This window comes from Taurulus bubalis (genome assembly GCF_910589615.1).
Source record: "Taurulus bubalis genome assembly, chromosome: 17".
Lineage (NCBI taxonomy): Eukaryota > Metazoa > Chordata > Actinopteri > Perciformes > Cottidae > Taurulus > Taurulus bubalis.
The window spans coordinates 36,892-108,225 of record NC_136605.1 but is presented as its reverse complement, the minus strand read 5'-3'; the positions used below and the strand labels follow the sequence as shown (position 1 = coordinate 108,225).

Below are 71,334 nucleotides of genomic sequence, written 5' to 3'. Positions count from 1 at the left end.
ATTCAATCTGAATGAACAATCTCTGCAGTGTTTAGACTGGATAACTGTTAAAAAGAAGAGCTATGTCAAAGTTGTAATACCTAATAACAATTAAACAAATCTGGATTGTCTCAAATGAATTCATACCTAAATAAATAGTCTATATAATCTGATAAATCTGGAACAAACTAACAATAATGGCTCGGTATTCAGTAATCATTGGGGGTGAGCTAAACTATTCTAGACAAATAATATAATTAAATATATATATATATATATATATATATATATATATATATATATATATATACACACACATATACACATACACATATACACAAACTATGCCTCCAACTAATTACTAACTAACTAACTAACGGAACATGTGATGGAGTGAAGAGCTGTGATGATGGAGCATCAATATGTCTCTGAACATCACAACTTGAAGATAAAAGGTGAGTTATTGGTGGTTGATTCTATTTTTGCTAAAAGAAGAACACAGTCCAGTTCGTTCAATACTGCTGAGGCGATGAGCGGCCATGTTGTTTTCAAAGGTACCATGAGGTCAAATCTCAAGTTGCTGGAAACATGTCCAACAAAGAGAGACCAGACTGTGGCTGGTAATAACTCAATATTCTTCAGTTTGTGTGAGATACCTTTTATATAGCATTTCATGTTTTATTTGAAATGCTACTTTGTCACATTTTACAATTAGATTCAACGGGTTATGATGTAATATCTGTGCTCTGTGTTCGCTCTCTCAGTATTATTTCCAGGACCAGTTGTTGAGTCATTGTTTACAGGTATCACTGTTGCTGAGCAACAGCTGACCAGACAGTCAACTCAGTAAACTGAGTTAGTGATGTAACTGGCTGACAGTTTAATTATTAATGAATTCATATAATAGTAAGTATAGGGTAAGGAGCTCGGACATCAGGAGGAGCTTGGAGTCGAGTCGCTGCTCCTTCGTGTTAAAGGAGTCAGCTGAGGTGGTTCAGCATCTAGTCAGGATGCCTCCTGGACGCCTCCCATTAGAGGTTTTCCAGGCACGTCCAACTGGTAGGAGACCCCGGGGAAGACCGAGGACACGCTGGAGGGATTATATCTCCCGGCTGGCCTTGGAACGCCTCGGGATCCCCCAGAATGAGCTGGAAAGTGTTGCGGGTGAGAGGGAAGCCTGGGTCGGCCTGCTGAACCTGCTGCCACCGCGACCCGACCCCGGATAAGCGGTTGATAATGGATGGATGGATGGATAATAGTAAGTGGCTTGGAGACGGCCTCTCATTCCTTGCTTCTGAGATAAACACTTTGTCAAACAACACTTCTTCTTTTCTTTAACGCTAAGGCTGCGAATGACGGCAAGCGTTTTGTGGTGAGGAAATATAACCATAAATGCTTTCAATATGGAAATAATTGATAACAAATCCTATTTGGGAAGCTTGTCCTCTGAATGTATTTAACGATCAGAAATGGACCTGAAGCTACAAAAGGTGGAGAACCCCAGATGTAGACGCCATTCCTTCTCACCTTTTCTCTAAGGAGATGAAGACGGTGCAGGTATGACGGAAGTTACTGCAGAGGCGGTACAGCGTTCGGAAAAGCCCGTCGGTCAGATCATCATCATAGCAAACTGTTGACACAAAAACCAACCTTAATAAAGACGAGCCCTTCAGCCACGCTCAACGTCTGTCACACGAGGCTGACTTCCTGTTGCCAGGAGGTGGCGCTATGACTACGAGTCCTTATTGAGATGTAGATATCTCTTCTGAAGCATGAGTTGTTTGGGGAACATTAGATAATGTACTGTAGATTAGAGTTAAAACTATTTCCTGTTTCAAGTCAAATCGTGACCCAGTCTAAACAGCCATCCGTGTGGAGCAATAACCGGTGCATCTCTGCATTGTTTCTTCCTCCGTGCCTTCACTCTCAGGGCTGCAGCCAAACAACAGGTGCTAGACCGGCTCCACCCGGAGGAGCAGGTGGGAGGGGCAAACGTTTCAATAATAATTGTTGATGTGTAAAACTCGTGTTGAACTATTTTTCTGGGTCCGAACCATCTGTGGTGACGAGCTCTGTCCATGCAATTGAATTATTCCAAGTTCCTTTCATACTTAAATGTCTGTTTTCTCTAAAGGAGATTGATAAGGTTAATTCATTTCCATACTCCGGTAAGCAATAAATGATCCCTTCTGATGCGTGTGCAAAGTTTCACACCTTTTTGAACACATTGTGATTCATTCAAATAGATAATCTATTGCATCGAATTACATTTCTTGGCCGCTGTGAATTTCCTGTTTTTATTGAAGTCTTAAAGAGCACTATGATTGACAGCAAGACATAACATGTGTCCCCACTGTCCTGGAACCGTGTGACGTTAACGTCTGCGCCGCTGTGTGCTGAAGATTACAGGCCACTGCTGAAATTGCTAAAAAGAGGTAGGACTGGTCCTCCTCCAATTAAGATCCTCGGTTCGATCCCCGGCTCCTCCTGGCTACATGTGGAAGGGTCCTTTTGGAAATGACTGAACACCAAATTGCTTTCAAAGGCGGTGCCATTGGTGTGTGAGCGAATGGCTTGAAGTGGCGTTGACATGCAGCTTGAAGTGGCCGGAGACTAAAAAGGAGCTTATATAAATGCACATCCGTTTATTGAATTTCCCGATGCCTGTCACAACTGAACGACCACTTCACACTCAATACATCAAAGAGTTCTTCTTAACATTGCCATGGTTCTTCAGAATGAAGCATGGCACACTGGAAAGGACTTGTGCTGCATATCTTTACTGTGATGTTCTCAATAACCTACCATCTGCAGCGATGATGATCTTGGTGTTGTCGTACAGATCTGCAACTTCTTCCTCTGTCCAGTTAAATTCCATGTCAGCATCTACAAAGATTAGACAAATCAAAAGAGACATTTTCGGTGGTCAGGTTTTTGTTTTTGTAAAAAGTCAGTAAGCTATACTTGTGTCATTGTTCCAGATATATATTTACTCAACGTTGCATATCTTCTGCTGCTATGTACATACACAGCAAGGATCAGGCAAGAATCAGCATTAAATGACTGATCAGGACTGAGATATTATGGATTACAACTTTAAAAAAAAGAAGAAAAGTATTAGCACACAAAAGTGGTCTTACTCCATTTGTTTAAGGCTCTTAAAGATGGGGTTGCTGTTATTCCACGTTATTCTTGTTGCAGTAAATATTATTGCCATGGTCATTTGGAGCAAAGTTGGCGTAATTGTGTCAACATCAGAAAAACTTGAGTGATGGATTCAAAACAATCAATGTAATTGTGATTGGAATCAATAACACATGATGGTATGGGGCCATAAAGAGCATGAATTCATATATTTAATAACTCCTGAACTATGAATGAATGTACAAGAATGAACAGGGTCGCATGCATTAATGCAAGAACAATAAGTTAATGCAATGTTATGATTGATAATAATACATTTTTATATATATATATATATATATATATATATATATATATATATATATATATATATATATATATATATATATATATATATATATATATATATATATATGCCAGCAGAGAAGGCTTAGCAGGCCCTGACGGCCCACCACTGGGATGTGTGTGTGTGTGTGTGTATATAGAATATGGGGAACTGAACCGACAGTGAAACATGTCTATATTTTTGTTTTGTTTTACTTTTAGTTCCCTGTGAAGGGCTGTGTGATGGCAACATTAATAGATGAAAATATTCTAAATAGGGCTTTCACTCCTGTCAGTTTCTCTAAACTCCATTTACAACAACAATCCATTAGACATGAAAAAGTAATGCTTAGTTTATCATGACTAAAACACTTTTCACAATTTCTAATGTGGCTGGTCAGTTTTTTTTTTTTATTCTGTTCGTTTAACTGCATGACCATCAATAATAACTCGTATCAATAAAACAGTGTTTTTCAGCATGAAGGCATGCATTAATCTGTTTATTCTTCCTCATACCCGATAGGCTAACACTTAGCTAAAGTTAGCTCGCTACATTATATTCCAACCTGAGACGAAATGTGCTGCACAGACGAGCGCTTTCAGTCTGTGGAGTAAAGTACGTAGGTCTCCTTTTTTGTTGTTACAGCCCACTGCACAGTATATAGAGGGCCTGTTGTTAATAGATTCAACAAACTGTCATAACTATTCATGGACTTCTATAATATAAATTATCTTGTAATTTATGGCATAGTATTTATTAATTTTGTTTGTGTTTTTCTGTGGCCAAATCCAGATTGTGGCTGCAAATTCACAAAACATCTGCAGCATACATTTGCCTTGAGTCATCTTTTTGGTTAATGCTGTGACTATGTGAGAAGATTGATTTGAAAAAGAAAAAGAAGAGAGTGTGTTACCTGTACAGAGGTCATACTGGAGCCAATCCAGCTGTCTCACTATCACTTCACCACCTGATGAACAATACAGAAATATGTAAACACATAAACAATCACTCAATTCCTTATTTTTTGTATACATTATATTGTGGCTAAATGCATTTAATTATGATACATTATAATGCATAATATTATCAAAGTGATTATATTGTGAAGTGCTTAGAACTATCAAAAAGGGCTATAAACAGATTCAAATCCATAAGTATACTTATAATGCATTATGGAGATGGGCGTCATAGAAGGTGGTAGCAGAACGGTTCCTCTAGATCAGTGGTTCTTAACCTGGGTTCGATCGAACCCCAGGGGATCGGCGAGTCACCCTCAGGGGATCGGCGAGTCACCCTCAGGGGATCGGCGAGTCACTCTCAGGGGATCGGCGAGTCACTCTCAGGGGATCGGCGAGTCATTCTCAGGGGATCGGCGAGTCACCCTCAGGGGATCGGCGAGTCATTCTCAGGGGATCGGCGAGTCACTCTCAGGGGATCGGCGAGTCACCCTCAGGGGATCGGCGAGTCACTCTCAGGGGATCGGCGAGTCACCCTCAGGGGATCGGCGAGTCATTCTCAGGGGATCGGCGAGTCACTCTCAGGGGATCGGCGAGTCACCCTCAGGGGATCGGCGAGTCACTCTCAGGGGATCGGCGAGTCACCCTCAGGGGATCGGCGAGTCACTCTCAGGGGATCGGCGAGTCACCCTCAGGGGATCGGCGAGTCACCCTCAGGGGATCGGCGAGTCACCCTCAGGGGATCGGCGAGTCACTCTCAGGGGTTCGGCAGGGGTCAAGACACACAGTACAGCCCGGTTCACACTAGCAATGTCGGGCCGCAACACACCATTTTTCTTCTTTTCGTCACATTGATTTGCAGTAAATATTCATGTTTTGTTGATTTTGTTCTTTGAACACGGTGATTTTGTGTGCAACTGATGCATGGTTAATTTTGTGCACTAACAAAATATATACCTATGTTTTGAAGAAATCATATTTTATTTTTCCAATTACGAAGGGTTCGGTGAATGCACTGATGAAGCTTGCAGGGTTCAGTACCTCCAATAAGGTTAAGAACCCCTGCTCTAAATAATTAGTATTTAATAAGTAATTCCCTGCTTTTAATTACTCTGTTTAGTTTTATAACATATCTAAACTATAAATGCATACAACTTGTTAGTTTGGGGAAACTCTTTACTGCTGGATGAAAAGAACAGGATGTAGTTTCATATGTGATAGATGTACAGCATGGTATTAGCAGGAATTGGAAATAATGAAAAGGGAAATGATGTTATCTCACCTGCAGACTCGATCATGTGTTGATTTAATGTCATATTTCTCTTGCACATGCTTAGAAGGTCTTCTCCCACATCTGTGAAACACATTTCAGCAATGAGACAAACAACTGAGCTGATGTTGTTTTCTCAACAAGGGCTGCTATCCAGCTCCTCATGTCTCCACTAGGCAAAGATGTTTTGTTTTTGACTTATCTCTTCCTTATTATTCCGTATAATGAGTAGCATCAAGTATTAAACATGCTCCGAAATAATATATGCTATAGATTTTTGGACAAAAGAAAAGCTGATTGGCATACGATACAGAGCACCTCGTTCTCAGTCCCAACTCGTCTAATGTCACTGCTGGGAACCGGAGAGCAACACACTAGCTCTACTCTACTTTTCATCTCATTGGGACGCAGCATCAATATACGCCCGTCTCCTTACAAGCATCGTGCCCATTGGAGTTAGTTGAAAGCCAGGCGCAGTCGCTAAAGGTTGCGTCCATCTCTGATGCTGACCAAGTGGCGGTATTTGATAAGTTTGCGGCTGTAGCTCATGGGGAGAGTGGTAGTTCTGAAACCACAAGGTCGCCGGGTCGATCCCCGGTCTCCACATAGTATCATGTTGAAGTGTCCTTGAGCAAGACTCAGTTGCTCCCTGGGCGCTTCACAGCAGCACACTGCTCCTTCATTACTAAGGATGGGCTAAATGCAGATACCAATTTGCTCACTGTGGGAGTAATACATTATTTATTATTAAGTTGGGAGCAGACTCATAGGGGAAACCTGACTTGATTTTAAATAGGAAAAACAAATTAGTAAATGTGGAATGTATTCTTTTAATACCCCACATATGATCAGGCTACAGCGTTGTATTCATTCAAGACAAGAACATAGTAGTCATTGGCTTCAAGTCAATATCTGAACTGAGGGTTCGGTGAATGAACTGAACAAAGGAAGGTCATTCTGGATTTTGGGATCAGTATGTTAACAAATAATCTTTGACTAAGACGGTCCATGTCCAAGTTGATTCAATGGTATCCACAGAATTAGACTTATAGTAGCAGTTACAGTGTAGTGTTAGCAGTAGTAGTAGGATAAGGACTTAATGGCATCATACCTGTGCAGTACAGTGTTTTGGCTACGGATGCCATCACGATGCCGGTTAAGCCTGTCCCTGCTCCCAGCTCTAGGACTGTAGCTCCTCTGAACATGTGCGGTTTAGAGAGGATGAAGTCAGCCAAGAGGAAGGCTCCGAGCCAGACCTGATGTGAGCAAAAAGACACCGCGCTTTAATGCCTTCATAAGAGCAGCCACCACTTACACAGTCACCCTTTGGTTTAAAGCACATGCTAGAACAGAGCATGGCACAAAGACCAAAAAAGCAAATGTCCCCGTTAGGTTTGTCCATTCTGGGCTACTGTAGAAACATGGTGGCCTGTTCCATGAAGAGGATGTAGATATAAACAACTCATTTAAAAAGGCAATACAAACACAATGATTCTTATTTTTAAGTAATGATACACTACAGAAAATCTACTTATTAATAATATATTCCATTTCTGTTGACAGATACCTCTGAATGCTGCACAGTGTTCCTTTAAACCTCAGTAAATAAACCTAGATGGATTGCATTGAGGACATACCATTAGCATCCAAATGTAACCGATGCTTTGAAAATGTTCCAGTAACATATGATGGCATTTTTCTAGACTATGCATCATAGCTTTATATTTGACATTAAACAGTCGCCTCCCAAAGTCCCTTTTTGTTTGGGGAAACGACCGCATCACTCAGTGAGGGGAGGAGCCACAGACAACGGAGTCGACTCAGGTACTGACCTGTTTGCCAACGTCCTCCAGGGTCGTGGCCATAGTGTGCTCTGTAAACAGATTGGATTCATACATGAAACATTCCTTAGTCATTATAACGTGCACTACATTTACCCTTCCTTTAATATGAGTGTGAGCATTCCCAGAGTTTAAAATGAAAAGAGTGAATCACAAGCAGCTCCAGTCACTCAGAACTGTGAACCCGACCCCCCCCTTCTGAGTGAAGTGGGGTTCAACCAACCTAGTTCAGCGAAGACGTGTATTATTCATTCATTAATGAATGTAACGGTCGGCCTACACCTAGATGGTTCGGGTAGGCTATTGTATGTCCTGTTATTATTTGATTGGCTAATAAACTTGTGTGTAATGTGGCAAAAGATGAGGGACATCATTAATTTCAGTCATATGATGTATGACGTCATTACTGGTGATGTTTGGAGAAGGCTCAAAGCAGTCAGTAACCCTGAAACTGACAGTCTGTGGGACGAACTGGGGATGTACATACGGAGCAGGATTCTGTTGGCCCTAATCTGATTGGTTATCAGCTCGTGAGCTTCACGTTCATTCAAAGAATGTTAAACTCTCCCTAACTTCTCTCAGTCACACAAAGGCAACGATTTGCTTCTCATTGAAGTATTGGAGCCTCGTGACTCGCTTTTGTTGTGTGCGCTGTAACATGGGTATGACTTCAACTAGGGCTGTCATCCAATATTCAAATATGAAAATGTATATTTAATTGTGGGAAAAAAAAGCATCACTACCGTGGAGTCTGCCTCACGCCTACTGAATGCACCGCATGACGGGAGTCATCGCTCCAATAACCTGACCCTAATGGGATAAGGGCCACGGCTGAATAGTCTTGTTTGCTTGGAAAAGTTCCTAACTCCCCGAAATCACCCAGAAGTATCCAAGTGGTCGTCGTGAGAAGAGGTGGTCCAATTCTCAAAATTCCAATTCTCACAGAAATACTAAAGTCAAAATTCACGAATGAGTACATATTTATTGTTATTTTGAAAAATATTCAAAAACATTTACTTGTGCGTGACATGTATTGTAACCATCATGGTAAACATCATAATAGCCATGATGATGATCATCTGAAATGCTAAAAACAACATGATAAGATGAAGGTTCTTCTTACCAATCTTTATAATGTCTTTGAAGGTCTTGTCTTCATCATCTTTATCATCCGTATCCTCGTCGTCTTCTTCTTCCAGTGCAGAGTTGGACTGTTTGAGAATGACGGGACAGACCAGATCTCGGCCACTCTCCTCGTTGGGGTTCTTCCTCGGTCTAGGGAGTCATAAGAATAGCATGAAATGCATCTATGGAAGACGGCAATATATTTAGCAAAGCTTTCATTCATATTTTTTACGTATACCACCATATGTACCACTCAGAGAGCCCTCCACAAAAAATACCAATGTGTCTGGACTGTTGGTCTAGGCACAAATGGCAAAATAAAAAACCATGAACCTATTTGTACTGGCAGTGGCTGAATTACAAAAAAAAAAAAAAGTGTAATACTTTATATATTTACAGCTAGCTAGGGCCAGAGACTAGGTTCGGAGAAGCAGTTTAGAACTAGAAATCAGAAGTAACAGACCACAGACTAAAGAGTATGTTTGAATTGCCGGCTTATTTATGTAGACAAATAGTAGTAGACATACAGACACAGTGCCACCAAATCACATACACACAGAGGAATTTTGCAGTTAAATTCCTTGAAACCATACAAAAGACCAAATGATCTAAAATAAATAGTTCTCCCTATTTGTATCTCCCTTTGGTTTGATTTAAACCTATTTGAGTTTGAGAAAAATAAAAAAATGCTTAGGTTCCTTTGAGTTGTTATCTAGTTTCTCATTTCTCTTTTAGTTGACTCAGTTCTAAGTTCTCCTTTTATCATAGTTAGGGCTATTTAACAGTTTAGTTCTATCTTCTCATTAGTTTACCTAACCAGTAAATTAAGTTTAGTAATAAAAATATTTGCATTACAGATTTGGCACAAAATAAAATACAACTTAATATAGAATCAAGATACAAAACTAGGCTACACCCTTAACCCTTTGCATAGTAATAATTAATGAATTAATTAATTAATTAATTAGTGAATCAGTGATAGCTGTGCTCATGCATTGAAATAGGGATTGGACATATCAATCTTTTTTACTTTTCTCTTTGTCTGGAAGATTTTCTCACAGTAGGTTGCGTTTCATTTTCGTCATCTCCTGACGTCCCCATCGTTTTAGTCAGAGACTCAGGTACATTTTTAGTAGTCAGTTGGTAACTCTCCTGGTTTCAGCGCTTAGACATACTGGGAGTGAGATTTCTGATGGGTTCGGTTCAATCTTACATTGAAGGCCAGATCAATAGGCCGCTCAAACATACACGCAAATGTACATTTCACCCAGGACAGGTTTAATCTGTACTCCTTGAGTCAGTAGAGTACATGAATAAGTTGTTTTTCGTGCACTTCCAGAGTTTCTGAAAAACACAATCAGATCGTCCAAAAACACCAAGACTTCCTTTAGGTTGATATCACCCATACACTTCTCCATCAACCTTTGGAATGGGCTGGGAGCAAGAGTTAGGCCCTGGGGCATCCTATTGAGCTCCAGAACCCCAATGGACACACAAAGGCTGTTTTGTGTTTGGTAGCCTCATCTACCTTGATCTGGTAGTAGCCTGACTTGAGGTCCAAGACAGAAGACAACTTTGAACTTGTGAGTGCAGAGACAGACTCCTCCATATTAGGTAGCGCGTAGATGTCCTTGATGGTTCGTAGGTTACATTTTTAGTAATTGAGTAATCTCCATTTTTCTTCCTAGCCACCACTATGGGTGAAGAGAAAGACGACTCAGACTCCCGGATTACTCCTCAGCTCTGGACGGTTTCTCCACACAGCGTCAGGATCTTGTGGACGTAGTGGTCGAGGGCTGTGCTTAAAAAGGTGTTTCGGCACTGAACTTGATTTGGTGCTTCGCTAGCAGATACACCGCCTCTTCTCAGTGCTTTGGCAAGAGCAGTCTGTGTAGGTAATGGGATGCTTATCCCCACATCTTGACGTGTGTTAAGGTCAATGGCGAAAAGCTCGTCACCATCCTCTACAGTTACAAAAGCGGAGTCTAGTAGTTCAAGGTACGCAGTAGGTAAGGCTTGTGGGCCGAAAGGTTTTACACCATCAGCTGCTGGTATGCTAGCCTTTCTAGAATGTTCCTTGATCGATGAAAGTCTGATAGAGCCGTGTCCTGCAGAATGAGCTCAACGCTGTTTCACCATGTATCGAAGTCTACCTCGTGACTGGGACAAGAAGTTTTGCCAGAGAACCCTCCGAGTCTGAAGGACACGTTCATCTGTGAAACGGGTGCTTCACCTCTCACTATGTGTTGTACCACCATTCGTTGCACCTCTGGAGGATTAACATAACTCATGGTAGCCCTAGGGGTTTCATCCCCTTTAGTCTAGCTCAGCGGTTCCCAAACTTTTTAGGCCACGCACCCCCTTCTACATCCCGACCGGGTTCACGCACCCCCAATCCCCCACACCTTAAAAAAAAAAAACACAACAGAGCCTATTTATAGCCCCATAAAATCGGACCAATGAGAGAACTGTTTGCTCGCGCGTGGCGTTTGTTACAAGATTTAGTCCAATGTATAAATGTCAGTTACACAAGGCGTCACTTTTAAAGAGCAATAAGGATGGCGAGGACACACACACAGGCTCTGAGGCAGATTGCATTTCACATTTATTTACTTAAACACAGTAACCACGTAAAGAACAAAGAGTGGCACATGCATAGTATCAGAAACAGATATAAATAAAAAAGGAGGAGTCCATATGAGGATTTTCACATGCAGCCTGCAGCAAGAGAGATAGAGAGGGAGAAAGTGAGAGATGTGAGTCTCTCACTTTGACTCACGTGAATGAGACTGCAATTGTTTTTGGCTGTTTTGTGACTCGTCCAATTTGGATCTAAAAAATGTAAGGGGCTTCTGACTTGCACTGGCATGCTGGTGTTCAGGTGGCGGCGCAAATAAGAGTCTTCAGACAGCTGTTAGCCAGAACCTCACTGCACAGCACGCACTGTGGCTTCGGGCAATCTGCATTCCAATCCAAGTGAAGCCCAGACCCAGAGAATTGTCATCATGTTTCCTCTTTTTTTTCCCAGTCTGATGCTCACTCTCGTCTCCTCTTTCTCCGACTCCCGGTCGATTTCTTCTCCCGGTCTCTCCCCAACGCACCTCTCCGTTTCTCTCCCTCCGGTTCCTCCCTCTCTCTCTGTCCCTCTCCTCTTTTATTACTGATAGCTTCCCCGATTTCAGCCAGTTTAACATATTTTCATGGATGTTGCTGAATGAATGAAATGACGCTGGGTGCACAAGCTAGGCTAGCTAGCGTGTAGTAAAAGACAGTCTGGCGGCCGGACCGGAAGTGCATCTATTTATTAAATTGTACGTTTTTAATTTTAAATTTAAATCTTACAAAGGGACATTTTATAATTAAAAAATCCTACTTATTTATTTTTTAAATCATGTTTAATACTAATTATTACACCACTAGACCACCATTACATTTTTCCTCTCACGCACCCCCTAGAGGCAGCTCGCGCACCACCAGGGGTGCGCACACCACACTTTGGGAATCCCTGGTCTAGCTGAATGATTTGGACCCAGTGGCACTTGAAGAGGATTTACCCAGCTTCATTGTCCCAGCTGGAAAAGCCTGGTGGCTCAGTAACTGATGGTTGTGCTGATTTGTTTTGGATCTCTACAGTGGAAGGCTTGCTTGCAGGCTCACTCATGGGCTCTGTATCAACAGCTACTGATTTACTGCATCTAGACAGCTGCTCTGCAGGATTTCTTCAAAGGATCTGCCACTTAGTTTAGCAATCTTTTGCAGTTCATCCAAATAAGATTGGGTGGCACTACAGGTCACAATCGGTAGGTATTCACTTGACAGTGCTCTGATTTGGTATGCGACTTGACTGGCGCTTTCAGAGCTATACAGAAGTACAGGCTCAATGGTGTTCACTGCATATCCACTTTCAGACTTGACACTGGCATTTTTGTGGTACGGAGATTGGGGGTCATCTACTCTAAATTTAGCAATGCGCCCATACTCGTTCAATAAATCAGTTAATTCCTCATCTAACTCTGTATCTAACAATAACAATAACACTTTAAAGTATTTTAGGTCTGTGTGGTCTGAAAACAAGCAAAATTACGTATCTTAATTTAACTAGCAACTGCTCCCGGCTGGCTCGCCAAGAATCTAGCTATCTGTACATATCTACAGTGCTACAAATAACCAAAATATAACTGTTGTACCAAATATGAGGTTTTACAGAGGTGAAGTACAAAGGAGTGCACTACTGGTCCTGGTCTGGTTTAAACCACGACCGTGCATTCACCCTCGCAGAACAGGCCCCCATGTTTTAACTGTTGGCTGAACGTACCGATGCTTGATGTCAAGGTCTCCGTCCACATCCAGAAATGGTTCCACATTTCCTGCCCCGTCTTCCTCTCCATCTTTTCCTTGTGTGACTTGAGTGTCTTTATCCCCGTCTTCCCCTGGTCCACAGTGTTCCTCCGCCTCCTTTAACCCTTTCCCTGGGTCACTGTTGTCATGCCTTTCACCGTCTGACAGGATCTTGAATTTAGAGAGAAAGACTAGACGGAAGAACACAACAAAGTTAGAAAGTGAGAGGACGAAATTAACAATCTCATTCAGGAAAGTCTTTTTTGTTCCAAGTACTTTGAGATCTGCTGATACCGAGTCTGAGACGAGACTAAAAAAGCAACTAAGTCCATGTAGGGAGGAGGAAAAAATAAATAAATACACAAGACTTTCATCCTGGAGGCCGCTGTTCATGTCCTTTGTAAAACCAAAAATCTTCATCATCATTACCTTCTTTTAAGTAACACACGTAGGTAAGACAAAGTGCTTAACTTGCGTGACGTATAAAACGTAGGCCAACAATCAGTTTGCAATGATGTTAAACAGAAAAGAACAAAATCCTCACATTGGAGAAACTGACTCAGAGAATCAAGACATTTCTTTCTCTAAAATATGACAACATTTAAATGTATTATTTTGACTTAACAAATCATCGTATCCAAAACTGGATATGATATATGATATGATAAATGATGAGATCAAATTATGGACATGATATGGATGAAAATTTAGCTGGAAAACTTAAACATCTAAAAAAAAGATATGACGCAATGGCCTTTAGTGTGGAGACAATTTTTTCATATTGTGAATTTAATTCTGATGAAGGTTCATGACTAAATTGTGGCTTTACAAAACTCAGTGCTAACAACGTGCGGTTAACCTTTTCTTGACTGTCACATGATTTCATTTTCCTACGTATTGGTCAACAACATGTGCACTAGTACTGGGCGTAGAACTGAAAATGTAGTGATACACACCTGGCTGTCCAACAGAGTTGAGGCGTGTCATGAGGTGCCGTGCATTGGGCAGCAGCATGTGAACGTCTGACAGCACAGTATCATAATGAAAAGTGATCTGGTTCATGGCTGATCACTCATGGTATAGAGCAGTAGAGCTCTTCCTGGAAAGAGCAGACACACGATCACTTCAATTCCTGCAGGCTAATTCATCAACGATGAGTAGAACATACCTGCTTGATGAATAACATTTATCCCCAGGGAACATTATAATTATTCATGGTGCAATAAAACGTACGTTTGCACTGAATGAGTATTATCGTAGTTATTGTTATATGTGCATCGTTACTCTTTTGGTTAACCAAACCAATGAGTTGGTAAATGTGCTGGTAAAATAAACACAGCATTTACATACTGGTGGCAGAGGCGGCTGGACTGGATATATTATTGCATGTAATATGCCATACACAGTGATAAACATTCACACGCACAGCCGTTTGCAGTTCAGTATCTTGGACATGTAGACTATAGAGACCAAGGATCGAACCAGCAACTCACCGCTCTACCTCCTGAGCCATGTCAAATGCTCGAGAACTGCCACTGTACAAAATGAACAGTTTTTGTTTTTTGCTTTTGTTTTTCCGAGGGAGAAGACGGCGCGCCTAAATGTCGTTGCTGTCCAAATATATGCCTTTGTTGTGGAAGAAGGGAATCACCTGTTGCTCCAAGGAATCCAGACCGGGTTTGGTGGAATCTCCAAAAACCTTTGTGGCATTTGAGCGGTCTGGTCTCCAACTCGCCGACAATAATGTGGTTCGTGCATGATGCCGCTCCAGATCTGGCACTGAACTCCAAGAGAGACATCTTCTTACTCTCTCAGCATTTTGTCTTCTCAACTTCATCCATCAAATCCATTCATATTTACTGACACTCTGATCATTACTTCCACAGATACATGTGATAAGACGGATGCTGTCCCTTTTGAGAAACCCTATATTTGTACTGTTTTCGTGGAGGATCATCAACCAAAGACTAATTTTGCAAGATATTTTTATAACTCGGCGAGTGAATGCCTGTTGTGGATATTTGTTCCTCTAAATGTGTCAGTGACATGTCTTCATGTGTGTGTGTGGGGCTCACATTACACTGACTGTGTGGTTTTAAATAGAGTGGGTCAACTCCTCCCTCCAACTCAACATGAAACAGACTGGTTGTGAAATCGCTCTTCTAATAACCGCCCTCAACAAATGAGTAACAATTACTTATTATCATGAAATTATGTTGTACCTATATTATCAATTAAAGTAATATTAACATAAAACAAAGAAAAAAAGCATGTGAAGTGACTTTGTCCAGGTCCAGACCTTTGAATCGACCACTCCACGAGTTCAAGAGCACTGAGAGTGAAACCAGTTGACAATTCTGTCTGATATGAGGAAGAGAAAGATCATAAGTAACGTGAGGCTGCTGAAAACCTCAGAGGCGTGTTGTTCTGACTGCTTTATTCTCTCTGAGGGAAAGTCATGGAAATGATTTGGGGCCAGGATCAAATGAAAAGTGACTGAATATATTTAGCTGACGATAATAAATTATATCCTCACAATTGGGTAACATGGGCTGCGTTTGATTCAAAAATCCATTATCCGAACCGCTTGTCCTATTTAGGGTCGCGGGTGAAGGCAGAGTACACCCTGGACGGGTCGCCAATCTATCTCAGGGCACACAGACGGACAACCATTCACACCGAATGCCGGAGAACCCAGAGGGAACCCGCGCTGCCGCGGGGAGAACATGCAAACTCCACACAGAAAGACGACCCAGACCGGGATCCGAACCCCCTTGCTGTGAGTCGCCCCTCTTCTTATTTTAGCATTAATTGATTCATCGATAATTACATCATTATTGTCATTTTACCACCGGGTATATGCAGGAATCCTGAAGTTACATTTAAAAACTTTTTTTAAAGACCCTTTCCAAACATTTTAAGACCTCGTCGCCACTTCTAACCCGTTACATCAGCATCACACTTTACCTTCAATGTAGTATGCATTGGTTGTATAAGACCCCAACTAATCAGAAAGTCTTAGTTCCTGTTAACTTATCAATCAACTGTTTTTGTTATTGTCTTGTGTGTGCGTGTGTGTGTGTACATGCATAAGACAACATAAACAATTGATATATATATATATATATATATATATATATATATATATATATATATATATATATATATAGATTTCACTAATATATGTACTACTACATGCACTTGTATAACATCTGATTCAGGGAGATGACGTCATGGATGACCAATGCCCATCATGGTCTCCATGACTCCATAATCATGGCATGTGCACAGTAATGCCCGATAGAGACAGGTGGACCACTTCACAAAGAAAACACGTCAACATGAATTGTCACTAAATCGATTGAGCCACATTATAAACTATAGCCTGTAGTTTATTACAGTCTATTCGCCATTCTTTAAACATCACCATGCACTGTCAATAGGAACACTGCACGTTATATATATATATATATATATATATATATATATATATATATATATATATATATATATATATATATATATATATGTTCTATGCACATAACGTACATGATCATCCACTCGACTTGTAGATAGACTTTTGATTTAATTTGTATTGGTGCTTTCTTTCACGATAGACCCTTTTCCCACAGACTTGTGTCGCTCGATCCTTCCCTTGGATCTGCCCACCAGCAGGAACCTGATGAGCTAATCGTTATGGATCATTGAGGATTAAGTTTAAGGACTTGAGGTCACAGGAGCAGGAAGTCCCGTCACGGAGCTCCAGCCCAACGCTCATCTGGCTTCAAAGCGAACTAACACGCAGCTACGAGAGCTTTTAGCAAATGAAAACGAGCCTCACCTGCTGGGTAACATCGGTGGAGAGCACACGTACACGCCCCCTCATCGCAGGTCGCTAAAGTTGACTAGTGCACCCTTTAAGTCGTCCGGGCTGGAACGGTACAAACATGGCTTCTGTTCCGCCAGAAGAAAACGGTAGAGCTGTTGGAGGAGGAGGAGGAAGAGGAGGAAGAGGAGGAGGAAGAAGAAGAAGAAGAAGAAGAAGAAGAAGAAGAAGAAGAAGAAGAAGTATTGCTATTAACAATACAACCAATCGACACAAAAACAACAAACAAAGAAAGGGTTATAAATAAAACAATTGCTTATGGATGCAGTTTTGAGAAAAACGAGTAAATGGACCTCTGTTGTACTAACAATGGCTGTTTTTATCTTTACTCCCATGACGTTTTAATTGCAGCTGGCTGTCTTTGAGCTGTCTTGGGGTACGGATCGTAGCAGCAACACATAGTCAACGTTTAAGGAAGAATTTGTCTGTACATGTGGGTGATTTAAATTGTGTATTCATTTCAAAGCTCATGGTTGTACAGTAAAAACAAATTGCCCACACCAAAGACAGGTGTATCACATAAGCAGCTGAGGGAAAGACTTGGCAGAGTTAGTGGTGCTCTTCTCAACAAGCATACATTTTAATTATTTAGGGATTCCTTTTTGAGTAGAATAGTTAGAGAAGGGGGAATATAAGGAAAGATCATTGCATTATTGTCTTCCAATGAGGGTTGATGGAAATCTCAAAGTGTTTGACTTATATTGTATATTATAGTTTCATTTAGATTTTTCAGAAAAGAGTTATGCAGTGAAACACTCACTAGTGTTTTCTGTATTTTTAACACCCACAAAATGAAAGTTTTTTAATAGTAGAATCTAGATTTCCCCAACATGACGTCAGTGTGTCGCAACTGCCTGACAGGTTATGACAATGTTCTCTTATTTCATTCAAGATCGCGTTCTTCTGTTTTAAGTGCATGACGTATTGATTTCACTGATTTCAGATGTTGTAATCTTTCAATCAAAACCCTGTCCACGCACTCAAATAGCTCCTGCTTGCATTGACATTCTCCACTGGTTCAGTCGGCTCTCCCAAGTCTCCTCTTGGCTAAAGTCACGGTAGCATCACATGCCCAGCCGAAGATACTCTTTTACAAAAGAGTACACATTACAAGCTTCTCCCATGAATACTGTCACACGTCACGCACGCACGCACGCACGGACGGACCATCACAGAAGATCACGCACGGACACGTCACGCACGCAGAGATAGAGGACACGACACGCACAAGGGTCAATAAGACCCTGAACAGCAGAGGTGTCTCATCTCCATAATCCACAAAGAAACACATATAACAGACGTAAAAACTAAACGACTCAACGTCAAAACCATAAAGAATTCACATTTAAGAGACAGACTTAAACAAGTATTACACTAGAGGCCCCTCCTCAAAGTCTGACCCCTGATCCAGAGACTGAGGGTTAGTGTTGCAGAGCAGGAGTCCGCTTATCTCTGTTGTCAGAAACTTCCCTAACGAGACACAGCCGTCACTGCAGATTCTCCTCTCGGGGAGCAGTTGCGTCCTTTTATCATCTACTATGCAGTTCTGTTGCTCCCCTGGTTTCCTTTGTATATTTGATTTATTTGTTTGTTTGCTTTGTACTCCATTTGTAATACAAAAACTGCACCAAGCAAAGAGCTGACGTGAAACTTCACAACGTGTTTACATCACGTGCTTTGTGTCTAATGCAAATAAAGCTTTGTTGAAAATCCTCACTGAAGGCCAGCGATCGAATCAGAATGAGCCCCTCCCCCTGTAGAGAGAGTGGGCCTGGCTGCTGCGCACACACACACACGCCTACACGCACACGCACACACACACGCACATGCGCGCACACACGCTCTCGCTCGCCGTCCAGCAGTCATCCCCCGGTGCTGCCGACTGCGGATCCCCGGTAAGTGTAAGACCTCGCCGCGGCTCGTGAACCACGGTGCCCGCGGCAGAGACGCGCCCGGCTCGGAGCGCCGCCGTGCCGCGTAGACTCACTCGTTCCCGGCGCAGGTGCTCGTGCTTGTTGAGCCGTCAGCGCGTCGCTCGACAGGCGTCCATCGATCGGTGTGTTGACATCACAACCGCAAAGTGATGTGATCTGATAGGATCCATAACTCTGGTGAAACGTGGTGTCCAGTGTGTGAGCCGGCCGGATCCAGTCGGAACCAGATCTGTCAGCAGAGCAGATATGCAGAATCCTTCTAAGCAAATGAACCCATCTGAATGCTAATCAGTGGCATTGCTCCTCACACTCACCACTCAGCATATGTCACCTTCTGCTTAAGAGCATTGCTACTTACCTCTACACTCAGCAGTAATAACCACCGTAAATACATATTCATACATTATCAGAAGTGTGTTTTGTATACTTCATCCGTAAAAGCTGGTTTAAGAGTAGATGTTGTTCTTTTTGTTCCAGGGCCTCGGTTCTGGATTCCTCGTTGGACAACAGACATCAGCAGGTAAGGAGTTGAAGGCTTTCTTCTCACTCCAGCGACACGATGATGTAACAGGTCCAGCAGCTCCAGACTTCATAAAGCCTCCACATTATTTTACTACACGTGTGCCTGCCTACCTTAAGGGTGCAGTCTCTCACACTACGTTTCCCACAGGCACGATACAGCGATTCTGTGGTACATTAAACGACAATCATCTATTATACATCATGATATCTGTGTAGCTGAAGAATAATACATACCTCATAGAAGGGGAAAAAGCATGAATTATGTGTTTATTCACAGCGTTGTGGGGTCCTTTTCACAGAATGTCACAACTAAGATGAAACAATGAATAACAGAGTGCATAGTCTTAGTGCCACTTCATTTGCCTCATTTGAATGCAAAATAGACACAAACTGGCAAAAGACAGAATTACAGAAAGCCGAACAGTTCTGGGTTCGAATATTTAAAGGAAGTAACTACTAAACTACTCAAACGTGTGTCAATGGGTGAATGCTGACATGTATTGTACAAATGCGAGTCCATTTACTGGGCGACTGTGGCTCAGTGGTGAGCAGGGTCATCCTTCAATCAGAGGATCGGCGGTTCGATTCCCGGCTCCGCTAGCCCATGTGCCATCGATGTGTCCTTGAGCAAGACACTTATTAAAAACCCTAAATTGCTCCCCTAGTGTATGAATGGTTGATAATCCAGATGTGGCACCTTGCCTGGTAGCTCCTGTGTGAATGGTGTCATGTAGTGTTGAAGTGCTTTGAGTGGTCGGAGGACTAGAAAAGAAATGTACGGGTCCATTTACCGTTGACAACTCCTTCACACGGTCGTCAACGTGAAAATGAGCATGGCTGCCTCTTAAATCGGCTTTGTTTCCAAATGTTGCTTTGTGAGGCAATCCAGATGTTTGCATACACACAAATCCATTTGGTTTAGGTAACAAAATGTGAAGCCAGAGGTTCGTCAGCGTTGGATGTTGAAGATAGAAAGGGGCAAGTTGTTGCTATAGTTTAGAAGGAAATGGAGAAGGTGAGCATCAGCAGGGCCATGGCAGGAGGCAGGACCCAGGAGGCAGGACCCAGGAGGCAGGACCGGCTCTAGACACATGGACACCTGTGAAGAGAGAATAATCCTGTAAATGTCCCCATTGCGGGACAAATGAAGGAATATCTCATCTAAACCTGAAACAGCCCTAACTATTAGTGCTATCAAAGAGGAAAGTCTTTAGTCTATTCTTAAATGAGGTGACTGTCTGCCCCCCGGACTGAAAGTGGAAGCTGATTCCACAGAAGAGGAGCCCGATAACTGAAAGCTCTAGCCCCCAATCTACTTTTTAACACTCTGGGAACCACAAGTAACCCTGCATTCAGTGAGCGCAGCTCTCTAGTGGGTAATATGGTACTATAACCTCTCTAGTGGGGTAATATGGTACTATGAGCTCTCTAGTGGGTAATATGGTACTATAACCTCTCTAGTGGGGTAATATGGTACTATGAGCTCTCTAGTGGGTAATATGGTACTATAACCTCTCTAGTAGGGTAATATGGTACTATGAGCTCTCTAGTGGGGTAATATGGTACTATAAACTCTCTAGTGGGGTAATATGGTACTATGAGCTCTCTAGTGGGGTAATATGGTACTATGAGCTCTCTAGTGGAGTAATATGGTACTATGAGCTCTCTAGTGGGGTAATATGGTCCTATGAGCTCTTTAGTGGGGTAATATGGTACTATAAGCTCTCTAGTGGGTAATATGGTACTATGAGCTCTCTAGTGGGTAATATGGTACTATGAGCTCTCTAGTGGGGTAATATGGTACTATGAGCTCTCTAGTGGGGTAATATGGTACTATGAGCTCTCTAGTGGGTAATATGGTACTATAACCTCTCTAGTGGGGTAATATGGTACTATAACCTCTCTAGTGGGGTAATATGGTACTATGAGCTCTCTAGTGGGGTAATATGGTACTATGAGCTCTCTAGTGGGGTAATATGGTACTATGAGCTCTCTAGTGGGTAATATGGTACTATAACCTCTCTAGTGGGGTAATATGGTACTATGAGCTCTCTAGTGGGGTAATATGGTACTATGAGCTCTCTAGTGGGGTAATATGGTACTATGAGCTCTCTAGTGGGGTAATATGGTACTATGAGCTCTCTAGTGGGGTAATATGGTGCTATGAGCTCTCTAGTGGGGTAATATGGTACTATAAACTCTCTAGTGGGGTAATATGGTACTATGAGCTCTCTAGTGGGGTAATATGGTACTATGAGCTCTCTAGTGGGTAATATGGTACTATAACCTCTCTAGTGGGGTAATATGGTACTATGAGCTCTCTAGTGGGGTAATATGGTACTATAAGCTCTCTAGTGGGGTAATATGGTACTATGAGCTCTCTAGTGGGGTAATATGGTGCTATGAGCTCTCTAGTGGGGTAATATGGTACTATAAACTCTCTAGTGGGGTAATATGGTACTATGAGCTCTCTAGTGGGGTAATATGGTACTATGAGCTCTCTAGTGGGTAAATATGGTACTATAAGCTCTCTAGTGGGTAATATGGTACTATGAGCTCTCTAGTGGGTAATATGGTACTATGAGCTCTCTAGTGGGGTAATATGGTACTATGAGCTCTCTAGTGGGGTAATATGGTACTATGAGCTCTCTAGTGGGGTAATGTGGTACTATGAGCTCTCTAGTGGGTAATATGGTACTATAACCTCTCTAGTGGGGTAATATGGTACTATAACCTCTCTAGTGGGGTAATATGGTACTATGAGCTCTCTAGTGGGGTAATATGGTACTATGAGCTCTCTAGTGGGTAATATGGTACTATAACCTCTCTAGTGGGGTAATATGGTACTATGAGCTCTCTAGTGGGGTAATATGGTACTATAAGCTCTCTAGTGGGGTAATATGGTACTATGAGCTCTCTAGTGGGGTAATATGGTGCTATGAGCTCTCTAGTGGGGTAATATGGTACTATAAACTCTCTAGTGGGGTAATATGGTGCTATGAGCTCTCTCGTGGGGTAATATGGTACTATAAACTCTCTAGTGGGGTAATATGGTACTATGAGCTCTCTAGTGGGGTAATATGGTACTATGAGCTCTCTAGTGGGTAATATGGTACTATCATCTCTCTAGTGGGGTAATATGGTACTATGAGCTCTCTAGTGGGGTAATATGGTACTATGAGCTCTCTAGTGGGGTAATATGGTACTATGAGCTCTCTAGTGGGGTAATATGGTACTATGAGCTCTCTAGTGGGTAATATGGTACTATGAGCTCTCTAGTGGGGTAATATGGTACTATCATCTCTCTAGTGGGGTAATATGGTATATAAATATAAATGCACAGGGCTGAAAACAAGTCCGCGACCCACTGAATGGTTTGGTGATCATATGTCTTTCAAGCCATCATGGGGATGCATCAGTTCATGCAGGAACTTGAATGACCAAGTGAATTTCTCTTTGAAAGAAAGAAATACCTGTTAGGTCTCTCACTGTTATTGCAGGTATTGCCAGCTACCAGAGGCTTTACCTCAACCATCTTTAGCTCCACCCGAGGTCCCCAAACATGCTCCAACCTGGCAGTGTGAAAGAAGCTCCCAACTGATCATATGGGAATGCTGGTGTATGTAAAGCATTTTTAAAACAAATTGGTTCGGCACTCTCAATATTTGAGTAAATATCAATTTGTCAGAAAGACAACTCAACGCATCATGGTCGACCCCAACTTGAGAAACTCTAAAGTTTGTTCTCAGTTCATTCAGTTTGTTCTCAGTACTCCTCCCATGTTTCTAAACTGTAACCCTGGTCCTGGTCAAGTCCTTTGTTCGCTGTTCTAGATCCATGTATTTATCTCTATCAGTGTGTACCAGGAGAAAAGTGATGTTATGTCAATCAAATGGCTATGGAGTTTGATAGGCCACACGCTGCCGTGGTTACACAACGCTCTTGTCAATGCAATTTCAGGTCACTGAAGGGCGGGACGGCAGAGTTTACCGTCCCAGGCTGGTATCACGCAGAAAGACAGCAGGCAGGACAGTTTCTGTCATGTATTTGACTTGTATAGTCGGTCACACTTGTTTTAGTTGTTTCCTTTTTTAATCTTCTCTTTTTTTTGTCACTCATTAATATTAGGTAATTGTTGAAAGGCAACAGGGAAGCTAAATGAATTGTCTGGCTGTTGATAATAAATCTAGTAGTACTCAAAGTCAAAGGGTGAGAGAAAAGCTGGTCAATCACTGGCAGCTCTCTCTCTCTCTGTGTGTGTGTGCGTGTGTGTGTGTGTGTGTGTGTGTATGTGTGTGTGTGTGCTTTAACTTGGTCTAATGACCAACATGTGTTCTACTATTCTTGTTTTGAGATGTAAAGCCTTGATATCTGAAAATCATTCCATTCCAACACGCATATATGTGGGGATGTGTTTCGGTGGTTACTGTGACGGGGTCTTAAATATATCTATAGTTGTCTGACGTTTTGCCACCGCTTGTTTCTCTGCAGTATGAGGATGGAATCTACAGCAAGAGATGAAATGATCAGCAAAATTGGCCAACGGTGCTAGTTGCAGCCAATCAATCCACAGATTGTAAAGCCCTCTGAGGCTAATTAGTCATTTGTGATTTTGGGTGATACTAAAATTGAATTAAATCAGTCCGGTCAGGTCAGGCTGTCCGGACAGCCGGGCCGGCGACAGCTGTGGACAAAGGCGCTGTGTGTTCAGGTCGTCCATCTGTCCGGTGCTGGTTGAGAAACTGAAAAGGCTGTGCAATCCTTTAGTGGTGTTGTTGACCAACTGCAGAGGGAAACATCTGACTCTTTTAGCTGCGAAATGGAGGGGATGTTGCTTCTGACCTCAGACATGTGTGTGTTACGGTCCACGGTCTGTCCTATGCTTTGGTTAGAGTGGTGAATGGTTTCTTAGAAGACTGCTTCCCTTAACAAGAGTCATCCATTAACAGCTAGAACCTTTTCAGCTGCTGGAAGGCTTCAACTGTAGGCTGAACAACTTTGGAGCGGAGCAGCTTGGCCTTTATAGAGACCACCGATGTCTGGGGTTGATGGCAGCCATCTTTAACCAGTCTCTCGCTCAGAGTGTTAATTAGTCTGCTCTCAGAGTGTTAACTAGTCTGCTCTCAGAGTGTTAACTAGTCTCTCTCAGTGTTAACTACTCTGCTCTCAGAGTGTTAACTAGTCTCTCTCAGTGTGTTAACTAGTCTGCTCTCAGAGTGTTAATGAGTCTGCTCTCAGAGTGTTAACTAGTCTCTCTCAGAGTGTTAACTAGTCTGCTCTCAGTGTTAACTACTCTGCTCTCAGAGTGTTAACTAGTCTCTCTCAGTGTTAACTACTCTGCTCTCAGAGTGTTAACTAGTCTCTCTCAGTGTGTTAACTAGTCTGCTCTCAGAGTGTTAATGAGTCTGCTCTCAGAGTGTTAACTAGTCTCTCTCAGTGTGTTAACTAGTCTGCTCTCAGAGTGTTAACTAGTCTCTCTCAGTGTGTTAACTAGTCTGCTCTCAGAGTGTTAACCAGTCTGCTCTCAGAGTGTTAACTAGTCTCTCTCAGTGTTAACTAGTCTGCTCTCAGTGTTAACTAGTCTCTCGCTCAGAGTGTTAACTAGTCTCTCCCAGTGTTAACTAGTCTCTCTCAGAGTGTTAACTAGTCTCTCTCAGTGTTAACTAGTCTGCTCTCAGAATGTTAACTAGTCTCTCTTAGTGTTAACTAGTCTCTCTCAGAGCATTAACTAGTCTGCTCTCAGTGTTAACTAGTCTGCTCTCAGAGTGTTAACTAGTCTCTCTCAGAGTGTTAACTAGTCTCTCTCAGTGTTAACTAGTCTGCTCTCAGAGTGTTAACTAGTCTGCTCTCAGAGTGTTAACTAGTCTCTCTCAGTGTGTTAACTAGTCTGCTCTCAGAGTGTTAACTAGTCTCTCTCAGTGTTAACTAGTCTGCTCTCAGAGTGTTAACGAGTCTGCTCTCAGTGTTAACTAGTCTGCTCTCAGAGTGTTAACTAGTCTCTCTCAGTGTTAACTAGTCTCTCGCTCAGAGTGTTAACTAGTCTCTCTCAGTGTTAACTAGTCTGATTTCAGTGTTAACTAGTCTCTCTCAGTGTTAACTAGTCTGCTCTCAGTGTTAACTAGTCTCTCTCAGAGTGTTAACTAGTCTGCTCTCAGTGTTAACTAGTCTCTCTCAGAGCGTTAACTAGTCTCTCTCAGTGTTAACTAGTATCTCTCAGAGTGTTAACTAGTCTGCTCTTCAGTGTTAACTAGTATCTCTCAGAGTGTTAACTAGTCTGCTCTCAGTGTTAACGAGTCTGCTCTCAGTGTTAACTAGTCTGCTCTCAGAGTGTTAACTAGTCTCTCTCAGAGTGTTAACTAGTCTCTCCCAGTGTTAACTAGTCTCTCTCAGAGTGTTAACTAGTCTCTCTCAGTGTTAACTAGTCTGCTCTCAGAGTGTTAACTAGTCTGCTCTCAGAGTGTTAACTAGTCTCTCTCAGTGTGTTAACTAGTCTCTCTCAGTGTTAACTAGTCTGCTCTCAGAGTGTTAACGAGTCTGCTCTCAGTGTTAACTAGTCTGCTCTCAGAGTGTTAACTAGTCTCTCTCAGTGTTAACTACTCTGCTCTCAGAGTGTTAACTAGTCTCTCTCAGTGTGTTAACTAGTCTGCTCTCAGAGTGTTAATGAGTCTGCTCTCAGAGTGTTAACTAGTCTCTCTCAGAGTGTTAACTAGTCTGCTCTCAGTGTTAACTACTCTGCTCTCAGAGTGTTAACTAGTCTCTCTCAGTGTTAACTACTCTGCTCTCAGAGTGTTAACTAGTCTCTCTCAGTGTGTTAACTAGTCTGCTCTCAGAGTGTTAATGAGTCTGCTCTCAGAGTGTTAACTAGTCTCTCTCAGTGTGTTAACTAGTCTGCTCTCAGAGTGTTAACTAGTCTCTCTCAGTGTGTTAACTAGTCTGCTCTCAGAGTGTTAACCAGTCTGCTCTCAGAGTGTTAACTAGTCTCTCTCAGTGTTAACTAGTCTGCTCTCAGTGTTAACTAGTCTCTCGCTCAGAGTGTTAACTAGTCTCTCCCAGTGTTAACTAGTCTCTCTCAGAGTGTTAACTAGTCTCTCTCAGTGTTAACTAGTCTGCTCTCAGAATGTTAACTAGTCTCTCTTAGTGTTAACTAGTCTCTCTCAGAGCATTAACTAGTCTGCTCTCAGTGTTAACTAGTCTGCTCTCAGAGTGTTAACTAGTCTCTCTCAGAGTGTTAACTAGTCTCTCTCAGTGTTAACTAGTCTGCTCTCAGAGTGTTAACTAGTCTGCTCTCAGAGTGTTAACTAGTCTCTCTCAGTGTGTTAACTAGTCTGCTCTCAGAGTGTTAACTAGTCTCTCTCAGTGTTAACTAGTCTGCTCTCAGAGTGTTAACGAGTCTGCTCTCAGTGTTAACTAGTCTGCTCTCAGAGTGTTAACTAGTCTCTCTCAGTGTTAACTAGTCTCTCTCAGAGCGTTAACTAGTCTCTCTCAGTGTTAACTAGTATCTCTCAGAGTGTTAACTAGTCTGCTCTTCAGTGTTAACTAGTATCTCTCAGAGTGTTAACTAGTCTGCTCTCAGTGTTAACGAGTCTGCTCTCAGTGTTAACTAGTCTGCTCTCAGAGTGTTAACTAGTCTGCTCTCAGAGTGTTAACTAGTCTCTCTCAGAGTGTTAACTAGTCTCTCCCAGTGTTAACTAGTCTCTCTCAGAGTGTTAACTAGTCTCTCTCAGTGTTAACTAGTCTGCTCTCAGAGTGTTAACGAGTCTCTCTCAGTGTTAACTAGTCTGCTCTCAGAGTGTTAACTAGTCTGCTCTCAGAGTGTTAACTAGTCTGCTCTCAGAGTGTTAACTAGTCTCTCTCAGTGTGTTAACTAGTCTGCTCTCAGAGTGTTAACTAGTCTCTCTCAGTGTGTTAACTAGTCTGCTCTCAGAGTGTTAACTAGTCTCTCTCAGTGTTAACTAGTCTGCTCTCAGAGTGTTAACGAGTCTGCTCTCAGTGTTAACTAGTCTGCTCTCAGAGTGTTAACTAGTCTCTCTCAGTGTTAACTAGTCTCTCTCAGAGCGTTAACTAGTCTCTCTCAGTGTTAACTAGTATCTCTCAGAGTGTTAACTAGTCTGCTCTTCAGTGTTAACTAGTATCTCTCAGAGTGTTAACTAGTCTGCTCTCAGTGTTAACGAGTCTGCTCTCAGTGTTAACTAGTCTGCTCTCAGAGTGTTAACTAGTCTGCTCTCAGAGTGTTAACTAGTCTCTCTCAGAGTGTTAACTAGTCTCTCCCAGTGTTAACTAGTCTCTCTCAGAGTGTTAACTAGTCTCTCTCAGTGTTAACTAGTCTGCTCTCAGTGTTAACTAGTCTGCTCTCAGAGTGTTAACTAGTCTCTCTCAGAGTGTTAACTAGTCTCTCTCAGTGTTAACTAGTCTGCTCTCAGAGTGTTAACGAGTCTGCTCTCAGTGTTAACTAGTCTGCTCTCAGAGTGTTAACTAGTCTCTCTCAGAGTGTTAACTAGTCTCTCCCAGTGTTAACTAGTCTCTCTCAGAGTGTTAACTAGTCTCTCTCAGTGTTAACTAGTCTGCTCTCAGCGTTAACTAGTCTCTCTCAGTGTTAACTAGTCTCTCTCAGAGTGTTAACTAGTCTCTCAGTGTTAACTAGTCTCTCTCAGTGTTAACTAGTCTCTCTCAGTGTTAACTAGTCTGCTCTCAGTGTTAACTAGTATCTCTCAGAGTGTTAACTAGTCTGCTCTTCAGTGTTAACTAGTATCTCTCAGAGTGTTAACTAGTCTGCTCTCAGTGTTAACGAGTCTGCTCTCAGTGTTAACTAGTCTGCTCTCAGAGTGTTAACTAGTCTCTCTCAGTGTTAACTAGTCTCTCGCTCAGAGTGTTAACTAGTCTCTCTCAGTGTTAACTAGTCTGATTTCAGTGTTAACTAGTCTCTCTCAGTGTTAACTAGTCTGCTCTCAGTGTTAACTAGTCTCTCTCAGAGTGTTAACTAGTCTGCTCTTCAGTGTTAACTAGTATCTCTCAGAGTGTTAACTAGTCTGCTCTCAGTGTTAACTAGTCTGCTCTCAGTGTTAACGAGTCTGCTCTCAGAGTTAACTAGTCTCTCGCAGAGTTAACTAGTCTCTCAGAGTGTTAACTAGTCTGCTCTCAGAGTGTTAACTAGTCTCTCTCAGAGTGTTAACTAGTCTCTCTCAGTGTTAACTAGTCTGCTCTCAGAGTGTTAACGAGTCTGCTCTCAGTGTTAACTAGTCTGCTCTCTCAGAGTTAACTAGTCTCTCTCAGAGCGTTGACTAGTCTCTCTCAGTGTTAACTAGTCTCTCTCAGAGTTAACTAGTCTCTCGCAGAGTTAAGTAGTCTCTCAGAGCGTTAACTAGTCTCTCTTAGAGTGTTAACTAGTCTCTCTCAGTGTTGACTAGTCTCTCTCAGAGTGTTAACTAGTCTCTCTCAGAGTGTTAACTAGTCTGCTCTCAGTGTTAACTAGTCTCTCTCAGAGTGTTAACTAGTCTCTCTCAGTGTTAACTAGTCTCTCGCTCAGAGTGTTAACAAGTCTCTCTCAGTGTTAACTAGTCTGCTTTCAGTGTTAACTAGTCTGCTCTCAGAGTGTTAACTAGTCTGCTCTCAGAGTGTTAACTAGTCTCTCTCAGTGTTAACTAGTCTCTCTCAGAGCGTTAACTAGTCTCTCTCAGAGTTAACTAGTCTCTCGCAGAGTTAAGTAGTCTCTCAGAGCGTTAACTAGTCTCTCTCAGAGTGTTAACTAGTCTCTCTCAGTGTTGACTAGTCTCTCTCAGAGTGTTAACTAGTCTCTCTCAGAGTGTTAACTAGTCTGCTCTCAGTGTTAACTAGTCTCTCTCAGAGTGTTAACTAGTCTCTCAGTGTTAACTAGTCTCTCTCAGAGTGTTAACTAGTCTCTCAGTGTTAACTATTCTCTCTCAGAGTTAACTAGTCTGCTCTCAGTGTTAACTAGTCTCTCTCAGAGTGTTAACTAGTATCTCAGTGTTAACTAGTCTCTCTCAGTGTTAACTAGTCTTTCTCAGAGTGTTAACTAGTCTCTCAGTGTTAACTAGTCTCTCTCAGAGTTAACTAGTCTGCTCTCAGTGTTAACTAGTCTCTCTCAGAGTGTTAACTAGTCTCTCTCAGAGCGTTTACTAGTCTCTCAGAGTGTTAACTAGTCTCTCTCAGAGTGTTAACTAGTCTCTCTCAGTGTTAACTAGTCTCTCGCTCAGAGTGTTAACAAGTCTCTCTCAGTGTTAACTAGTCTGCTTTCAGTGTTAACTAGTCTCTCTCAGTGTTAACTAGTCTGCTCTCAGTGTTAACTAGTCTCTCTCAGTGTGTTAACTAGTCTGCTCTCAGAGTGTTAACTAGTCTCTCTCAGTGTTAACTAGTCTGCTCTCAGAGTGTTAACGAGTCTGCTCTCAGTGTTAACTAGTCTGCTCTCTCAGAGTTAACTAGTCTCTCTCAGAGCGTTAACTAGTCTCTCTCAGTGTTAACTAGTCTCTCTCAGAGTGTTAACTAGTCTCTCAGTGTTAACTAGTCTCTCTCAGTGTTAACTAGTCTTTCTCAGAGTGTTAACTAGTCTCTCAGTGTTAACTAGTCTCTCTCAGAGTTAACTAGTCTGCTCTCAGTGTTAACTAGTCTCTCTCAGAGTGTTAACTAGTCTCTCAGTGTTAACTAGTCTCTCTCAGAGCGTTTACTAGTCTCTCTCAGAGTGTTAACTAGTCTCTCTCAGTGTTAACTAGTCTCTCTCAGAGTGTTAACTAGTCTCTCAGTGTTAACTAGTCTCTCTCAGAGCGTTATCTACTCCCCTCTCCCCCATTATTCACCGCTGTCATTCTGATCAGAAGTCATTCCCCCAAAGCATCAAGGTTTCCAGAAACATGTTTGTTTGAGATGACACAACGGTCGCGCAAACTCTATCGTTGTTTTGAGCTCTGATATGGAACGCTCAGCTAAATGTAAGCAGGCGCACAGGACATTATGGCTCAATAAAGTACACCGTGTGACTCACTCTCAACAAATCAGAATGCTTAATTTCATCTACCCATCTATTATAATTGTTATTACATCTCAGTGGTACTTTAATAATCAGTGAGTAAAATCCCGTTCTTCAGTACAAAGTCCTTCTCATGACAAGGTATCTATGGTTACGACCACCGTCTTCCAGCAGGCAGTGTTGCTGCTGTCTTCCCTCTGTGCTCCGATTCCAGCTCATCCCAGTTCAAACTCGCTGCGTCCCTTCAGGCTTATGAGGATGCAGTCTTGTGTAACTCTCACTCTCCAAACCAGTTCCATCCAGTTCCCGAGGTGTTGCCAAGAAACCCCTCCGTGCTCGTGTGCAGGCATGTGTTTGTTTGTGTGCGTGTGCATGTGCATGTGCGTGTGCTTGTGTGTGTGTGTGTGTGTGTGTGCTTGTGTGCTTGTGTGTGTGTGTGTGTGTGTGTGTGTGTGTGTGTGTGTGTGTGTGTGTGTGTGTGTGTGTGTGCAGGGTCAGGGTTTCCTTTGCTGTGTGAAAGCATATATCTGGAATGATCCGGTTTCTACTGCCAGTATTGCATAAGAGCTTGAGGAGGGGGGGGGAGTGCACTCTGCATTTTTTTCTTACATTTTCAAGAGATAAAGGATAATTATTAATGAATTGATGTTAGTAATATGGCTGTTACACCAGCTGCAGCCTATTAGAAAGCCTGAAATGGATCACATATGATTTGTTTTAAGAAAACATTCTTCTACTTGAAAGCCAAAAGCTTTTTGTTGTTTATTTGTATTGTTTCATCTGTTGTACTGTTTTATCTGTGTTTTAAATTTTACCTTAGTTTATCTTGCTTTTGTTTAGATTTTTGTTTATTTGCTTTGTCTGTCAAAGAGCTTTGTAAACTCTGCTTTGAAAGGTCCTATATAAATACAGTTCTTCTGATTATTATTATTATTAATAGGTGTGGGAATAAGAGTAAATCTGTCCTGATACCATAACTAAGGTGAAACAATGACCAACAAGGTGCATAGTCTCAGCTAAGTGACTCTTTAACACACACACACACACACACACACACCCTCTCTCCCTCTTACTAGGTGGCCTGGTGAGGATATACCCTGAGAGCTGCCTCTACCTCACACTTCATCCTGTCTCTGGACAGCGTTGTCATGGCGTCCTCCTTGATCAGCCGTCAGTTTGCTCTCTCCCTGCAGAAAAATGTGTGGCTCAGTGCTCCAGGTAAATCCAACCCAATTTAAATGAAATCCTTTGGAATGCATTCTGTAAGTACCGTTTCCCCAGGTCCAGACGTGAAACCTTGCTCTAATGTCGTCTTGTATCTTTACCTAGAGGTGTTTCCAGAGCTGTGTGCATAGCTGTCCTTTAATAAACGCTTTGCTTCCATTGTAGTTCATTTTCTTGTCTTTTTTGCTGCTTCAGCCGTTTTAAAACTGTTTAATATCCTTTAAAAAATGATTTACTCTAAAACGAGCTGTGTCCTTTTGGATGTCCCTGAATTGGTCTAAAGACTAAATGTAAAGAGTGTCTGAGAAAACAGATCATCAGTAAGTTATACCAATGTGTTGTGTACATGCTGTATGCCTCGTGTAGTCTAGCCCTGCTTCCTCTTCCAACTTTATGTTTAAGTGAACTTGAGTATGTTTGTCCTTTTTTGATAATTTCTACTTGTATATTATATATATATATATATATATATATATATATATATATATATATATATATATATATATATATATATATATATATATATATATTGTGTATATGATCAGCATATTGTAATAAGTGGACATGTTTTACTGATCTGAATCAGAAGGTTGTTATCAATGTTCTGGCTCCTCAGAGGTCGCTGACTGACTGATGTCTCAAAGGGCATCTCTCCTGTCAATCATCAATAGGGTTAGTATAAAGGGGAAGGATATGGCCAGAAGTTTAGTTTACCAGAATGTGTAGCGGTTACAGTGCGTCTCGATGGTTTGTACCGGCTGAGCCAACAGCCTCCCAAGCCGTTCCTAGTGGGTGAAAACACAGAGCGTTCCCTCGTTTCTGCCACTTTGGACATAATCCAACAAACAATGTATTAAAATAACGTACGGGACCCTACAGCCCCGGTTAGTGTCACAGTGAACACAAATGGCTAACACAAACTATGGGCCATGAACTGGCAAAAGGCTGAACTGCCAGAAAGAGGTTAAAATATATCAAAGAGCCGTCACTGTGATAACAGACACCGAGCACTAATACACGCGAGGGAAGTGTTGGAGTGAACGTCCCTTGAGAGCACTGCGAGTGATTCTCTCTGACAAACGCTAGTAATGTGATGTTTATGGGACCTAGAGGTTCTGGGCCTGGAACAGCCATCCCCTTAATGCTAAAGGCGCTAACGTAGCTAACGTAGCTAACGAGTTTCATTTCATCTGTTCCAACACGGCCGTTTAGAGCTCCTGCATGTTTGAATAAAAATATAGATATTTGGCTGCAGTATGTTGATTACATATTTCATTTCCATAATGATATTTTGTTCCAACCCTATAAACCCATATATGATGTTAACATGTGCAAGCACATAACCAAAACCCTGATCAAGCTGGGGGAGTAGCATCATGTCTCAGTGTGTGGAGATAGATATTGTTTCTCTGTTTTCTCCACCAGGTTGTCGATATGTCAGTAAGGCAGCACCAAAGTCCCAGGTGGAGTTTGACTATGATGGACCCTCCATGAAGACTTCAGTTCCTGGACCACGATCACAAGTAACACACACACACACACACACTCCTGCACACACAAACACACGCACATCAGCACTCTGTCCTTTCTTCAGGTATAACTGAGTTATTCTTTCTGTAGGTGCTGACGAAGCAGCTGGGAGATATTCAGGTGAGGTGAGGTGAGGTGAGGTGAAAGACAACAGGGAAGCTGAATTAATTGTCTGGCTGTTGATAATTAATCTAGTAGTACTTGTCAAAGTTAGTGTGAGAGAAAAGCTGGTCAATCACTGGCAGCTCTCAGCACTCTCAGTGTGTGTGTGTGTGTGTGTGTGTGTGTGTGTGTGTGTGTGTGTGTGTGTGTGTGTGTGTGTGTGTGTGTGTGTGTGTGTGTGTGAGAGTGTGTGAGAGTGTGTGTGTGTGTGTGTGTGTGTGTGTGTGTGTGTGTGTGTGTGTGTGTGTGTGTGAGTGGGTGAGATCTGCTCCTAGAGGCACAATGTCTTGTTTTTACATTGACTTCATAGACGTTTCTATGTGTCACTCTTTGAGCAACGCTCAGCAGCTCATGACCCTGAAACACAGTTTGTAACATTCACCAAAATGTTGGTCTTTTTATTCCCACAGTGTGATTATTTGTGTGTCGCACGGCAGGTGTATGTGTTTGAGCGTCTGCTGCCAAGTTAATAGAGGAGGACTGAATTATTCTGAATAATGTGCTTAATACAGAATATGTCTATTTTCAGAATGTTGCTGCAATCAACTTCTTCTGTAACTATGACGAGAGCAGAGGGAACTACCTGGTGGATGTGGATGGCAACCGCATGCTAGATATCTACACTCAGATCTCCTCCATCCCAATCGGTTAGTAGCAAATGACAATCCTTTTTACACCACATATGCCATTTTACTTCACGGTATCAATACATATTGTGAACGATAAAAGAACTGTAGCTGGAGAGCTGCCAGTTTACCACCTGGGCACTAGTGTTTGTAGTTTGTTCTTGACAGCAATCTGAAGAAGTTACTCTTGTGTATTTGAGTTACTTAAAGGCAAGAAATGATGAAGGCAGGAAGCAGCCAAACTTCAGATGGTGTAGCAGTGCTTGACCGCATTCTGCTAACAAACATCAGTCAGAGATTAGGGAATTATTGGGTCCAGTTTTTCTTCTGTTTCCCCTGGACACAGCAGTGTTGTACATTCAGTTTACCCAACAAACTGGTTTCGGAAACCTGTGGATTTTGTAATAGTTGCACAGAGAAAGAAGGCCCCATTTTAAAATGCCCAGGGCTACTAAGGGTTAGTATCTGGCCTAATCCAGGCGTAGCTGCACCATTCTTCGCTGAACTCTGCGTGTTTTCTTCACCTCCTGTAGCAGCGCGGAGATCATTTACCACAGCCGATTCTACGGTGCAGCATTACACTGCATATAGAAGTGTCACTCAAGGTGACTGAGGTCAAAGAGCATCGAACAAAAAATTCAGATAGCAGCTTTTCATTTTAGCTGGCCGACGCTTCCACCGATGGGAAACACTGTTAGCATTGTTTGCAACCGTGGCTACGAGCCAGCTCTGGCGTGCCTACATTGAGAGGCATTGAAAGGCATTTATTATAAATCTTTTAAAATGTGGCCAAACTGAACAAACTGCATTCACACACATTACAAACCCCCAGACGTGGCCTGGCTGGTGTGATTGCAATGCATTCTGCATTCTAATATGCCCTTCACTTGCTCCAGATCAGAGGCAGATGTCATGCTAATACCAGCAAGAGATGTTGTCTTAATTCAGTTGTTCAAGTGTTGTTCTGTCTATGAAAAGAACTGCAGCCTGGTGATGGTTGCAGGTTCTATCTACTTTACTACTATTTGGGTTGTTGGCTTGGGGCTTCCCTTTTGTTTTTGGATCATTGACCAGCATATTTTACAGGAAGTCTACAATTTAAACACTGTCAAGTAGAAAAGGAAACTTCCTGTTCCTTTACTGCCAAAGGTAGATCCTAGATCAGTGGTTCTTTACCTGGGTTCGGTGAGTCACTCAGGGGTTCGGTGAGTCACTCAGGGGTTCGGCAGGGGTCAAGACACACAGTACAGCCCGGTTCACACTAGCAATGTCGGGCCGCAACACACCATTTCTCTTCTTATGTTTTTGTGTGAAATTCATGTTTTGTTGATTTTGTTCTTTGAACACAGGGATTTTGTGTGCAACTGATGCATGGTTCATTTTGTGCACTAACAAAAATATACCTATGTTTTGAAGAAATCATATTTTATTTTTCCAATTCCGAAGGGTTCGGTGAATGCACTGATGAAGCTTGCAGGGTTCAGTACCTCCAATAAGTTCAGAACCCCTGATCTAGATCATTCGTGATCAAAATATTCAAAGACAAATGTGATGGTTTGGAAAATGCTCTCCTGCTCTCTTTGAAATGGACCTTTGTCCAAAGACTAAGACTAGTACGACTCCAGTTGGGTTGCAGTAGTCCAGTCTGATTAACATTATTTGTGGTTTCAGCTCCAGGCCTCTGGGCCCCCTGACAGAAGGGTTTCTGTCGGAGCCAAGAACTCACACACTTAATTAATTCAGTAGTTGAAAGGGCCCAACCACAGGAGCTTGTAGCAATTGCTTATATTTTCAGAATACATAGGAATAAGTAGATGTATTTAAGACATACCAGGCCAGTATTTCTTTAAATGTTTTTGATTTCTCTTTGGTTGTTGTGATGCTCAACGTTTCTAACCTACTCCTCACTGTGACTAGGATACAATAATTGAAATGGAAGGGGCGATATTGAGAAAGAATGGATGTGTTGCGCCTGTTTGTCATTGTGATGAAGCCACTGGAGTTGTTGGACTCAGTGAATGAAGCTGGGCAAAAGGTTCAATTCAAAATATAGAGAGAAAACAAGGTAGAGACTGAGCATGTGCAGAAAGTGGAGCGCTCCATGCGCCACACTGCGCTCTGCTGGTTGGAAGTGGAACAGTTCATGTAAGGCAGCCACATTTGTTTAGGTAAGATTCAAGATTTATTGCCACAGACAGCAGGACAGACTTTAGCACTGATATTTTTGTCTTCATTGCGTTACCGCTGTAACTCAACATGTCATGGCTCAAACACTCAAATCTCAAATGTACTGTATTTCTTAGAATGTTCCTGGATTTGGTTGTCAGGCAGAAAGAACATTTAAGTACCACCTGAAAGATCTCCATTCTGATCAATGCTTACTAGAAAGAACTAATCTTTCAAATATTCTTGGCTTCCAACACTAAACTAATGAGTTTATGTTCCAATTAGTACAAATGTTTCATCGACTTATAATGCTACTATTACAGATCCCGAGGAGGTTTCATAACAATATCAATGACAATCCAATAGCCATCTGAAACGTCCATGACCCAAACACTGACAGTCCACCTTTCTGCCATATTTATAATGATCATATAGCATTAAACATCATGATAGACAGTGATTGGAGCCGTCAGTGGATCAACCCACCAACTCAGGTAACATACATCTTGGTAGTCCTCTGAAACATTTAAATAGTTTAATGATTTTAGAAGAACAAATTAAATGTTTGAGAATTAGAGAAGACTTAGAGAATTTATGTTCCTCTGACCTCGACAACATAAATTACATGACTACAGTTTCCTCTCTGCTTTAGCCAATCATCTTATGACATAAAATGTTTTTATTTAACAGACATTACATTTCATGCAAGCATATAGAGATCCTCACATTTAACTAAACAGAATGAGTGGTTCTTATTAAAGAGGGTTCTGAATTAATCTAATCAATTACTCTACTACCTTTTAGTATCTTCATACATGTCATCTACATACACTCCCTCTCTCTCTGTCCTCCCTCAGGCTACAACCACCCCGCTCTCCTCAAACTGATGTCCAATCCCAACAATCTGGTAGGTCCTCCACATTCAAGATCATTTGTATCATCAACTACGGTGAGAGTGTGAATTGGGGATGTTGTGTATTGAGTTGTTATCCTGTACACTGGTCCAGAGTTTACATTAAGACAACCACAGTTCCTAATTTTTTGAATTAAAATGCTCCTGGTTTTGTCTGTTCCTCTACTGTCCTAGTAAAGCTCAACTCCAGATGTAGTTAATGATGTCTGTGATCAATGAGTGGATCTTACACAGTTATCTACCCTCCTTTAAATAGCAGCCACGTCACAGTGTAGTCGTGTTGGCAAGAGCAGTCAAATGAATGGTTTGCTGAATGTCTCTGAATATAAAGTCTTGGTTGTGCTTGTTCAGTGTTTTTTTTTTTAAATTATTTTTTATTGTAAAAATAAAAAGACAATACATAGACATAACATCAAGAGGACGACAAAACAGTGAGATACAAGCCAGCAAAACATCATATATTCAGGGTATAGAAGTACGGTGTGTGTGTGTGTGTGTGTGTGTGTGTGTGTGTGTGTGTGTGTGTGTGTGTGTGTGTGTGTGTGTGTGTGCGTGTATGTTTGTGTGCGTGTTTATTATTTCATCTAAAAAAAGGCACAAAGTATAAATGATTTATATGTATGTGCGTATGCGTGTATGTGGGTTTAAATTGGGTTTCAGGCTAAAAAAGACATGAATATTAATAAAATGGGTCATGTTTGTAAAAACATAGTGAAGGATGACCAGAGGGAGTCGTGTTCTGTTGTATTGTAAATAATGGAGGAGGTTCGATTTTCCATTGAAATGTATTCAATCATTTGGTTTCTCCAGAGTGTGATATGTATGTTATTCCTTAATTTCCAGTTCATTGTTCAGTGTTTTCTGAAATGTGTCTGTCTTTCAGAGTACACTTGTGAACCGACCCGCCCTGGGAATCCTGCCGCCGGAGAGCTTTCCAGACAATCTCACTGAAAGTCTTCTCTCAGTTAGTACATCCACAGTCAAAGTTCAACATATTGAACAGTTGAGAGACGATAGTGTTGATATTGTAATAAAAGTTGATCTCATTTCATGCATATAAGTCTTCCCTCCTGTCAGGTGGCTCCCAGTGGAATGACTCGTGTTCAGACGATGGCCTGCGGCTCTTGCTCCAATGAGAATGCTTACAAAGCGATGTTTATGTGGTACAGGGTGAGTGCCTACTAGTACTAGTAGTTATTAGGGCTTCTGCCCGGGGGCAAGACATTGAACCCCGAGTGCTTAGGATGGGTTGAAAGGTCACAACCTTTTGAAATAACTCAGACTCTGTCCTTGAGTCTCAAGTTGCTAATTGGGCTTATAAAAATGAACGTTCGCACAGAACAGGAAGTCTTTTCTCTGGATACCAGCTGGCTTCACAGAAACCTGTAATATTGCGTATTGTAACTTCCCAGAGGCTAAATCACCATCAAGTAGTAAGATTGTCAACCATCTCAATCTTCCTCTATTTGGTGACTTAAGAAACATCAGCAGGTTGTCTGATAGCTCAGCTTCTCCTCTCGGTCTGAACATGGGCAGTGAACCTCTGAATGAGGAAGGAGTTGAGTTTCTAATGGATTCTAGCTGTTGTAGTGCTGCAGCGCAGGGCACTGTGTGTGTGAACGAGTTAACAACGCCTTTTCCACTAACCTCACAAGGAACCAGATCAACACGGCATGGCAACCGTATGCAACAAAGATGGCAACAGCTGGAGCCTCAAAACGAGTAGATGAAATTAAAATATAGACTACATGACAAATGTTTACTGACGTAAACTAGATTAACATTTGCCGAACACTAATATACATTTTGCCAAAAGACTACGACGAAATCAGAATCGGGTGCCAAAATGAACACTGAAGGTCGGGCTCTAAAAATGCTGGATCAATCCAATCTATTAAAAATGTGTAATCTTCAAACACCGTCAGACAGAGCGACAGCCCATAGTTCTCCCTATGACGAGGAGTTTTCTGCGAGCGCCTTTAAACACTGACTGAGCTGATGAATTCTTTAAAAAGTGCCGTTTAAATGTAAATACAACCCCTGATATGCTGCAAGAAACAAACACATTTTATTTTCTAATTGATTATTTTCATATTGTACACCATTGTATTTCTTAAATATGTTTATTGTTCTGTTCTCAAGATGAAATCAGAACTTAAATATAATCTCCACAACCAAATGTAAATGTGTGTTTGTCTGCTGTAGAACAAGGAGCGGGGCCACACCGCTCCATCGGAGGAAGACCTCAGCAGCTGCATGGTCAACCAGGTGGGGAAAGACCTTTCACTACACATCAGAATACTTTGAGATACAGTATATTTTACTAAATATGCGCATCCTCCCGTTTGTCTTTGTTTTTCCATCTCAGATGCCAGGTTGTCCAGAACTCAGTATTTTATCCTTCATGGGAGGTTTTCATGGAAGAACCATGGGTATGTTATCGCTCGCTTCTATTTAAAAAATATATAAATATTGTAGATTTTAGAATTTCATTTTGACTATAGATTTTGAATATTCATCTTGAGTGTGGCTCGGTATCTGAGGGAGCTTTGAAACAATCAAAACGTTAAGCTTTCTGCAAGTAACAAGTACACATTTAGAAAAGAGTGTATCCATTTGACATCAAACATAAAAACAGATGATTCCCTTTAAAAGTCTGTGTGTGGCTGTATCACAGCATCGAGGCCCGTTTAACAGGTTAAGTGCAAATCTCCTGAATACCAAAGTCCTACCGAGTTCTGATCTGGTGAATCCGAGCATAACCACGGTCAGATTCAGGTCATACTCCCCATTCTGCTGCTCTGAAGTGTTTTCATTGTATTGGTCGTAAACTACTGTCAATACACCTGAAGACACCGGAATACTGCATGGTGATCAACCATTGAACTTTACGGCTGAGTTATTGTTGCAACATCATAGATTTATGACTAACATAATGTTTTTGCCTCGTTAAGGTTGCTTGGCAACAACACACTCTAAAGCAATCCACAAGCTGGATGTGCCATCGTTTGATTGGCCGATTGCTCCGTTTCCCAAACTGCAGTACCCGCTGGAGGAATTTACCAGAGAGAATGCCCAGGAGGAGGCTCGCTGCCTGGAGGAGGTAGGCTGTGTGTGCAGGGAGGAGAAGGAGTGCGCTGTGCCTAATTATGTTTAATTGTGTGAACTCCATCTCATCATTAGTTAAGTGCTGACAGAAACATGTGTTTGATCAAAGAATTAACTTGAAAAACCTAACTTCCACGGTTGCCCATCATGATAAAGCTTTGATTGACAGTAAACATACATTTAGTATTTTATAATCTGTTAATGATTAATAAAATAATATATCTTTAAAGCTATAAATTGCAACAAATATAATGCTATCTCAAGTTCACAATCCAAAATGATGTATTCCAAGTGTTTGGTTAGTCTGGAAGTATTGAGAGTGACACTCAAAACTCAAATATATTAATACATGGCATATGTGATGCGTATCCCATATGCCATGTATTCATATATTTGAGTTTTGAGTGTCTAAATATAAGTTATATTCATATTATATTATAGAGGGATGAAAATTGCACCTCTGAGAAAGAGTGTGTGTGTGTGTGTGTGTGTGTGTGTGTGTGTGTGTGTGTGTGTGTGTCTCCAGGTGGAGGACCTGATTGTGAAATGGAGGCAGAAGGGGAAGCCTGTAGCTGGGATTGTAATTGAACCAATCCAGGCTGAAGGTGGAGATAACCACGCCTCCCCAGACTTCTTCAGAAGCCTCCGCAATGTTGCACGCAAGGTACTAGTGATCACTTAAGGCAACAGATCCTTTATAAGGGCGTTAGTTTGTTGACTTAATTGCATAACTGGGTAGAAATACTGTAGTGCTGCACGATATGAAGAAATCAAAAACTGTATCAGGACAATTTTGAACAAAAACCTCAACATTGATATATTCATAAAATATAGTAATGTGGATATAATGACTAAATAGGTAAAGGCAAATAAAAAAACACCTGGAGCAGCCTGGTAAGGTCAGAAAATGACATCAAACCCTGTTGCAGCCTTTAAAACCAAGAAAAGACTCATGTATTTTATCCTTCATGTCCAAAATCTATTTATTATTAATATATTTCCCAGCTGTAGTATACTAGTGGATAGAAAGTCGCCACTTTTCGGTCAATGTTTTTGATACAAGCCTTTCGATCCTTGTGAAATGATATATTTGGACTGTAGTAAAGTCCACCATCGCGTATAAATACAGGACCTCATAGCTGACGTGATAATATAAGTGCAGTCTGGTCCTGGATCAGTATTCCTCGCGATGAAGACTTCCTTCTTGGGCTTCTTTTCCATTGAGTCTCCTGTCAATGAGTGAAAAGCTAATTTCCTTCCTTTTCTCCTACTTTCTTTCATGATCTCTCTTCCTTGTTCACTTTTCCGTAGCTCACTCTGTTAACCCTTTATCTCCCAAGCATGGCTGTGCTTTCCACGTGGATGAAGTCCAGACTGGTGGAGGGAACACGGGGAAGTTGTGGGCTCATGCGCACTGGGGCATGGATGACCCTGCTGACATTGTGTCCTTCAGCAAGAAGCTTCTCACTGGTGGCTACTTCCACAAAGACGAATTACAGGCTGATAAGGTTAGTCATTGTGTTAACGGTCATATTTAATATATCATATTTCAAGTGTTCTATGATGTGTTTCAGACTTGATCAAGACAAAATGTCAAAAGCCCTGTAAGAAGCCTTTTGAGGCTGGAATGTCCAAAATACCCCAAAGTATGGATCTCGCTATTCTTGGACATTTCTCCAGTATTGGGGCTAAAGTTGGTGCTGCTAGAGTCACTGGGCGTGCTGACAAAGAAATCATAATCATTCATCATCATTCATCATCTAGGGCAGTAGTTCTCAACCTTTTTTCAGTGATGTACACCCTGTGAAATATTTTTCAGCTAACCAGCGCAAAGCATTTTGGGTTTAAAAAAAGATGTAATACACAGCGCTGTGCCACCAGCGTACCACTCTGATTTAACATAGAATACATGCGATTCAGTTTCTGAAGTTACACTTATATTTGATTGAATATGTAATAAATAACTATTTGTAAAGGATTTTTGAATGGATGATCATTTTAAATATGTATTTAAAAAGATCTCATGTGCCCCCTGGAGTGCCTTCACTGATCTAGGGAGCTTGAATCAGTCATGAGTCAATTTAGTAGCAGCTATCCGGTCATTATTGTAGTTTCTTAGATCACATCCAAAAGTGTTTAATACTTCCATTGATGCTGACTGTTGATACCTCACTCGCCACTCTGAACCCGGCCCAATGCAATCCTGCAACACTGACAATGACACATATACGTATTTACAACCATAGGTTTTGACTGGGATTTCCATGTAGGCATACATACACAGTAATGTCTTCAACATTATTGGAGCTCTCATCAATGCCATTGGACTGTCACTTTTAGATATTAAAAGATGTTTGGGAGATCGCTTATTATTTACTCGTGTATCCGTCTCTTTTTAGCCGTACCGCATCTTCAACACGTGGATGGGTGACCCAACAAAGACCTTGCTCCTGGCTGAGGTTCTCAATGTGATCCGAAAAGAAAACCTTCTGGAGGAGGTGACCCGCTCTGGAAAAGCCCTGCTCAACGGCCTTTATGACCTACAGGTAGTGTGTGTGTGTGAATGTAACGGTGCACTTTGTTTTATTTTCGCCAAACTTGTGTGTACTCTATGTGCTGGATGCGTTTCTTTGGGAAAATGCGCTGCTTGCACTTTTCCAGCCTCAAGAACTGCTGACTGGAGGGCTGGGGGGCCAGAAGAGTGTAGCGGATCACGATGTTTGGTTTACATGGATTTTATTGTTGGAAGTATAGCCTCTGTTTGTGTGTCTCTGTCTCTGAGAACAGGGATGATCTCCTTGCAGCTTTCAGGAGAACCGCACAAACAATTTCACACTCAACTCTGCGCTTTCTTGGTCCTCAGCAACACACCGGCCATGACAATCTGTAGTTGCATCACACATGTTTATATAATAAAATTATTGAATTTAAATATATAAAACCATTCTAACTCGCTGTACCTTGAAATAACTTAAAGGGCCCAAGCTTTTAAAAAATATGTATACTGTATACTACTTACTGTGTATTACTTCAGAGGAAAACATTGTCATACTACATTCACCTGACAGAGAGAAATGTTACACAAAGAACAATTAAAATATGATATTATTAAGTATTATTCATCAAACTATCCCGCATCATATTAGAGTGTGTGTGTGTGTGTGTGTGTGTGTAGACTCAGTACCCCGGCCTGTTGAGTCGAGCTCGAGGACTGGGGACCTTCTGTGCCATTGATATCTGTGATGATGCAACACGCAGCAGCATCCTGAACAAGGCCAGAGACAAAGGTATGAAGTACTCCACCATTTCTTACTACTCCTGGTTACAACTCACCTTCCTTGGAGTACCGACTTCGCAAATTGAACATGGGAGTCCAAACTAGTATACTGCAATTTGTATTTGCAATTGGGACAATGTGATTATTGCTAACATCACCATTTCAGCTGGGCTACAACATCAATACATCAATCATTCCGGTTTGTTTTAGCAAGACATCTCTTCATGGTGCTGCTTGCTTTAAAAACATAAAATTCAACACAAACGTCCACTTGGACTAGAGGTGGACTGTAGTGCTCAAAGGTCAAGGTCACTATGACCGCACGCTCGTTGCCATTCTCATGAAGGCAATATCTCAGGAAAGCTAATTTCTTCAAATTGGAAACAAACGTCCATTTGGACTCAAGAATGAATTGATGATACTTTGTTGGTCAAAGGTCACTGTGACTTCCCAAAACACACTTTTGGCTCATAAACTCAAAATGTATATGGTAATTATGACAATTTCCTACACATTACTACTCGGATCAAATTGATGAAGGGATGACATTTGGACAGACATGAATGTAAACTTCCACATGACAGGTTGGTGGAAGCGTACGACCTCGAGGCGGTAATTCTCGTTGTTTTAGGGAGTTGAACAGTGATAGCTCTAATCTCTGGTAATAACTCCATCAAATAGACAGTTTACATCATTACAGAAATGTTTTGATTGATACCGTGTAAAATGAGCAGGAATAGGATTTAGTGTTTAACCTTATGAAGGCTGATGACAGATCAGAGCTGTGTGGACACCCTGTAACAGCATTTGTCATTGACAGGTGTCCTCCTGGGAGGGTGTGGTGATCGATCGATCCGTTTCCGTCCATCGCTGGTTTTCAAGGAGTACCATGTGGAGATCTTCCTCAACATCTTCAATGAGGTGTTGGCTCAGCACAAATAAAGGGTGACCCAGAAGGAACCTGACGGACACTGCATGAGTTACTCCAGAACAGAGGGGGGGAACTCCAGACAGTCCACGTCATGATGAGCACAATCCACACAATTACTCACACAGATATCTCATACATCTTCTGTTTAAGATCCAATTAGCCAATCTTCATTAGCCAGAAATGATGATGATGGTGACGATGATGATGATATTATCATGCTTGTGCTGCCATAAATCTGTACCCAGGAAAGCATTCAGATGCAGTAACTGGGTACTGCTGCAGTAACTGAGAAATTCACACAATCTTCATATTTATTTGAAATAAATCTGTGGAAATTGCTCCAAATTCCAGAATCATTCTCATGTCTTACATGTAGACTGACTTGTACATCATGTCAGCAAAGCTAGCAGCTATTGTTTCACACCTTTTACTGCCTGAGATTTACAGGTCTGCAGTCAGATTAAAACTGTGGGTCTGCTCCAGCATTAGATAAAGTAAATAAGATATGGGAGATGCCAACTCCTAATCAACCTCACGTATTGGCTCAGAGCAGAGTCTTATGTAAACTTATTTTAGAGGTCATATGCTGGCTTCATCCACCGCCTGACTCAGTCACTGAGGGGATTCCAGTCCTTCTGTATGTGTGTGTGTGAAGAAGACGGAGTCACCCTGGATGCAGGTGATGACGCTATGTAGGAGCGCACAATAAAGCTAAGACCTGCATGTCATTTAATGCCATCCATTAGAAACGTCCTTGTGATGTGTTGCTCTTAATAGGAATGACTTTTGAAATGTTGTAGGCCAGAAAAAAATGTGTATATTAAATGGATCATGAGGATGTCATAGATTGTTTAGTGCCTGCATGTCACTTAAATGTGCTAATATTTTTCCCTTTTCTTTATTTAGTGGCTCAAATGGGAGCAGCCATTGGTAACCTTAGTTGAACTGAAATTCTGAACACATTGACTTGACTCTTGAACAAAAGCTTCATTTGTTGCCAATTTTTTTTTTTCCGAAAACACATTCAGAACGAATTGTTTATTTTTTATGATAATCGTGCTAGATCGTCTGCCACTTGGTGACGGACCTAAACAGGACTGGCCTGCTAGCAAACTGTAGCTTGACTTAAACTTAAACTTTGAGGACAAGTCCATTGAGTAGCAATTAGATCATAGATAATACAAAGATGTAGAGCATAAAGGCTTAAACACCGTCACAGCAGAACTTTTTCTAAATAGTTGTGGAATTTTTATTTTGTAACTGCCCAAGCTGTTCTACTGATTCTGTAGAACAGCTAAGACCTTCATCATGTCTGAATGTTCAATGGAGCTGTTAGGCAAGTGTTTCAAGTGAGTAGCAGTTCAGGAAAAGTGTTATCATTCATTTCTTTCTGATTATTAACTTACTACAGTCATATATACAGTATATATATATATATATATATATATATATATATATATATATATATATATATATATATATATATATATATATGGATATTATGTCATTTTTTATATTCATTTTGGAGATATGATATCTAGTAAGCCTAATGTAAATTTGTTCCATGTAGTTTACATGGTTGATGAGCCTTGTATAAAAAAATATTTTAGAGGATTTATTGGAGTAAGAAGTGTAGGGATGGCTGCAGGGTGTCCATGTGAGCAATACAACGGTGGTGATGACAACAGTGCTGTCTCCTTGTTGTCAGGCAGTATTCCATGTATCCATGATGACCTGATTTAATCATTTTTGACATGAACTATTATCACCTGTGATCTGAGATAGATGATTATTGATGTAATTATTTCCGATTGCTCTATCTGTTGTCTACAAAACATTCTGTCTATTTAGTGTGAGAAATAAATTAAGTTTTGAGTAACCTAGTTGAGTTTCTATTTCTTGAGCATAAAAGCTAATTCAGCTTAGAACAAAACTCTTGAACAAAAAAAATATATATATCCAAAAACAGTGTTGATTTTAAATAGCCTGATGGTGATATGAATGTCAAAGTCTGCAAGCCTGAATTTTCTGAGGTGAAGAAAGATTTTGGTGGGATGGTCGTCAAAAATACAGCATTGCATTAATAACTAAATCACAGAAATATCAGGAATCACTTTTGCATCATTGGCAATGCTCTATTATTATAATTTTATTGAACGTAGAAATGTCATGTAAATATTTAGCCGGCCCCACACTTAATTAAATAGAATAAAGGGGGATGCCATTTACAAATGAAGGTACAATACAACAAAGTAGTGCAGTATCAATGATGGTTTTAGTATGAGTATTAGATAGATAGATGTATACTTTATTCCCCAAGGGAAATTAGTTTGTCACAGTAGCAGCAAGTTCATAGAAGACATTAAAAAACATTATATATATATATATATATATATATATATATATATATATATATATATATATATATATATATATATATATGTGTATATGTATATATATATATATACACATACACATATATATATATATATATGTGTATATGTATATATATATATACGTATACATACATATATATATATATATATGTATATGTATATATATGTATACATACATATATATATATATATATATATATGTATATGTATATATATGTGTATATATATATATATATATATATATATATATATATATATATATATATATATATATATATATATATATATAAGGAATGACAAATACTCAATATATACAACAAAACAGTTGGAAACAATTTAGGAAATTAAACAATAAAGAAAATGCAAAGTATGTGCAGTGTATATGAAATATAAGAGTACTGTGTTACAAATACAGCTTTACTTCCATTCTGAAATGAAGAAATTCTGGTTGTGTTTGGATGATTTCTAGAAGTTTACTAGTATAGACTGAGTAAACATAATTTCTTTCACTGTGCCTCTCGAAAGCTACTGGCAACTTTTACTGTGGAACGTTTTCTTGTATGTTACTGAAAGCACGAGGCGAGGTTGTGAATAAAATACATATATGTTACTATGACAACTTTGACAGTTCCATTAGTTTGTATTGTCTCTTGCATGTCAAATATTTCAAAAGCTTTGAATTTCAACCGGATTATACATATTTGAGTACACATGGATAAAAGATTGTTCATATGTTCTGGCTGGATTCCCACCTGTAGGCAAAATGCAGGTACTTTAGTGTGTTGTTGGTTGGCAGTTGAGGCTTTTTTCTGGCAGCCCTCCCAAACAACTTGTGGTGATGTAGGTGTCGTCTGATTGGAGACTTTCTGACCCCAAGACTCCAAACGTCTGCAATTCTCCAGCTGTGATCCTTGGAGATTCTTTTGCGTGGGGTCAATGTACAACACGTCCTCTCCAGGCTGATTCTTAACTTCTCCTGTCGTTTTGAACTTCTTAATTATTGCCCTGATGGTGGAAATGGGTATTTTCAACTGTTTAGAGATTTTCTTATATCCATTTTCTGATCTGTGCAGCTCAACAACTTTCCGTCCCACATCGTCACTGTGTTTTTGGGTCTTTCCCATAGTGATGAATAGCAAAGGGAATTTTCCCTCCGTCACCTCATATTTATACCCCAGTGAAACAGGAAGTCATGGTTGACCACTGAAGAGTTCCTAATCAAACAGGTGAACTTACCAACCAACCTACCAGCCTACCAACCTACTTGCATACCTGCCTGTCTACCTATCTACCTACCTACCTACCTGTCTACCTATCTGTCTACCTACCTGCCTACCTACCTACCTGTCTACCTATCTGTCTACCTACCTGTCTACCTACCTGTCTACCTATCTGTCTACCTACCTGCCTACCTACCTACCTACCTACCTGTCTACCTACCTACCTGCCTGCCTACCTACCTACCTGTCTACCTACCTACCTCCCTACCTACCTCCCTACCTACCTACCGGTCTACCTCCCTGCCTACCTACCTACCTGTCTACCTATCTGTCTACCTACCTGCCTACCTACCTACCTGTCTACCTATCTGCCTACCTACCTGCCTACCTACCTACCTGTCTACCTACCTGCCTACCTATCTGTCTACCTACCTACCTACCTGCCTGCCTACCAACCTACTTGCATACCTGCCTGTCTACCTACCTGCCTGCCTACCAACCTACTTGCATACCTGCCTGTCTACCTATCTACCTACCTACCTACCTGTCTACCTATCTGTCTACCTACCTGCCTACCTACCTACCTGTCTACCTATCTGTCTACCTACTTGCCTACCTACCTGTCTACCTACCTGCCTACCTATCTGTATACCTACCTACCTACCTGCCTGCCTACCAACCTAATTGCATACCTGCCTGTCTACAGGCTCCATCCATTAAAGAGTGGAATGGAGCTCGGGATGCTGCAGTTATGACATGTGCTGTCATCATTCCACTATCACAGCATTCCTAATGGGTATGTTTACATTTCTGTGATTTAAAAAAAAAAGTTTAACACATTTGTGAATTCTCCATAAATCCAAACTGCTCATAACCACCGACTGTAGTTTGGAGAAGTAACACCTTCTATGCAATATTTCATCACTTTTGAATTAATAAAATAAAACGAATAGGTTGTGTGTGTGTGTGTGTGTGTGTGTGTGTGTGTGTGTGTGTGTGTGTGTGTGTGTGTGTGTGTGTGTGTGTGTGTGTGTGTGTGTGTTGCCACGGACAGTGTCCATCGGTCCGTGTACGTTTTAACAAACTATCAATAAATCAAACTACGTCCGCTGTTGCAACTACCAGTTTGGTTTCCTGATGGACGCGTGGAGAGAAGCTTTTGATGTCTCCCCGGCTGTAATCGGCTACTCTCGTCTACTTTCGGACTACTACTCCGAGCCGCAGTGGTCCGCTTTGGCGTGACAACGTGGCGGTTAACAACCAATAAGAATTTGTCCAAAAGTATTTGACTCACGTGTCCTACTTTTGATTGGTTAGAACCCCCTTCAGGACGTTGGTCATTGGCTAGCTGAACAACAAGGCCCGCCTCCCTAACGTTGGTATTTAAAGGTACAGAGTGCCAACGCGGACTGGTCTGCTGCTGAAACTGCAAAGGGAGGTGTCGCGAGAAGCTGCCAAGAAGCTGTGAGTTCACTTCTAAAACGTTACATGAGAAGAACCGCGGATAACAGGGTTGTTTGTGCTTCTGTAGCTCCGCTGTCACACAGTGTTAACAGCTCACTTGATGAACTTCAGCAACATGAAGGAATGTGTGTTTAATGATGCGTTCATGTAGACCGCAGGGCTAGAGGATAATGAGACGCTACTTGCTCATCTCATCATGCTGTGCTATTTACCAATCATTTCATTGGATTGTTGTTTCAACATTTCACTGTGATTGAGAGAGAATGTTTTATCTCAGTTTTCAACTTTGTGATGACACACTCCAGTTATCTTAGGGTTAATGGAGACTGACAGATTGTCTTTCTGACCAGAGACTCACTGTCTGGAATAATCCAGGACGTGTTCTTGGTCCTGTACGATTCTAATTTAATGATTAAAGCGTAGTGGAGTTGTTAGTAGTTTAATATGTATTTTACCACAAACAGTATGAATGGATTAAGTATCTTTGAGATTAATGTGGATAAACTAAATACATGATCCTATTTTTCCTTACAGTTGTAGAAAGGTGTACATTGGTACAGTTCTGACTGTTGATGACGATAAAAATACCAAACTTTCAACTTTCAACTGTGAAGAAATGCAGGGATCATTTCCTTTCCTCAGTAGACTAGGCAGCCTCAGAATGAGTTGGCCACCCTTGATAGAACACTCAATGAGATCATGCTAAAACCCCACCTACCTATTTGGTGCCTGAACTACAGGCTGAGGAATAAGGTGAAGAGCAGGTAAACCCCACATGGATCAGAGTGAGCTGGAGACTAGCAGGAGACACCTTTATTCCCTCAGTTAAGACTCTCACCTGAGGGAGGCACTGGAGACTTTTATTCCAAACATTTCAATGGAATGAATGGAAAACCACAAGATTTAATTTTATATCATAAGGTTATGCCTTTAAGTATTATGTTTGTACTGTGTTTTAAACTTATTTTCAGTTTTTTTGTTCTATGTTTTTAGGCCAATAATGTTCTTTCCTTTTGCTCCCCCTCCCTCACGCACACTTAGAATCCCCCCCAGTCAATGATGCTGCTGAAGTCACTAGCATCCCTCTGCCTCCTGGCGGCGGCTGCCTTTGCTGTCCCTGCTCAGGAGAAGCGCATCCATCACCAGGCAGATCTGAGCGACCGCGCCCACGACGATGTTCACGGCTTCCAATACGACCATGAGGCCTTCCTGGGCAAAGAGGAGGCCAAGACCTTTGATCAGCTGACCCCAGAGGAGAGCAAAGACAAATTAGCGTAGGTGTTACTAACTTCCAGCATGCTCTTTCTAAACTGTCCACTACAGCATCACTCCTAAGCTTCAGGGTCCATTTACTGTCAGTGTACAACACAGGAGCTCAATGAAATACAGACGTAGACAAAGACAACACAACTAGAATAATACTATGCTCAGTAGATTGGATGCCTGTCTATTATTACAGAACCCTAATGGACAACATTTTGTCCCACTGGACCAAAGTTCCATTGTCCTGTTATCCCAAAAAACAAAGGCCCATTGCTCCAAAAATACAAACTCTCGGCACAGCAAACAGAAGCACATCGTTTTAAATATTATTCGGAATGTCGTTGCAGTGGAGATAGATTTTTGGCAAAGGCATAACCCGTCCTCCTCTGCCACCGGTTGGCTTACCCTGATATTGGTACCCTAAACCCAACCAACCCAACCAACGAAAGTAACGAGTTATAAGAGGCAAAGTGGTGGGTCATGCCTTTACCAGTAGGAAAATAAATTAGGATTCAATGACGTCGTTCTGCATAATATTTAACCATGTGCTTTTGTTACAGGAAGTGTGTATTTGTTTTTATTTTCGGGAAAACAGGCTGTAGGACAAATGGGCTTAATGGGATATTGGGGATTTGGAGTGTAGATGTCTGCCAGGTCTGTCTGCAACAACCACTGCTGTAATGTTGGCCTGAATAGATACAAACCAGCCCCATCTAGATTTCAAGTGTGTGAGAAGAAAATAAAAACGGGAGCATTTCTTTAGCTTTTTACCTACACATCAGGAGGAATGTAAACAGCAGGTTTGTACTTGTGTTTTTACATACTCATCAGCTCTTTCTACGGTTTGTATTTTGCAAAAGAATATTGCTATCTGGGTAGTGTGTAGTTTATAATTTGGGGTTCTATTTCTAAAAGCATGGAGGGAGCAGATGATTTCAGTTGCCCTAATCCTCAACTCTGACCCCATCTCTCCCCACAGGAAGATTGTGGACCGCATTGACATGGACAAGGATGGCTACATCAGCCATGCAGAGCTGCACTATTGGATCAAACACCGGCAGAGGAGGTACATTGAGGAGAATGTGAACAAACACTGGAAAGACTACGACAAGAACCAAGACGGAAAGATAGGCTGGGAAGAGTACAAAAACACCACCTACGGCTACTATCTGGGTAATGCTGTGTGTCTGGGAAAGATGACTCCTCCTCTCCCCTTTTACCTTCTTTACTTCTTCCATATTTCTTCCTTTATCACCTGATTGTCTTCTCTACCTCCTTCTTTGTAATCTGGAAACTGATTTCAGTGTCAGCTAACACAACAAATGAAGCAGCATGGAGGAGTCCATCTAGGAGCTGTCGAATTAAACACAAGCACGTCCTCTTAGGCCACATTTAAAGCTATGCTCAGCATCGAACAGACAGCATGAACCAGCTCCACTCAACTAGTGTTCAATGCAGAATATCCAAAGTAATGAGCAACAACCATAGCTGAGAAGTGGAAAAAAAAAATAGCTTTCTACCATTTGTCCTAATGTATCCAGTGAGTCCATCGTTCCCTTCTGGAAACCACTTCTACCTGTCAGGCTGTCTGGAGCCTGTTCCAGCACACACTAATAATCTCACATAAAAGGTCCACTTGTATGCTTTTCTGGAGCTTTCAACCATGGTCATTAGCAAATGGAACTGGCTCTTTGTCTTGAGTTGAGAGCAGTTGTCTCACGGTCTATATGGAACACCAGAATGTCCATGTGGCTGACATTTGAGTTCTTTTCAGGCGAGGCGTTTGATGACATCGAAGACAAGGCCACCTATAAGTCCATGCTCACCCGGGACGAGAGGCGCTTCAAGACAGCCGACCGAGATGGTGACGGTATCGCCACTCGAGAGGAGTTCACTGCCTTCCTTCACCCGGAGGAGTTTGATTACATGAGAGATGTGATAGTGCAGGTAGACCAACTCTCTAAGCAGCAGGAACTTTGGTGATAAGATGATGACATTTTTTTTTACCATGGCAATGCCAGGGGTGAGCTATGTCTCATGCTTTACAAGCATAAACACACATTTGCAGCCACTGTGTATCAGTTTGCATAGTTTCATCAATAGTTTCCCAACAACGACCCCTGGGGAGGCTCCGTACCTCGGCTCTACACAGCACATGTAATCACAGTGAGAAATTACACGTGTATTCTGTCAGGTTACCCTTCATCGCCTCCTCCACCTCACACAGAGCTCTTCATGTTCAGAAGCCTTTGGAAAAAGGACTTCACCACTATGAGCACTGACTCATTTTCTCATGTAGGAAACCATGGACGACATCGATAAAAACGGCGATGGCAAGATCGACATAGCGGAGTACATTGGTGGGTGACTCCTGTGTTCTCTCAGACCAGCCACTCCTAAACCTGGAGGACATCTGTCCTAAGTGTGTGTGTGTGTGTGTGTGTGTGTGTGTGTGTGTGTGCGCGCGCTGCGCCCTTACAGGTGACATGTTCACATCAGAGGATGGGGATGGCGAGCCTGACTGGGTCCTGACAGAGAAGACACATTTCTCCGAGTTCAGAGATGCCAACAAGGTAAAAGCTGCAGCCATCGTAGTAAAACTATCGATATGATGATGTACAAATACTCTTTTACAAGTCATCTTATGGTTAGATTTGAATTAAGCAAAAGTATAAAAGCATTATCAGCAAAATGTAGTTTAAGTATCAAAAGTAAAATAATTCCTTCCTTTCAGAATGTTCAAATGAACATTATAACAGAAGTATTTGAATGTGGAGCCAGTGGAAGTGGAGTTTAATCTATAACTATCATATTGAATCAATCACATGTTTTGTTTGTTAAGTAACTAGTAAGTCCAGCTGATTAAAGTAATGGCGCATGGGCATTTAGTGGACAAGAAGTATAACTAGAAAAATAAACTGAAAGATTCCAGCTTCACCCTTCTTCTGCTGTCATGTGTTGAGTGGATGTATCGTTCAGATGTCAGTCCTCTGTGCCCGTGCTTACAGTGGGTTCCTCAGTAAAGCAGTTGTGTGTTGTACAGGATGGCTACCTGGATGCTGGCGAGGTGGCCCACTGGGTTCTGCCAGGAGAGGTTGACCATGCTGACAATGAAGCCAAACATCTGATCCATGAGACTGACACCAACAAGGTAGACCTGCCGCTGCTTAAAACCTCTGCTGTATACAGTCCACGTGCCTTTGACACGCCATAGTCACTCCATATTGACCATTTTTCCAATACGACAATGTTTTAGGTTGATTTTCACTTTCCTCCAGACAGACATTAAAGCCACAGCAGATAACTGAAACAGACAGTACTTTATTTATCAAGAGAATACATTGTCAGTGTCTGGTAATGCAGTTGTAAGCAGGGAGTATTGAGAAAACTCTCCTTGATGGTGCATTCAAAGATGCTTCAACTTCTGATACAGTTATCCATCCATTATCTCTAACCGCTTATCCTGTTCGCCAGACTATCAAAGGCTTAGACCGAGAGACAGACAACCGCTTACGCTCACCTTCTGCTTGGGTTATAATTGATGAGTCTAAATTGCCCGTAGTCTTTGGACTGTGGGAGGAAGCCAGAGAACCCGGAGAGAACCCACGCTGACACAGAACATGCAAACTCCACACAGAGGCGAGCTGGTTCGCTGGGAATCGAACCAGCTCGCCGCCTCACGACTGTCCATATTAAATGTATAAGCTTTGTCCTGTTAAACATGGAAAACTAGAGGATGAATATTTTACTTTCCATCTTCTACATTAAACAGTTTTCAGCTGAAAACGCTGTAAAGTTTATATTGAGGTCATAACTCAGGAATACACTTGCTAATTATGACAATTTCACACAAATCTCTAATAGGATCAAATGTTGAAGCGATGACATTTTGCACAGACATGGATGTAAACTGTAACATGACCGGTTGGTGCATGTTAGCTGTGTTGCTCTGCACTGCAGGAGTGTAGCCTCCTGTTCCTCCCTAAGGTAAACAGTTAGCTCCGTCACCACTGATGAGAGATGTTGAGAGACAATAGATATGCTCCCAGTCTTGTGTATGCACCTTTCAATGCACCAAGGGACTTTTCAACACAGTTGCCCTTCGTAACTGCAATAGCAAGTACTGTTATTGTAACTGGCAAATGTCAGGAGTTCGCTGTGTCTGCAACATGAGTTTCATAGTGATGAAACGGAAGAGAGGTGAGCTAGTAACTCTAAATAAATACGACCAGGACCACACTCCTCAATACACACTGTAGATACTACAATATAATGTAGAATGCATGTGTACTACACATAACTATGTCATTAATGTCAAGAATATAAGTTCACAAGGTGCATGTAATTGGGTAATTGTGGGTTAATTATTTTCTGTCTGTGTCTTGCTTTCTCTTACATCACCTCTTCTCTTTCTGTCAATCATAAACCAATAAACCAATGCTGGATGGAATCCGGTGATCAAACAACAGGACCAGAAAATAACCAAGAAGGAGATTCTGGCCAACTGGAACATGTTTGTGGGCAGCCAGGCGACAAATTACGGGGAGGACTTAACAAAGAGACACGATGAACTTTGATGAGGTGTCTGAAGCTCATTGGGAGGATACGGTTACCATGGTTGTGGGGTGGGGATGTAATTATGTACCTTTGGTCACACATGCACGACAGATACACACATCCATTCAAATTCAGCATTCACTCATGTACTGTGTATGTGAATACAGACGCTACACTTCTTTTGCTTCATCTACAAAGTGAATGATTGTAAGGTTTATAACTGAGATGACATATCCCTGTTGTCTGATGACAACGGTGCATCTCCAGAGTTAAAATAAATAACCAAACTGTGGATAATGTCCAACATTCACTGGCATCCAGCTGGCAGTTCTTTTTCTATGAGCCTGAGAGGTTCGAACTCGGTGCCAACACATGGGGACACACGTCGTTGTTACAAAGACCAGCAAACTGAGACATTTACATTTACCAGAAGGCATGTGAACAATTGCTCTCCAAAAATGTATGAAATGTGGTGACTTCAAGAGGTTTGACTATTAAAGTCTTTAGTTTTTTTCTACAAATGCAGTTCATTTTGTTATTTTGCATTAACCACTCTTGAATCTTCAGTTACATAAGTATATCATATTGTGGTTATGAGAACCGTGTAGCTACATGAATAGGAGGGGATTTTCTAACTACTTGCCTACAATACGACATTTAGTTTGAAAATGCTGAACTTAAACTTGCTAAAGTAGATGTACGGCTATTTATCAACTTTCAGCAGAATCATACAAAAGAATAATTCCTAGCAGTTATATGTAATGTTATATATAAAATCAGTTTGTGTTTTCCAAATCTCATGTAGTGAGTGTATTGCTTTGAACTTAAGCTTGATTCTTTGTAATTTTGTGTACATTTTCCATACGATTGATATCGATAATGAAAACTACCAATGAGTTAACTGAGCAGGTTGTTTATGTTCCAGTCCGAACCGGAACGGATTCTTGTACCAAAGCACAACACATTGACGTTTCATATCAATCATCTGTCTGCTCAGTCTTTCAATAATCAAATGTAATGTACTAGCTTTAGGCTACTTGAGTACTTCCTTTAAAATAAAGCTCACAATTTTACACCATAAGTGTTTTCACTGTTTAATGAAACTGACACAAAAAACTAATTTAGGGTCAACCAATCTGAAGGATGTTTAAAAAAAAGTGTAAGTAATGTGCTTATTGTGATTTTGTCTGTTTTTACCTTTTTATGTAGATTTTTTTTTTTATATTATAGGTTTATTTTGAGCATTATGTGAACATCACAGCGTTCTCTTGATGAATGATGAGTAATTAATGTGAGTGCAGTGTCATGTGTGCACAGATTAATCACAGCTGTTTGTAAAGCCCATCATATACCCCTCTGGACATTAGCCCAAGGGGACATCCTGGGGCCAACATCTTTTTAAGAATACGGCCAGATTACCTAATAAAGCGCCCCACCTAACGGCCCTCATCAGGCCAGTTGACACAGCGCTGTGTCAGAATCAGTATTTGATCTGAATAATGGAGTCTATAAAGCAACACAAACCAGGTTGGTAATCCAGTTTTGCCTTCCTAGAGTGACCTATTGATTCATTTTATGTGTAGGAAATATTGATGAAATGAGTCATGGAAGCAGCAGGTGAGAGCTTTCCTTTGTCTGGATAGTTTCCACAACGAGAATTAGAGATGGCACGCGATAGACGAACTTCAGACGTTAAAAGGCTAAAGTATTTTCAGATTAAAAGTCTGCCGAACAAGTTAGTTCCCCATTTACAGCTCTGTATAATATATTTTCTCTACAGTGTTTACTGTATAAAGAAATACATATAGTAATGGTTGCATTCTCAAGTCATAACCTAGCATTATCTGTGCACACCCTGTAAACTAGTTTGTTAAAAATACAGAACATTTGACAACTATGAATATACCGGTAAGTGACTGTCAGATATGCTGCATGTCAGGTTGAGAATAAACCCACACACTTCAGACCGCTGTTCTTCACAGTCTGCTGCTCACGTTAGCACAGCTTCACGAGTGTAAAGAGAAATAGTTCAGGTTACGTGGAAACACAGTTTGGAAAGTCTCTCGACAGTCAGTGTTTGGCTTGTCCGTCCTGGGCTCCAGTAGGAACATGGCAGACTTCATGAAGATGACCTGCTGCCTGTGTAAAGCTGAAGGGCTCACTCTAGCGAACACAAATACATTCTTAGTTTCAGGTCATTTATACAATAATGAAAACATAGTTATGAATATTATATTCCAATTCAAAATGTCCATTTCTGCTACTGTCTGGGCTTTTATCTGCCTCCAATGACTGAATGTAGAATGCAATTGTTTTTGTTACACTTAATATATGGAAATAAATACATAGTTTTTATATATATATATATATAAAAAAAAAAAACTATGTATTTATTTCCATATCTCTATGCTTCCCTGTCCTCTGCTCGTCAGGATGGCCACCTGACTCTTTCGGAGATGCTCGACAAGACGGACTACATCATGACCAGCAGCATCACCGACTACGGCGGCATGAGGGTGGACGAGCACGATGAGCTGTGAGACGTGAACACAGCACTTATGAGCAGTCAAGTATGGACTGACCAATAAGAGCAGCTTGATTCAAAAGGCACTGTAAACCTTCTACGGTACAAGTTCAGAGACTACTGAACGTTCTCTCTGAAACTACAAACAATAAAAACAGCCAATCGTTGGTTTCCATATGTTTATGGTTTAATAAAAACAAACATGAAACTCTCTTAAAGGGATCCTGAACAGCTGATATCACTTTGTCAAAAATAATGACATCATTGTGTTGAATTATTTAAAAGTCAAGACAAACAATGGCTAAACTAATATGCAACAGGAAGTAACTGTTATGGCTCCTACCAGTACAGAGAAGATTAAGAAACTCAATAGGTTACATGTGTCTCATCAGGATGCATCATTGGGAGAAGCTGTAGAATTACCAGCTGCAAATCCTGTGAAACTACTCCTGTGGCTCTGAACATGAAATTCAATGTGACTCCTTATATCTTTGGCACATGGCAATGAATCAATGATCAGTAGATCAATTTATTTGATTCTACTCTCATGAGTCATTCATGCAGTCTATCTTCAAAAAAGGGGACATGTTGAATTGTGAAGGAAAGTCTTCGATCAGCTCTGCTCTATGAATGGAATCATTCTGTCTTATATGGACACAGTTATCGAGGCAAAATGTTGTTTTTAAAAGGTCAAATGTGATTCAGGAGGGAAGGTAATTTTACATCTATTGAATTTCACCATTCTTTACGAGAAAAAAAAAGCCAGTTACCAACAGAAACAAGAAAAATGTGCCAGCCAACAACCAAGGCCATTAAAATGGCGGAAGGCAGTCGACACACTAAAAGAAGGAGTCTGTCCTCCGTCTCATACTTGCATCACTGGACGAGCCGACTTGGCCCGGAGGTCAACTCCAGACGCAGCGAAGCCGGTTCCTCCCTGTAAGAACACATCATCAGTTCAAGTTCACATCCGAGCACAGTTTGGAGACATTAGTCAATCCCGGCTGATCCTGTACTAGTGAGCAGCATACAGCAGTAAAAGACCATGAGAGGATCTTGTAGAAGTCCATATGTACCCTCTGCATCGGTATGATGTCTCTGTCGGCCAGTTTGTCTCCGGACACGGGATCCAGCATGTCCTTCTTGATCAGCTTCTCCACACACTCCTGAGTCACCACCGTCCCCCTGAACATGGAACAGAGTCCGTCATCGTGCCAGAGAACACTGAACACGTGGACGTCAGAGTGGAGGAAGACATGCGGCACTCACGAGGGCCGCAGGACAGCGCAGGGGACGCTGTTGCCGAGGATGTCTCTGGTTACTGCACACACATACCGGTCCTAAAGAGACAGGAACATCCCAATGAAGTTCACATCACGTAGAAGAGGGCCGTAATGTCACTGCGGCTTTTCTCAAATATGATTGCCGGTTTTCTATCACCGTATTCACATTTGGTTTTATGGGTTCATCATTTTTCCCTAAAATACTAATTATTTGATCTTTGACAATCCTCTGTTTTGCACTTCAGGTTGCAGGATAAATTACTTCATTTGCGTTGACCACAAATCATCATCAAGTGGGTTTCACAGTGAACTAAACTGACCTGGCGGGTGAGCAGAGCCACTCGGTCCAGGCTGGAGTCCAGAGGGGTGAAGCGCACTGGGATGAGCTCATTCATCTTAATAGGTCGTCCTGACATGGGACATAACACAGCCTTACTCTGACAGGGAAGGAGAGAAAAGGAGATGGATTAAAAAAAAAGTGACATGTGCACATTTCATTTCACATAACTTCAGTCTAGAAGTGTAGCGCTGTGATTTCCAAACACGGGTTTTCACAGTCAGCCTGCCTTTAAAGTAGTGTCAACATCAAACAGACAGATACACAGAATAAACAGAGAGAGGCTATCATGACATTTAAAGTCAACAGGGACTTCGCAACCAACCAACCAACACACACACCCACAGTCAGGCCTGCAATGATGATGATGATGATGATGATGATGATGATGATGATTTCCACTGCTCTGCTGTTTGTGCCGCTCCATATTTTAATCAGATCTCATGAGTGTGAACAGTAGTGGTTTCTAGGATATGGCTCATTTGTCACTTTTCTTACCTTCAAGTGTGTAAATATTGAAAAGCAGGTTTGCTTAACGCTGTGGTGGAGGGAATTGCTCCTGGCAATCTATCACGTATATAGCAGAGGTTTCGTAGTTTGAAGCTTGACGTTTTGGGCAGATGGAATGACAGACAATAGCTCTTTTAAGACATGGAACATGTAACGCTGCTGGCTTCATTCGTTTAAGATTTTGGATATTTGTCGTCCAGACAGTTTTTTTTTTAATTTTCGAAACAAAACATAATTTAATCATCACATAAAGGACTACTGCCATGATTTGAATGTAAAAGTGACATGGTTGTTTATTCACACAGACCGATATGTTAAAACCCGAAAACATAAAAGGGGCAAAACGTTTACTAACTTCCAGCTAAAGAGACATGAGAGCACTGAGTTACAGGATCTTCTCAGATTTAAATCTCGTTTTGTGAACATTGAAAGTTATTTTTCCCGGACATGAATCAGCACCCAACAATGTCTGTCAAGCCACTGACGTAGTAGATGAAGACACTTACTGGTTTCTTGACCAGGGTGGGCTTGGACTGTGGTGTCAGAGAGGGGATCCAGAAACTGGGCAGGCTCTGGCTGCAGGAGGCAACTGAAGCAGTGGAGGACTCTGCTGAGCTGCTGTCTGCGCTGCCCTTCTCACCTCCTTTGTTCAGCCCTGAAGGGAAAATGTTACGGTTTCTACTTAATTATGACAAGCATGGGACAAGTTCTTACACCATGGCCGGATTGCTAACTTCTATATTCATCTTGAGGGAGACAGTAAAATGACTTCAATATTTGACATGGTCACATGGTCATAGTCAGGGTCATCCTGAAAAAGAGGCAAACCTCTGTTCAAACCTGTATTTAATGAGAGTTTAGAAATAAAGACATCGTGTTCTATGTCTTTTGAGTCAACTTTACCTGCATAGTATTGTTCTTATACATACAAGTTTAAAGAGGCAGAAAGGTCGGATCTGGGGGGGAAACATAACTGACTTTTAGTCAGTGCCTTGGATTCAAAATATCCCTGTTTTATAATATTAGGTGACGTCACACATGCTGCGATCAAATCAATTAAAGCAGAAACATGAAATGCTAATGACAACAGGTTAGCTTCATTAAAACCCAATATATGTCGACTACGAAGCACAGTTCTTTTGCAATAACGTCTTTTTTTTACGCTTAATTATGTTAAACTTTTATGTTTAAAGAGGCCCATTGTGTGATTGGATGTAAGCCCTGAAATGGCTCACATGAAGCCCACTGGTTCGAAAATACACACTGAGTTGATAGAGTCCAGTGACTACCAGACTCTTTGAACATATTGCTCAGTTAAGGAAAACTGGGTTCCCTGTTACACTGATGATAATCCTGATTATACAATATGGCTTTGTATGACTGCTGATTCTTAGTTAAATACACTAAAGTAAGATGTGTAACAGTATTGTTTGGCATCTTGAAACACCACCAGTCATGTAATCATTTCCAATTCACAACATGTTTTTATCTAACAAAAATTCATCTTCGATCCGTATTTGTTAGGGTTAAGCCTTTAAAAAAAAAATTTGCTTGAGTTTTTGTCCAAGAACTGTAGTATTTATTTTTATATGTTGTACTGTTTTTCTTAGGGAGGCACGCGTAGTTTTTTGATCCGTGTCACATGAGAGTGGAAAAAACTAGAATGAGGCCACACTTGCTTATAACGTGACCGGAGCCACATGCTGAGGACAAACGCTGCGCACGCACGCACGCACGCACACACGCACACACACACACACACACACACACACACACCTGATGTGAATGGGTTGATGGGTTTGGACACAATGCTGTTCTCCCTAGTCTTAAACCTCTCCACTCTCTCTCTTTCCTCTGACTTGGACTCAAGTTGGCTGTCGCTCTTCTGCGCCTGCTTCTGCTTTTCATACGCCTGAAGAATTAGAGGAGGAAAACACATACAAGAGACATCTTCAGAAAGCAACAGCAAAAATAAAAGCGACTGTATCTTCATAAAACAGGAATAATTTTAATGACTAAAAAAAACTAACAAATTCTGTCAAAACACACATTTCCCTAAAAATGTTGTTTCAGGTGATGAACAACATAACCATCAATACAGATAACTGTGGCTGATAAATGGCAGTTCTTTCTCAACCCCAAAATTGAACTTTTGGCTTGGTGTTTCAGTGGATGTGGGGTAAAAGGAGCTTTGGTAAAGCAAAGACGTGAGCTTCCATGTGACGGTCAGGGGATGTGCCAGTAGAGTTAAGCATCCAATCAGTCTGATAGCTCTCAGCTGTTATTATGTTCAATTCATCAGACAACCGCTTCACCTAAAATAATGCGTTGATCAGCCTGTGTCTGTCGCACTCATGTTGTTGTTGGCTGTGACGCAGTTTTGTCATTTGAAAAAACTGGAAAGAGGGCGAAGAAGAAGAGATTTTCTGTCCCACTGAGGAAACACGTTTCTACAAAAAAAAAATTGAACAATAGTGTTGACAAAAGTCAAGTCGTTAGATCAGGGGTCAGCAACCTTTCCTATCCAAAGAGCCATTTTGCCCTTTTTTTCCACCCAAAAAAAAAAATTTGTCTGGAGCCGCAAAAGCTATTTGATATCACAGCTTCTGAAGTTTTATATATAGTCATATTATATATACAAAAAAAACTATAGTTTGTTGTATTTATGAAATTATAGAACAAGAATTACTTTTTTTTGACATTGTATTGCTATTTTACCTGTTTATAACTATCAAACAAAACAATAGTCACGTGTCGGCTACTGAGGTCAATTAAAACCACAACTATGTGGACTTTGAATACTGTCTATAAATGTGGCTCATGTGGCAGTTGGTGAAATGCTTTGTTGTTTGCTAATTTCTCGCCACATATCAAGCATACAGGTCAGCAGCATCGTCGGCAGTGAAAGCTAATTATACGTCCACGCAGAATTAAACGCTCTCCGTGACTTTTCTTTTTATTTATTTATCCGTTGATAGTTTAGCGAGGGCGGGGCTCTGAATCACGAGCAGCCACCTGCAGGGGAAAGGCTTGACAGCGACGTAACAGGATGTGATGCACATTTTAGTTAAAGAAATATTTAAACTTTTATTTATAAACTCCAAGATAAGAGGAGTTCCCTTAGAAAGTTTTTCCACTCTGCAAAAAAACCCGAATAAAATAAAAACATCTTTAAAAAAAAATAATGGTCAAAGCCTCAGGGAGCCGCAACATATGGGCTAAAGAGCCGCATTCGGCTCCGGAGCCGCCGACCCCTGCGTTAGACAGTGTAGTCGACAGCAGTGAAGGCTGAATGAATGCTTACCTTCATTTTTTTGGCAATTTCTGTCTTCTGGTGCAAAATATATTCGAGAATGGCCTGTTTCTCATACAAGAATCCATCTGGACTGAGCACAGAAACAAGACAACACTGTTTACATCTGTGGTCACATGTTAGGGTTATACAGTACATATGTGTGTATGTTAACATACGTCATCACAGGATCCTGACAGGTCTGCAGGGACAGACAGCAGCAGTCAAAGTCTTTGATCGCATCTTTGCCCAGTCGAATGCTCTGAGTCCCATAACCAGACGCCGCTGAGCAGGAGAAGAACACACGGCATGCTTACATGGTGAAATGGAAGATAAGACAGGAAAAGCTTCCCCAGAATGAATGGATGAATTAATTGCCTTCGTTCTGCCTGCAGTATAATTACAGTCACTTGCAGTCAAATACGTTCGTGGGATGTGTGATGTTAAATACATTTCAATGTTATAAATGTTTCATTGTTTAAATGTATTTATCTGAAGATACCAAACTAATAATTTGACTCTAACATGTAAGTTTGTGTGTGAAAAGTCTGCCGAGCTGATCTTTGACGACTATACATACATTACACTGAAGTGAGAAGCATAAAATAGGAATAGGGCCTTCAAAATCTAGCCTTGAGACTGTCTGTGTTCTACTTGCTGAGAGGACAAGCTTCTGACCCACATGATCACCTCTACAAATGTTATGGACATAGTTATGGTAGTTCAAGAAAAACATGAAACTATCTGGACGGGTGAAGGAGTCTACGGGTCCATTAGAATCGGGCTGCTTGAAAGCCTCATTACAGACAGAGGAAGCAGCATCTTAAACAGAGACGACTGAATCGAGTGAGGAAATCTCAAGTAAAACTGTGTCACACACACGGTACATTAAACTACTGTCAGTGTCTGGCTCGACGTATCATTGAGGATGTGGCGTTTGTGCCTTGAAACATGAGAACGCATCAATCTGTCCTCCAGACACACATGTGGAGGAGTTGCTTTAAGTCAGGGTTCACACACATTCTGACCAATGGATTTCCAGGACTTTAAATCAAATTTCCATGACCAAACAATGTGGAACCTCGGTGTAAACAGTAAAAAGTGAGTAAATGTAGTATTTAAACTAACAATGAGAATACAAAGCATACAGTAAACCTTAAATGACACAAATGAATGAGACAATAGTTTGATTAAAAGAATAAACATGTATATAGATGCCTGTATGTATGGCTGCTTATATTTTTAGTCTTTCTTTTAAAAGCATATTTATTATTTCAAACTCACCGTAAATGAACGTCATGAACACATGAATATAACACATTTACATGACTTCTACTAAACTTCTGGGATTTTTCCAGGTTTTCCATGACGTATGAACCCTGTCAAGTGGACAAAGGCAGCTTGGTTTGACTGAGTCTGAACGCTGGATGCAGGTGAACAGTAAAGTAGCTTGACATGGTTCTCACCTGTATCTTTCCTTTTCTCATGGTACGTGTACACAGCTCCGGCCGTACAGTTCTTTCCATGGCGCGTCATTGCACTTCTACTTTATTTTGCTGGTCTCTGGGCAAAGAGAAATGTGGTGTTATTGTAGCAGGCAGCATCGATGCTAATACGCTAACATTAGCAACTCAATGTGGACATAGAAAACACACGCACAGATTCTATTCAGAAAACGTTACATTAGAAAAAGACAAACAAGAGTTGTGGCTAAAGAACTGCTTTTAAAGGGGTCTTTACGTTTCCGTGATCCTTGTTTACGAAGCAAGCAGCTAGCTAACGCTAAACTTCGACTTTGCTGCTTCCGCTCACTCCACTTCCGCCGCCTCCTCTTCTTCTTCTTCTTCTTCTTCTTCTTCTTCTTTTGAGGTTTTCTGGCGGATGGCATCCAACAAAGTTGCATTACCGCCACCTACTGCATTGGAGTGTGGACCAGAGTTATCTATCGCTTTACAAAAAGAAAAGAAAAAGGTAGCTATATCAATTCAGTGCCCTAAAGCCTTCCACTCAATCCTGTTTCTTTCAGATATTGCAGTAGCTTTCCTGTCCCCAAGGTTAGTGCATATTTTAATTGTATCTCCTCTACTGCCAGCTTCCTCTTCAACCTGTTTCGCTCAATTATGAATTCCTGCCGACAAATTGTATGCTCTACAGTTTCCGCTATATTGCAGCGCTCACATAGTTCAGTTGGGTGTTTATTTATTAGTTGCATTGTTTTGTTCAGCCTTGTGTGTCCAATCTTCGGTCTGGTTAAAACTCCCTTTGCCTTCCTTCTGAATAGCATAAAGCTGTCTTCCTGTGTCTCCTGCGTCCCAACTGTGCTGCCATTCCTTAATGTTTCTTTTTATTATTGATTTAGTTTCTGCTTTGCTGAATAAAATGTCTGTCTTGTTTTGACATGCCAATGCTCACTTTGCTAATTTATCTGCTGTTTCATTTCCTTTTACCCCTCTATGTGCTGGCACCCACATGCATGACCTCCTCTTTCTTCTTCTTTTACGGCCACTGGCGTCCTTCATGTTGCACTACTGCTGCCTTCTGGTTTAAGTTCTCCCTAGTGCCTGTGTGCCTGTGTTGTGTCAAATACTGTTCCCTCTCAATGTGAGTGTCCACCATATACTGTGTATGTACTACATAACAAACCTAAACCAACCCTAAACCCATAGTCTAAACCTTTACCCAACCACAGAGGGGGTATGCTCTATAATGATGGTTTAAACCACTACTATTACCTTCAGCCTCTATATTGTCAGCCACGTGTAAAGCTAGGCATGCTAGAAGATAAAGATAAACTAAAATAATTTAATAAACACATCAAACAGTCAGGGAAAAAACGTCAGCGTAGGGCGATTTTGGAATAATCGGTCCCAAGTTTTATTTCATAAAATGCAGTGGCAACATTTGCACTCAATTCAAAAGAAGTGAGAGTAAGAGCAGATCGCAAGTGTCAGATATGTGGTGCATAAAAACTGAATGCTGCTTCTCCTCATTCAGTAAGCAGACCTGTCCCAGACCATCTGAGAGGTCTGGAGCGTTCGGTTCAGTAGCAGAGCTTTATAAACCAACAGTGAAAGCTCATTTTAACACATAGGAAGCCAGTGCAAAGATCTGTGAACTGGATGGATGTGATCTGAAATTCAAAACCCTTGTAACTCAAAGGGTTCAATGGGTATTTGGTTGTTAATGCTGAACTGAATATACCAGTAAAATACTGCCATGCTTTACCACCATATCAGATTGTGTAAAACATCTTGGAATCAAAATGTTCATGTCAAGTTGGGACCATCTTTTGTGTCTGTGCATCAGGAACATCAGTAAATGATCAACTTTCAGGTTGCTCGTGAGAAAACTATTGTATGCCCTGAACCAGCAGTGCTGTTAGCAGAGCCTGTGTTTCCCTTACAAGTACCGTTTATTTCTGTGTCTGAACAGCAGCATTTCCTGCCTATGTGACAGTGGATTTCCTGTTGGCAGACCCCTACACCCACTGCACATACAGCTCCAACTAACAGACGCAAAGAATGAACTGCTGCTGGCCTAACTGTACATGTTTGCTGCTTGTAGGAGACATTATTCAAAAGGACTGTTGACCTGCATACACTTTCACAGAATTAGAAACTAGACTGGTTCAAGGCACCTGAGTGCCTGCATCAGTTCATCAGTGGATGAACGGAAAGGAACCAAAAATCATCAATATATTTCAGAAGCCTGATTTTCAGTGTTTCATTTTCATTTTGCAGAAGAAAGGCAAATATAATCAGGGAAAAGATGCATCTTCTTGCACAGATAAACTGAACTCCCTGTTGACCCTGCAATTTAGCAGTAGGTCCAGCACAGACCATATAAGGACAGATTCAGGTTGTTGGCTGGCTATGTTCATAAAGTCTGGAGTTAATGATGTGGTGAGGGTGGTAAAGGATGCAATAGCAGATAATAAGTTGGACAAGACCTCCTCCATAAACAACTATCCCCCATAGACAGCACGCCCAGCAGCTATCAGGAGCAATTCTCTCTATCTGCACTTTGAACATGAGCCCGCCTATCGCTTCATCAGCACCCTGCCCTCTAGTTCGCCATCACTTCCCATCCTGACTCCTGTTCCACATTCTTTCTGCGTTCAACACAATTCAGCTTTATTGGCACCAATGAATCAAGAAAAGATCAGGAATAGCACATATTTGACCACATTCTCAAAAAATCTGCAAAAGAAAATGTGAATGTATGCGTAAACATTATGTAAATATGTCTTTGTTTTACATATTGAGGAAGGTTACAGTCTCCTTATTGCTCCACACATACTGTATCTAATATTTTTGTTTGCATATTTAAATATTCTTGATCATAACACATACCTGAGGACAGAATGAAACAATCTCAAGAACGATCATACTGAGATGGGAGTGGCTTTTATCAGCAACCAGTTTCATATACAGACTAAATGACGTATCAGTGAGACTTGCCAATAAGCATACAGTACAATGATGTAGATATAAGTGAATGTAATGTAAATTAAATGTAATAATAAGTAAACTGAGTTTTAATTTAACAGATGTTAAGTATTGACCCTCTCCTGACCTCTATAATTCTACTTAGAGCCAACTGCATCTGTTTATCTACCCCCCTCTGTTCGTGGTTTCTGGGTGTTTGTTGTTAGTTTCCTGTCACAGAGGAAGTGCCTCACCCTGCCGCCTGGCTCCCTATTGGCCCCAGATGAACAGTGATTTTTGGGGGCGAGAAAGTGAGGAGGGGTCGCGGCAGCACAAGAGGATAGAAAGAGGGAGCGGGAAATGGACAGGAGAAACTGGCACACATTGGGGCTGAAGACAGAAGCCGGTCGACGAGTGCAGAGAAAGCTCCAGACGGAGATGAAGGAGTTGGAGAGAGCAGACGCTTCACTGCAAAGAGGAAATGGCTTTGTGTTGGAGGAGGTATGTATGAAAACAACAACGCAACAGAGAACTAAACTAATTCTATACTCAAGGAAACTCATTGCTTTTCTTTTTTGAATTTATCTGGTGTTTAACGTTAATTCTTCATTAAGAAACAAACATGTTAACTAGTCCTTTTGCTTATACTGAGTTCCAAATGTTTTGAAAGTAGCTTGCTGGAAGAATTTTCTAGAATTTAGTGTAATTTGTTTTCAGTGTAGTGCATATATGCATTTATCTTATTCTGCTATATTTTACGCACTGCCACTATTTTGTTTTTACTAGTTTTAACAAATAACATGTGTTAAGGATTGAGAAACAGACTTGATCTCATACTTCTAGTGTCCTCTTTCATGCCTCTCTTAGTCTGGTCACTCCCAATCCTTGTACCAGTGTCTATGACAGTGACGCTGGACAGGTTTGGGGGGGGCTGTGCTAAGGACTGCAGGTGCTGTGTGAACCATTATCTACTGATGTGTCTTTGTAATAAGTTGTGTGCATTTTTAAATACTATTTAGAAATGTATATTTTCAGTTTATGCTCTTTGAATGTTTGTACAAACATTAACCGTATTAATAAAGTTGGAGGATGGTGTGGTGTCCATGGTGGATGTCGCTCTCCCTCTTACTATCACCATGATATGGTGGGAAAAGTAAATTGAACTATTACCATTAATGCAGAGAAAAGATCCGAAATGCAATCAATAAATTAATAAAACAAAACATCCCTGCGTGTTTTTCAGAGAGTTTCACATCAAACACTCAGCTAATCTGCTTCATCAGGACTGTCGGTGTGGGTGATCGACCAAAAGTAAATTGATCCACATGTTCATGTCTTGAGTGTAGCCTAAATATGACACATTTGATACCACTTGTTTTTTTTGCAAATAGTTTAGAACACATGTAATGTAATGAGCAGATAAGAGATCCACTTTTTAATGCACCTGATTTCACATAGTCACATTTCAGTCAATTGTCATAATTCAGTCAAAGCTGTGGAAAGTGAAAACTTGTTAGGTTTGCATGATTTATCTTATGTATTGTCCAAAACATTTGAGTTGAAAACATACACTTGATGTGTTGCTTGGTTTGAGTCTGAAAAAAGCTGCTTCAGCACATTACATTAGAATGTGCTGTAACTCTGTTACGTTATTCATTCTGTACACATGACATCTATTGCTTCTGTCCATCCGGGGAGAGGGATCCTCCTCTGTTGCTCTCCCGAAGGCTTCTTTCCTTTTTTCCCTGGAAAAGGGTTTTCACTATCTTTATATTTGGGGGAGTTTTTCCTGATGTGATGTGAGGTCCCGGGACAGCGATGTTGTATGTGTACAGATTGTAAAGCCCTCCGAGGCAAATTTGTATTTGTGATTTTGGGCTATACAAAATAAACTGAATTGAATATAATTGAATTACGTCGTGAATAGAACCTCCATAAAGAGTCCTCACTCTCTCATATTCCTGTACCCACATGAGCATGTGCACTTTGATTTACTTTGCTCTGCGCTTCATTTGGCTTTTTATATTTAGCGTGGGTCTATGAAATTGTTTGTTGATTAGTAATTTGGTGATCTAATGATCTGACTGGAAGACTTTATCATAATAAATACGCTGAAGACCGTCTGGCAGCAGGCCGCTGATACATAATACTCTGAGACAGTTCACAATAAACGTTCTGTATATGTAATAAAGGCACACATTTACAGCATAAAGCGGTGCTACACCGGGTTGTGTTTGACAGATATCCCTCTCTGTGTGCACGTGCCACTCCACAGACTCTGTTTAACTAAGGTTGTAAATGTTACCTGAGAATGGCAGAACACAGATACGCCTAGAGGATCATCTAGTGAAGATTTATTTCCACTACAACTGGCATTCAGCCAATCCCATTCAAGCCCGTTCACTATAGCAGCAATGTGTAAACTGCATGTCGTTTAGGTTGTTTTAAACTGATTTGGTTTGGTGATCATAAACTTATCATATTCATAAAGATTCTGAAAAATCATTCTGGTTTCGGGGTTTCATATAAAACAGAATCTCAGACAGAAAAAGAAAACTTGTAACGCAACGTTTATTCATTTATAATATCCTGGTTCATACACATTCTGACCAATGGACTTTTCCATGACTTTAAACCAAATGTCTATTACAAGCATTTAGTGAAATCTGAGTGTAAACAGTAAAAAGTGAGTAAATGTAGTATTTAAACTACCAATGAGAACACAAAGCATACAGTAAACCTTAAATGACTCAAATGAATGAGACAATAGTTTGATTAAAAGAATAAACATTAATATAGATGCCTGTATGTATGCCTGCTTATATTTTAAACGTCTTCCTTTTAAAAGTTCCATGACTTTTCCAGGTTTTCCATGAGCGTAAGAAGGATGTTATTGTTCTCCCATAATGCAGAACGATACTCTCTTACACTCCTCTGCCTACTCGTGCGTCTCCCGTTCCGGGTGTCAGCGGGACGCCCCTCCCCGCGCGCAGGAGCGTGGAGCTGCGCACACAGACGGGACACACGACAGCGGCGGTCTGGTCGGAACTCGCCGAAACACACAAACAGAGGTACGAAGAAGTCTCATTTGAGTTGAACTCCGTCTTGTCTTTTATTGGACCAGGTCGTTAAAGTCGCTTCAATGTGTTTGTGAACTTAAAGGCAACTCTTTCCGTGAAGGTGGAAGTGTGTTGTCTTCCCGCAGAAAGCCCTCCGGAGATTCATTGTATCGCCGTCGTTTGGTTCGGTTGATTGGTTAGTCCTGTGTAGGATACTGTTTACATGAAAAGGCATGAAAGGCAACTTTATAGAAGACAGCAATATAAAAGAAAACGCAGTCATGTTGGTATTTCCTGGTGGTTGTGGCGGGTTCTCGCCGACCGGTTCCCGTACCGGTCCCGTAACGTCTTCCTCCTTCTTCTTCTTGACCGGTTGGACGCGTCCCTTTTTTGTGACGCTTAATTACGATTTAGACTAGTGTTTCCTGTCTTAATCTACTATAAACCTGAGCCAGCCCTAACTATAAACCTGAACCAGCCCTAACTATAAACCTGAACCAGTCCTAACTATAGACCTGAACCAGTCCTAACTATAAACCTGAACCAGTCCTATCTATAAACCTGAACCAGCCCTAACTATAAACCTGAACCAGTCCTAACTATAAACCTGAACCAGTCCTAACTATAAACCTGAACCAGTCCTAACTATAAACCTGAACCAGTCCTAACTATAAACCTGAACCAGTCCTATCTATAAACCTGAACCAGCCCTAACTATAAACCTGAACCAGTCCTAACTATAAACCTGAACCAGTCCTAACTATAAA

At 41.2% G+C, this 71,334-nt stretch overlaps 5 protein-coding genes across 5 annotated transcripts in view; 3 read left to right on the top strand and 2 right to left on the bottom strand.

The window, feature by feature from the left end:
- mettl22 (methyltransferase 22, Kin17 lysine) overlaps positions 1-16,858 on the bottom strand; it is an 18,197-nt gene extending 1,339 nt beyond the window's left edge. Inside the window, exons 1-10 of the mRNA XM_079233267.1 lie at positions 16,820-16,858; positions 13,935-14,077; positions 12,956-13,169; positions 8,639-8,790; positions 7,507-7,547; positions 6,786-6,930; positions 5,687-5,758; positions 4,362-4,415; positions 2,785-2,865; positions 1,507-1,609 (exon numbers count right to left, since the gene is read on the bottom strand). Of these exons, the coding sequence (XP_079089393.1) occupies positions 1,507-1,609; positions 2,785-2,865; positions 4,362-4,415; positions 5,687-5,758; positions 6,786-6,930; positions 7,507-7,547; positions 8,639-8,790; positions 12,956-13,169; positions 13,935-14,040 (968 nt within the window). The 5' untranslated portion in view covers positions 14,041-14,077; positions 16,820-16,858. The remainder of the gene's footprint in view (positions 1-1,506; positions 1,610-2,784; positions 2,866-4,361; positions 4,416-5,686; positions 5,759-6,785; positions 6,931-7,506; positions 7,548-8,638; positions 8,791-12,955; positions 13,170-13,934; positions 14,078-16,819) is intronic.
- A 1,835-nt stretch (positions 16,859-18,693) lies between these two features.
- On the top strand, positions 18,694-45,679 carry abat (4-aminobutyrate aminotransferase). The gene is made up of 17 exons (XM_079233235.1): positions 18,694-18,759; positions 19,276-19,318; positions 31,375-31,516; positions 32,948-33,045; positions 33,143-33,172; positions 33,744-33,861; positions 36,864-36,913; positions 37,803-37,883; positions 37,997-38,089; positions 39,125-39,187; positions 39,288-39,351; positions 39,874-40,022; positions 40,554-40,691; positions 41,368-41,535; positions 42,427-42,573; positions 43,203-43,314; positions 44,125-45,679. The coding sequence occupies exons 3-17, from the start codon at positions 31,447-31,449 to the stop codon at positions 44,244-44,246; spliced, it is 1,503 nt and encodes a 500-aa protein (XP_079089361.1). The 5' UTR covers positions 18,694-18,759; positions 19,276-19,318; positions 31,375-31,446; the 3' UTR covers positions 44,247-45,679.
- Positions 45,680-49,273: 3,594 nt separating this feature from the next.
- On the top strand, positions 49,274-56,207 carry rcn3 (reticulocalbin 3, EF-hand calcium binding domain). Its single transcript, XM_079232782.1, has 8 exons — positions 49,274-49,315; positions 50,357-50,589; positions 51,558-51,751; positions 52,353-52,525; positions 52,878-52,938; positions 53,060-53,151; positions 53,622-53,729; positions 55,048-56,207. Exons 2-8 carry the CDS (start codon positions 50,372-50,374, stop codon positions 55,153-55,155), a joined length of 954 nt encoding a protein of 317 aa, XP_079088908.1. The 5' UTR covers positions 49,274-49,315; positions 50,357-50,371; the 3' UTR covers positions 55,156-56,207.
- Positions 56,208-57,830: 1,623 nt separating this feature from the next.
- nosip (nitric oxide synthase interacting protein) lies at positions 57,831-64,938 on the bottom strand. The gene is made up of 10 exons (XM_079233851.1): positions 64,822-64,938; positions 64,548-64,644; positions 63,261-63,366; positions 63,094-63,175; positions 61,566-61,701; positions 60,296-60,444; positions 59,263-59,379; positions 58,929-58,999; positions 58,736-58,844; positions 57,831-58,596 (listed from the first exon to the last, which is right to left on the bottom strand). The coding sequence occupies exons 2-10, from the start codon at positions 64,615-64,617 to the stop codon at positions 58,525-58,527; spliced, it is 912 nt and encodes a 303-aa protein (XP_079089977.1). The 5' UTR covers positions 64,618-64,644; positions 64,822-64,938; the 3' UTR covers positions 57,831-58,524.
- A 5,573-nt stretch (positions 64,939-70,511) lies between these two features.
- Positions 70,512-71,334, top strand: part of bcl2l12 (BCL2 like 12) — an 11,804-nt gene continuing 10,981 nt past the window's right edge. The window contains exon 1 of the mRNA XM_079232751.1: positions 70,512-70,579. The gene's annotated coding sequence lies outside the window, so the exon portion shown is untranslated. The remainder of the gene's footprint in view (positions 70,580-71,334) is intronic.

Bases quoted from the DNA above. Each gene is read 5' to 3' on its own strand.
- rcn3 (XM_079232782.1), top strand. From the start codon at position 50,372: ATGATGCTGCTGAAGTCACTAGCATCCCTCTGCCTCCTGGCGGCGGCT. The intron at 50,590-51,557 runs GTAGGTGTTACT...CTCTCCCCACAG, and splicing joins GAGAGCAAAGACAAATTAGC to GAAGATTGTGGACCGCATTG. The intron at 52,939-53,059 runs GTGGGTGACTCC...GCGCCCTTACAG, and splicing joins CGACATAGCGGAGTACATTG to GTGACATGTTCACATCAGAG.
- nosip (XM_079233851.1), bottom strand. From the start codon at position 64,617: ATGACGCGCCATGGAAAGAACTGTACGGCCGGAGCTGTGTACACGTAC. The intron at 61,702-63,093 runs GTAAGCATTCAT...CTAATTCTTCAG, and splicing joins AAATTGCCAAAAAAATGAAG to GCGTATGAAAAGCAGAAGCA. The intron at 59,000-59,262 runs GTCAGTTTAGTT...CTGTCTCTTTAG, and splicing joins TGGCTCTGCTCACCCGCCAG to GACCGGTATGTGTGTGCAGT.
- abat (XM_079233235.1), top strand. From the start codon at position 31,447: ATGGCGTCCTCCTTGATCAGCCGTCAGTTTGCTCTCTCCCTGCAGAAA. The intron at 33,173-33,743 runs GTGAGGTGAGGT...GTCTATTTTCAG, and splicing joins AGCAGCTGGGAGATATTCAG to AATGTTGCTGCAATCAACTT. The intron at 40,023-40,553 runs GTAGGCTGTGTG...GTGTGTCTCCAG, and splicing joins AGGCTCGCTGCCTGGAGGAG to GTGGAGGACCTGATTGTGAA.